The 72,089-nt window shown below is 40.2% G+C and overlaps 1 long non-coding RNA gene and 2 pseudogenes across 1 annotated transcript; 2 read left to right on the top strand and 1 right to left on the bottom strand.

Moving 5' to 3' along the window:
- Window positions 1–42,966: 42,966 nt before the first annotated feature.
- On the top strand, window positions 42,967–43,829 carry LOC129137886 (carboxy-terminal domain RNA polymerase II polypeptide A small phosphatase 2-like; annotated as a pseudogene).
- A 1,033-nt stretch (window positions 43,830–44,862) lies between these two features.
- On the bottom strand, window positions 44,863–48,725 carry LOC134808259 (uncharacterized). Its single transcript, XR_010150843.1, has 2 exons — window positions 48,519–48,725; window positions 44,863–46,117 (listed from the first exon to the last, which is right to left on the bottom strand). It is a non-coding gene; the product is annotated as an uncharacterized LOC134808259 (long non-coding RNA).
- Window positions 70,764–71,193, top strand: PANTROV1R-PS237 (vomeronasal 1 receptor panTroV1R-ps237 pseudogene; annotated as a pseudogene).

Genomic DNA, 72,089 nt, shown 5'->3' with positions numbered 1-72,089 from the left:
CCCCGGATCCCGGTATATGCTGGGATTATGGTTCTGAAGCCTACCGACAAATAGGCTGACAGCAGTTAATGGACTACAGCTCCCAGCATATTAGGTGGGGCATGTACAACTTTGCCCCTTCTTCCAGGGCTATGCTTTACCCCGGAGACTGGCGCATGCTGGGATTGTAGTCCTGTAGCCATTTGACCAAAGGGCTGGGAGTGTTTATGAGAATACATCTCCCAGCAATCCTAGGGAGGAGCACACAGCCCCGCCTCTTCCTCCAGTGACACTCATTGTCCCTGAGACAGGTGCATGCTAAGATTGTAGTCCTGAATCTCTGCGACCAAAGAGCTGGAAGTGTTTATGAGCATATATCTCCCAGCAAGCCTAGGAAGACGCACACAGCCCCTCCTCTTTTTCCACTGACGCGGACTGTCCCTGACCCCAGTGCATACTGGGATGGTAGTCCTGCATCCCTGTGATGAAAGTTCTGGGAGTCTTTATGAAACTACATCTCCTAGGAAGCAGAAGGAGGCGTCCACAGCCTAGCCTTTTCCTCCAGTAATGCGCACTGTCCCTGAGCCGGGTGCATGCTGGGATTGTAGTCCTGCAGCCCGGTGATGAAAGGTCTGGGAGTGTTTATGAGACTACATCTCCTACCAAGCCCAGGAGGTGCACACAACCCTGCCTCTTTCTCCAGTGACGCCAACTTTCCCTGAGCCCGGTGCATGCTAGGATGGTAGCTCTGCAGCCCTGTGACTAAAGGGCTGTGAGTGTTTATGAGACTGCATCTTCCACCAAGCCCAGAGAGGCGTGCAGAGCCTCGCCCCTTCCTCCACTGATTAGCGCATGCTCCCTCAGTCACATGCATGCTAGGATTGCAGTGCTGCAGCCCTGTGACCAAAGGGCAGCCCAGTGACCAAATGGCTGGGAGTGTGTGAGAATACATCTCCGAAAAAGCATAGCGAGAAGAGCACAGGTCCACTTCTTCCTCCACTGAGGCGCGCTCTCCCTGAGCACGTTGCATGCTGGGATTGCAGTCCTGAAGCCCTGTGACAAAAGGGCTGGGAGAAATAATGAGACTACATCTCCAGAAAGCCCAGCGAGACGCACGTACCCCTTTCTCTTCCTCCATTGAGGCGGACTGTCCCGGTGCCCCGTGCATGCTGGAATTGTAGTCCTACAGCTATGTGATGAAAGGGCTGGGATTGGTTATCAGAATGCATCTCCCAGCAAGCCCAGCGAGGCACGCACAGCTCCACGTCTTCCTCCAGGGACACACACAGTCCCTGAACTCGCTTCATGCTGGGATTGTAGTCCTGCAGCCCTGTGACCAAAGGGCCAAGAGTGTTTATGAGACTACATCTCCCAGAAAACGTAGGGAGACACACACAGCCCCACATCTTTCCCCAGTGACGCATACTGTTTTTGATCCTGATACATACTGGGATTGTAGTCCTGCAGACCTATGACAAAAGGTCTGAGAGGCTTTATGAAACTACATTTCCCAGCAAGCGCAGCGAGGTGCGCACAACCTTCCCATCGTTATCCAGTGAAGGGGAATGTCCGTGAGCCCCAAGCATGCTGGGATTGTAGTCTTATAGCACTGTGAGCCAAGGGTAGGGAGAGGACACGAGACTACATCTCCGAGAAAACCTAGGGAGACGCACACAGCCCCACATCTTTTCCCAGTGACGCATACTGTTTTTGATCCTGATGCATTCTGGGATTGTAGTCCTGCAGTCCCGTGACAAAAGGTCTCAGAGTCTTTATGAAACTACATTTCCTAGCAAGTGCAGCGAGGTGCACACAACCTTCCCCTCATTCTCCGGTGACGTAGATTGTCCGTGAGCCCCAAGCATGCTGGGATTGTAGTCTTATAGCACCGTGACCAAAGGACAGGGAGAGGCCATGAGACGACAACTCTCAGGAAACCCAGCAAGGCGCACACTGCCCTGCCTCTTTCTCCTTAGACTAGCGCACTGTCACTGAGCTGGGTGCATACTAGGAATGTATTCCTGCAGCCCTGTGAGCAAATAGCTGGGAGTGTTTATGAGAATACATCTCCCAGTACTCCCAGGAGGTGCACACAGCCCTGCCTCTTCCTGCAGTGACTAGCGCACTGTCCCTGAGCTGGGTGCATGCTGGGATTGCAGTCCTTGGCGATGTATGACCAAAGGGCTAGGAGTGTTAATGAGACTACATCTCCCAAAAAAGCAGAGTGAGAAGCGCACAGCCCTCCCTCTTCCTCCAGTGATGCGTGCTGTCCCTGAGCCCAGTGCATGCTGGGGCTGGAAGTGTAGTCTTTCAGCCCTGTGATGAAAGGGCTGGGAGGATTGATGAGAATACATCTCCCAGCAAGCCCAGCGAGTAACAAACAACCCCGCCTCTTCCTCCAGTGACGCGCAATTTCCTTGAGCCCGGTGCTGGCTGGGATTGTAGTCCTGCAGCCCTGTGACCAAAGGTTTGGGAGTATTTATGAGACTACATATCCCACCAAGCCCAGCGAGACGTGGACAATCCCTCCTCATCCTCCAGTAACGCGCACTATCCTTGATCTTGGTGCATACTGGGATTGTAGTTCTGCGGCCCTGTAATGAAAGATCTGGGTGACTTTCTGAAACTACATCTCCCAGCAAGCCAAAGGAGGCACACAAAGCTTTGCCTCTTCATCCAGGCACACGCACTATCCCTGATCCCGGTGCATGATGGAAATGTAGTCCTTCAGCCCTGTGACCAAAGGGCTGGGAGTGTTTATGAGACCGCATCTCTCAGCAAGTAAAGCAAGGCCTGCACAGCCCCGCCTTTTCCTCCAGTGACGCTCACTGTTCACTAAGCAGTGTTAATGAGATTACATTTTCCAGCAAGCCCAGCGAGTTATGCACAGCTCTACCTCTTCTAGCGACGCGCACTGTGCCTGATTCCGTTGTATGTTGGGATTGTGGTGCTGCAGCCCTGTGACCAAGGGGCTGGGAATCTTTATAAGACTACATCTCCCAGCAAGCCCAAGAGGCTCTCACAGCCATGCACCCCCACCTCCCGCCCCACTTTTCCTTCAGTGACGCGCACTGTCCCGTGAACATGGTTCATGCTGGAATTCTCCTGTTGCGGGATTCAGGAGGACAAGACAGACCTCAGGTTGAAACAGGAGAATCTTTATTGAGTGCACTCAGGACCAGCTGACTCACGTCAAAAAGACTGGGCCCGGAACAGAGACAACACCTGACTTTTATACACACTTCACAAAAGGGGGTGGGCTAGCTTGAAGCGAGCTTACAGTGGCGTGAAAGCAGGAATACAGAGGCAGGACAAAGACAGGATTGCACATGACCGTTGCCAAGCAACCCACACGTCCATTATCTAGGTTTCCCTGGGCATGGGCTTATCCTATAACTCTCACTATGGTTCCCAAACAGCTGTAGTTCAGCCTACTCAGGCTTCTCCTGACTTTCATTGTACTTCTTCGATAAAACACAATATTTGAAGTCACTAGTTACAGAGAACAAGAATCTATAAACTCATTCCATAAAACAAAGGGAATTTGTTTTTCTTTTCCCTGTGTTGGGGGAGTGTTGGCAGAACCTCCAGAGCACATTACATAATATTATCAAGAATTTTCCTGGGTCTGGGCTGTGCCTATTGCTGCCTCTGGGACAAGTCAGCCTAATACAAGAAAACTTATTTCTCTTTCTTTTTAATTTCATTTTTCTTTAATTTCCTTCCTTAGTCCTGCAGCCCTGTGACCAAAGGACTGGGAGTGCACAGTTACATATCTGTTCACTTGTCATGAGACTGTTTGCCTTTACCCCCATGAACATACTTACCATAGCTTCTTTCAAATCTTATCTACAGATTACAGCATCTTGCACATCTTGAGAATAGGTTCTATTGTCTGCTTTTTATCTTGTGAATCGATTACATTTTCATGCTTCTTCACGCATCTCATAAATTTTTAAATTGTGTGATAGGAACTACAGGGACTCTGGATTCTGTTGTATTTCTTTGAAAATTATTATTTTATGAGAGAGTTAATTTGAATAGATGCAAACCCCAATCCTTATCTCTTCTACAGTGGCACAGCTAAAATCTTCATTCAGTTCTTCTAAACAGTGTGCGTTTCTATATAGCAAAATATAGTATTTTATTAAACTTTATTATAGTATCTGTGAAACAGTTATTGAACAATCTACTCTACTTCATTATTACTGGAAGCCAGAACCTCAGTTGTGTTCACTTTCTGGATTTTATATAAGTGAAATTGTACAACATGTATACTTTTACATCTACTTTCTTCTATGCAATTTTATATTTATGATATTAATTCATCCTATTGCAGATAGCTATAGTTTGTTTATTTAAAAAATATTTTTTACATTGTGGCAAAGTATACATAAAATTAACCATTTTAGCTATTTTAAGTGTGCAGCTCAGAAAAATTAACTACACTCACATTGTTTTGCAACTATTATTCCCATTCATAGGGACCTTCTTTCAACTTCCAAAACCAAAATTTAATTTACGTTAAATAACAGCTCCCTGTTACTCCCCCTCCAGATCCTAGGAACCACTCTTCTACTTGGATTTCTAGAATTTAACTACTCTAAGTATCTCATAAGTGGAATGATACAGTATTTGTCCTTTTATGACTGGCTCATGTCACTTTGCACAATGTCCTTAAGGTTCTCGCATAACGTACCATGTGTCAGAATTTTCTTATTTTACATAACTGAATAACGTTCCAATGTATGTATAAATCACATTTTATCTATTTATTCATTGATGATAATTCAAACAACACGGGTAATTCAAAAACCTTTTGGGTGATGTGAGTAATGCTGCTATGAGCCTAGGTGTACGTGTATTATTTTGTGTCTTTGCTTTCGCATCTTTTGCTACATACCCAGATGTGAAATTGTGGGGTCATATGGTGACTTTAGGTGTACATTTTTTAGTTATTATACTGTTATTTTATAGCAGCTGCAGCATTTTACATTTCCAACAACAGTGTACAAGGGTTCTAATTGACCCACGTCCTCACCAACACTTGTGATTTTCTGTTTTGTTTTGTTTCTTTTGGTAGTAACTATGCTGATGTGTATTAAGTGATATGTCATTTGGAGTTATATTTGCATTTTACTAATGATTAGTTTTGTTGAGCACCTTTTCATGGACTTATTAGCCATTTCACATAATTTTTAAAGAAATGTCTGTTTAAGTATTTTGCCCATATTTTAAACAAGCAGTTTGTTTTATTATTGCTGAATTGTACTTTGTATATTCTGGATAGAGTCCTCTTTATTTTTCTTTTGTTTCTTGCATTTTTTGTGTCCTGTTAAAAAAAAATCACTGCCAAATCCAGCGTTATGATGTTTTACCTACATTTTATACTAAGAATTTTGTAGTTTTAGCTCTTAAATTTAGGTTTTTGTCCAGTTAGTTAATTTTTTCTTATGGTATAAGTTAAGGGAACAGCTTCACTCTTTTACTTGTAGGTACCCAATTTCCCCAGCACTAACTGTTGTAAAGGCAGTTCATTTCCCATAAAAATCATTTGACCATATGTATGAGGGTTTATTTATATTGGCTTTCTATATTACTCCATTAGTCTATTTGTAGCATGCTATTTTGGAATTTTGTAGTAAGTTTTGAAATCATTAAGTGTGACTTCTCTAACTTTGGTATTTTTTTTCAAAATTATTTTTGCAATTAGGGTCCCTTGAGATTCCTCATAAACTTAAAAATTGATTTTTTAATATCTACACAAAATAATTGGCATTTTGCTTCTTGGTTACTTCCTAAGTATTTTATTCTTTTGATGCTATTGTAAATTGAGTTGTTTTCATAGTTTTCTTCTCAGATTATTCGTATTACTACATAAAATACAGTTTATTTTTCTATGTCGATTTTGTATGCTACTACTCTGCTGAATTTATTAATTTTAATATTTTTTGTGTGGAATCTTTAAGATTTTCTACACAAAAGAATATATTTTCTGTACACACTTTGATGCAGTTTATTTCATTGTCTGTTTTAATTTCTCTGAATGAAACTCCTAATACAGTGTTGAATAAAAGTGGCTGGCAAGAGCAGACATTCTGTCTTCTGAGCTTAGACGAAATAATTTTGGTCTTTTCCTCTAGAACATGTAGTTTGCTGTGGGTTTTTTATACGTGAATTTTACAAAGATGGTTTTCTTTTATTCGTAATTTATTGTGTTTTTATTATAAAATATTTTGAATTTTGTAAAATACATTTTCTGTATTAATAAGATAATGTTTTCTAAAAATTTTGTTAATGTGTCATATGCATTGATTATTTTTCATATGCTAAAACTTTTGTTAAGAAAGGCTAGCTAAGTGAACCAGTGAGACTGGAAAAAGGATAAAGAAATCTATGCTGGTTGTGATCAATTAGTTGTAAACACCATTGCACTGAAACCATCCATACGCTAAATCTTCCTTACATTCCAGTAATAAATTCCCCTTGGTCATGTGGTGTAATCTTCCTAGTATGCTGCTGAATGTGGTTAGCTAGGTTGTTGCTGAGTAGTTTTGCATCCGTGTTCATAAGGGATATTAGTCTATGGGTTTTTGTAGTCTCTTTGTCTGGCTTTGGTATGAGCTAATGCTGGCATCATGGAATAAGTTTGGAACTGCTCTCTTCAGGCTTTTGGTAGATTTTTGAAAGGATTTTTGTTCTATAAATGCTTGATCTAAATCACTAGTGAAGCCAACAAGACAAGGGCTTTTCTTCATGAAGAGGTTTTTAGTTACTGATTCCATTTCCTTAGTAGTTTTGTATCTATTCAGATTTTGTATTTCTTTGTAATCAAGTCTTGTATACCTAGGAATCTGCCCAATTTATCTAGGTGGTGGCTCACGCTTGTGGTCCCAGCACTTTGGGAGGCGGGCGGATCACCTGACGTCGGGAGATCGAGACAAATTTTGTCTGCTCAGAGATTATTGATAAGTGATCTCCATTTTAATTTATTTTAACAAATTTTCTGTACTTTTACTTTCCATCCAAACTGTAACTTATAAATTATTATTGTTGTACATATGTAGGCCCATGTTGTGTATGCTTTGAAGACATGTCCTGCTTTCAAACTCATTTGTATTATGTTATTATTGAATTTGCCCCATTTATTGGAATTATATACTGCAATCTCCCAACTACAAGAGGTATGAGTTCTGAGGAGATCACAGTAAAGATGAGTCAGAAGTGAAAACGGTTCTCCAACTCATGCATGCAGTAAAAACAAATTTCACGTGGATACAATGAGTAATTATTTAAAATTTAAAATACACTGAAAACATTAACGTTTATCTCATTACTATGTAATATGGAAATTACAAGACCAAAAAACCCAAAGACTTATTTTTAAAATAGAAATGGAGCTTTTTATATGATGAAATTGTCTATAATTTAAATGTAAAAAGTGAATAGGAAATATATGAAATAAAATAAAATTATTTGTAAAAGTGACAATGCCTGTATTAGATTTAACAATATCTTACAATAAAATAAGTTGAAACCTACAAAATAGAAGAAATTTTAAAATTAGGCAAATGTTATGAGCCAGATGAAGAATAAATACATATATCAATAAGTATTTAATGTATTTAGTCATAGATTTTATATGAAACAATAAAAAGTAACCAAACCAATAGCAAGGTAATTTCACCCTGATTGATTCAAACTGAAAACATATTAACATTTCTCCATTAGAAGTTGGATTCATGGATTGGACTCATGCTGCTTTCAAGGCACTTTGGCCAGGACCCAACACTCATTGCCAAGAGTCAGCAGGCTAGAAGTCTGCTTTTAAGATGTTCCCCGGCCTGCAACCCAGACACTTTGTCTTGACTACTTCTTCAACTCTGACATAGGTTTTGCTGATATAAATGCAAACCCAGCTCTATATCTACCAAGCATCTACGTGGCTAGAGCTGCACATTGAGCATTTAGGCACTAGGCAAGAGGTCTTCCCAGGTTTCCAAGCAGACTTTCTAGAATTTCCCCAAAATACTGACATTGTCTTTTTGAGACCCCATCTCCCAAAGAGAATCAGAGAGGCGGTCTGGAAGCCATTTAGAATCTCCAGCCTCCAACCTAGTAACAACGGACTTGGATACAAAGACGAAACCTACTGACCTCAAAGACACCAGCCCAGATTCTGGGCATTGAATTGCTGCCTCCCCATGAAAGATCTCATCTGAGTCACATCAAAGCCCACACTCTTCTTCAACATTCACCTTCCAGACACGCTCCGAAACAGCCCCTCAGAATTGTCTTGAGATGAAACAAAAGGTGATGACGGTCCAGGTTTGGAATGCCTGCCTCATTCCTCACTCCTGAAAAGTCTACACCTGCTGTTTAGAACTCTCATACCTTAGGGAGCCCGGGCTCTCAGAGTGCATCCTCTAACAGGACCTCCTGGCCTTTTCCTCCTTGGAGGAGAGTGCCCAAGAATAAGAGGGAATACATGGCCTCCACTCACACATGACTTGATTGACTGATGAACTGATGTCTGAGGAGGAAACATATGTAGGGAACAGCCTGGGTCTTTTGAATCCCTGTTTCCCAGCTATGATGCCTGTGCAAATGGAGGGAGAATCCCCAAGTATTATTGGGAGGTAGACAGACACTGGCTAACACAATTAAGTAAATATAAGGTGACTTGAAGGAGAATTTATCATATGTCATATACAACATTTTAGTTAGTGAACTTTATTTAAAAACAGTCACAATTTGTAAGGGGAGTAAAATATAATTGTAATAGGGAGCTATGAAAATTATCTGCACTTGCTATGTAAATGATTGAGTTAGGGGTAACTATCTGAAGGTCATGAGCTTGATATCTGCTACTTAATTTCATAAGACATTTACTTGCAAATGGTTGTCATTTTTGCTCTCACCATATGAAAATTTTTTCTTGCTAAGAGCATTCCTATGAAAGAAAAACTAGAAATTTTGCCAATTTCTGTTATTAAAACAATAAAATTGGTTTGTTTGTTATTCTTAACCAAATGCTCCTACAGATGGCACATAGTAACCATGCTTTGATTGTTTTTTTCCCACCTTAAGTCAATTGCCTTTTATTTTATTCATCAAACTGTTTTTACTGTAGATAGACATTGCAGTTGTCATGTGCCCTATGAATTTGTACTTTATTAGAAATATGAATTCTCAGGCTGAGTATATTGGCTCACGCTTGTAATCCCAGCACTTTGCGAGGCCGAAGAGAGTGAATCACCTGAGGTCAGGAGTTCAAGACCAGCCTGACCAACATGGTAAAACCCCATCTCTCTACTATTTACAGTTCGCATTGTACCTTGCAATGAATATAAATTTTATCCAAAAAGCCTAAAAAATAATGAAATTGGGGGTGGGGGCATGGCTGGAAGTATAGATAAAACAAAAATGACACATGACTAGCAGATGTTAAAGCTGGATGACTGGTCTGTTATACTTTTTTTGTATTGTGTATATGTTTTTAATGATCTGTAATAAAACACTTGTACAAAATGACAAAATTTATCTACACTTAGCTCTTAAGGTCTTGGTTACCTTTGGGAAGGAGAAAGTGTCAGGGGCATGAACAAATCTGATTCTTAGTTACACAAGTGTATTTATTTAGTAATAATTCATCAAACATTCCCTAAATGCTTTGTGCCTATATTGCTGTATGCATGTTATACATCAATAAAAATGTAAAGAGTGCATGTTTGCATAACAATCCTAAATTAATATTTTAGAATAATAGCAATGTTTTGTTTTGTTTTAAAGTGGGGCGTGTTCACTCAGGACATCATCAGGTGTATGTTAATGTTCCAAGTTATTTATTTATGTTTTAACTTTTGGGTGAGCCCCGCTGCTTTTACTTCAACACAGTAAGTAGAATGGTTTTAACTTTTTGGAATGCAGCTTTGTTTTCGGAAAGGTTCTCACCGAAGAATGATGCTCACCCAGGCCAGGGCACACAGTGATCCCTGCACAGGATGCACTGAGCACACATGGCACTGGATGAATCAGGAACAGAGAGAGCAGCACTGCCTGGGTCTGCAAAATATACTTTGCAGGAAAAGCAGGTAAAATTGAAAGGTCACAATTCAGCAGCAAAAGTTTTCACATTCATTTGAGAAATCATTTCTAACAAAAGCTGCTGGTTAAAGCCATGGTTTTGTGGCTTGCCTACACATTGTAATCACCTGCACAACTTTAAACCATATTTTTTTCAGATCCAGCTCCAAGGATTCTGATTTAATTGATCGGTTACAACTTGGGTTTAAGGGATTTTGAAAGTTTTCCTCCCCGCCGGTGATTCTCTTGCGCCAGGGGTAAGAAGCCCTGGATAGGGTTGAGGGATGCTTTAGCTGTGAGAGATATCCATGTACACTTCAGGATTTGCCCCATCGCATATCTGGAGTTCGGGGTCTTAGAAAAAGTTCTTGCACTGTTAAAAATTAAAGGATGGCTTCAATACATACTTAGCTGTTTGGCTACATTGCAGAAAAAGAAAATGCCTTTCCAGAGATCAGTTTTTTGAGACAGGGTTTTGCTCTGTCAGCCAGGCTGGAGTGCAGTTGTGTGATCATGGTTCATTGCAGCCTTGACCTCCCAGGGTCAAGTAATCCTCCAGCTCCAGCCTTCTGAGTAGCTGGGACTGAAGGCATGCACCACCAGGCCTGGCTACTTTTTCAATTTTTTTTTTTTTTTGAAGAGATAGCTTTCTCTATGCTGCCTGGGCTGGTGTCAAACTCCTGGTCTGAAGTGATCCTCCCACCTCAGTCTCCCTAATAGTTCTACCTACAGGCACAGGGAAGCATGCCCATTGTATTTATTAAAATGTAGTTACTAGAATATTTAAAATTCACATGTGCCTCTCATATTATTTCTTAGAGAGTTGCCTCCCTTTTGAAATCTCAGGCTGCCTGCTCTAAAACCTGGATGTGCCAGGAAAGTAAAACATCTGAAATTTTAAAATAATTGTCATTGTATTGCTTCCATATATGAATAACACATAGATATTATTCATTAATACAAATAATCTTACATACAAATGTAAATGCAAATATTTTACAGGGAGGGCCAGTTTCTAGTTCACAGAGGAAGCCCTGCCAGAAAAGGATCCAGGAAAAACCTATAATTCTTGCTTTATTCAACCCAGTGTCAAATCACATATGTCACTCATGGTCTGAGGGGGCAGGGTAGGGAATTGAACTACATCCAATCATGGGTCTTGGAGTGGAAACTATCTAATCAGGTGCACAGCTGGAGAAGAATGGGCAGCTTTTTGGAAGTACGGGCGCCTTGGCCTGTCTCTCCACTCAGAGCTCAGGACACTAGAGCCACCTCAACATAATCACCTGTTTTTTAGTTATTTTAACACTCCAAAAGGGAACTAGTTTTCTCATGCATTTTCCAAATGTGTGGCAGGCAGAGACTCAAATCCACCTCCCTGTTGCCCCAGCCTAACTCTGGCTTGCAATCAGATTTTAAATTTCCAGTTCTTTCCTGACACTCACCAACACTAACTAACCTTCCATAATTCACAACATTATCAACGTTCTTTATTGTACATTTCAGACACAGTATTTCAATTCTTCTTTTTCTCAAAAAGCAGTGGATGTCATTTAAAAAAATTTTTTTCATTTGTAAACATTTTACAGGAGATGAAAGCAGAGAATAATCCCCTGACACCCCACTGTAAAAAAAAAAAATAAAAAGCGGAAAACCTTTGTGCCCCTTTCTTTAAACTTCTCTTGGCACAGACAACCCATCAGAAAGCCTTTGGGTTGAGGTTTCATTTTGGAAACTTAACAGGGCAATACATCCTCAGCCATCCTGTTGTTTTCTTGGTTTTGAATTTCAAAACTGTTTGAGGATTCCCCAAGATGCCAACAGTGGCCATGACTCTTGAAGTGTCTAGTAAATAGCATCCCTTATGTCATCTCCTCTCAGGGAACAGCCCAAGGTATGGGAATGCAGCCTCTCTGTGGAGCGGTTGGATGCACTGTGCCTGGAAGGAATCTCCAGGTATACCCTTGCACTAAAAGCAAACCCCTTAGGACATTAAGATTTTCTTACCCCAAAGCTTAGTTTCCATTCCTTAGAGACACATTGCAGGCCAGGCAAATGGAAGCTGATATTGAGGAAAAAATTTTCTCAGATTGGTGAAGGGAGAGAAAATATTTCAAAGGACAAAGAAACCCAACCTAGTGAGGCAGTGCAAAAGCCTGCAAAGTAAAATTCACCTCAGGGACACAGAGGAGCACAGGGTAGCGGCTCCTGGTAGGACGCTCATGACCCACTTCACTGAACCAGATGTGAGTGGGGAAAATATCCCAAGTAATAGAATGGCTTGACTTGACCCTTGGGTCTGATATGTCTGTGTTTCAATCGTCACTGTCACCTTCTAATTTTGTCACCTTGAAAATGTTTTTGTACTTACTTTAACTTCACTTTTTAATTAACTGTAAATTATGTTTTATCAGTAGAGCTTGAAAGGTATGAAAATATTTATAAAGCACATTAAGTTGGTGAATTTTGAATAAAACTAAGTAGTAATATATTTCACTTGTTAAAAATTGTTACTTGCCTATTTCTTTAGCAGAATGAGTGTAGTACATTTCCCAGGACTGTTTTTTATTTGTTTGAGAGGTGATTTCAAGCAGAATCTCACAGCTTACTGTTGGAAATGTTACCAGGTGTATAGATAGGGATAGTCTCTCTTCCACTACGGTGGTAGGAAATGAATACATACCTACAAGCACGTGAGGTAGATTAATTGTTAAATTACATAAATTTATCACATCAGTTATTCTTTTTTTCAAAACAGAGAACTTCTGAAAGTGAATATCTCTGTTCCATATGCTGCCATCTGGGTGTTTGAGGGTAATGCTAAGTTGTAGGAGCTGGGACTTGGCACCTCCTGGAAGTGTTCACATATGATTAATTGTTTACTAAATGATTTGTTATGAACATAATTAAATTACATGTTTATTTTCTGAAAGGGATAGATACTTTGGCTTTTCTTGTTGAGTTATAAAATGTAAGCCCCTTATAACTTTCTTTTTTAATTTTAATTTTATTTTTTAGACTTAGTTTCACTCTTGTTACCCAGTCTGGAGTGCAATGGCATGATATTCACTCACTGCAACCTCCACCTCCCGGGTTCAAGCAATTCTCCTGCCTCGGCCTCCCAATTAACTGGGATTACAGGAATACACGACCACCCCCGTTTAAGTTTGTATTTTTAGTAGAGACTGTGTTTCTTCATGTTGGTGAGGCTGGTCTCGAACTCCTGACCTCAGGTAATCTGCCCGCCTCAGCCTCCCAAAATGCAGGGATTACAGGCATGAGCCACCATGCCCGGCCATAATTTCCTCTCTTTTAAACCTTAGATTTGAATGATTTTTGCTGGATTCTTCAAACATGAAGTATTTTTTAAATTGAAAACTAATTGAATGACTTTAACTGGTAAGTAGAAGTCTTAGACCATTGACTAAAAGCTAAGGCTAACGTTGACCCTGCAAAAGGGGGCCACTGAAGGCCCAGTTGTTTATTCCTGGGTGTCTGCCCTGCAGGCGTCAAAGTCTGCTCACACCAACCATAGAAGGAGCCTTTGTCACTGTCAAAAGATACAGAGCTTTGGTAAGCTGGAAGTTGACAGGCAGATGCAGTTAAGGTTGAGATAGAAGAAATGTTGGGATATTCTTTCTAGAATGGAATTGTTATTGTCCTGAGACTGTTTACAGACTTTGTCTAAGAAGTTACTTAAGAAGTGTTGTAACAAGGAAAAAGTACAAATGATTAGATCTTTGAGGATCTCAAAGGTCAGGTAGAAAAGGGCTTTATTTCATAGGGAGGAGAAAGCAAGTTTACAAAGAAGGTTGGAAGGGAAGCACAGGATGGAGGGTAGCAAAATCAGATCCCAGATAAGATAATGTTTCATCTTGAAGTCAGCCTGTTCTTAGGAGGGATATGTATAAATATGGGTTGTAGGTTCTCTGAGGCTGTGGGTGAGTCAGAGTTCAGGGGCTGAGGGAAGAAGGGGAACAAGCAAAGTTTTGTTAACAAGTACTCTGTTTTGACCACTGAAGACTAAATTACAGAATGGTTGTTCATTTTTAAAAATAGGAATTTGTAATCTGTGTCCGTCTTTGTGATAGGTTAAAAAAAAAGGGGGGGAACATCCACAAAGTCATAATGGGAAGCACGTTTCTCTTCACTAAGCTGTTCTTTGAGAACACAAAGAATGGGGGAATTTCTTTAAATATAGCTATTTCCAGGATTACCTTCACCCACAACTGTTCCTTGTCCTAGACATCTCTTCCATTTGTCAGTTTCTGAGTTGTATTTTTATAATAAAGTGGTAAATATAATTAGACTTATTTGTTGAATTTTTTTGAGTAATTCTATCAAATTATTTAACTTGAAAAGGGGTTTATGGGAGTCTCAGATTTATAGGCAGTAGCTCAGAAGTATAGATGGGCTTCTGGGACATGTGACTAACCTCTGCAGTGAGAGGGGTGATGTAGGACTGAACCCTGAATTTGTGGGGTCTGTGCGAACTCTAAGTTGTGTCAGAATTAAATTTTTGGGCAACAAATGGGTGTTGGAGAATCAGTGGGTTTTCAGGGAACTTTACACATTTAGGATCAAAAGTGTTGTAAGGAGAAAGACAATGTGGGGGCCTTTGCTGGAGAGAGACTCCAGGTGTCTCGGGGAAGGTAGACTCTGCTCTGCATACAGGCCGCTACGCCATGCACTGCCCTGTGGTTCCAGGCATCCTCCCATGGTAAGAAGGACTGAAGACTCTGAGGGAAAAAGTTCTGAGAACAGATGCCTTCTACCCTCCTGCCAACCTGAGGCCACCACATGTTTTTCACCCACTGAACATACACACTGCATGTTGATGTGGTCAAGCCCCTCTCAGGACAAGGCTTTGGCATCAAGATTGTTGCCCATCCTACCTTTCCTCATAGACTTTCCCACCAAAGACCCACACACGTGCCTACAAGACCCCTGGCATATGTTCTATCTTAGACACCGAATCTGCAGTGGCAACCTGGTTTTTTCACCATCCCAGATTTCTGTGCCACCTGATCATAATCTCGTCTTCCTGCATGAACATAGAAATAACTCAGAGAAAAGTTTCACCTGGGTCAGTATCTGTAGCATGAACCAGTCCTTCCACCAACCCTGTACAGTCTCTCACTTGTGGTTTCTTAATAGCACCTTCCCCTCTTTTACCTTTTAGTTCACCTCAAACCCTTTCTTTTATGTGCACACAGTGTGCCCAAGGCCACCCCTCAGTTGCCTGAATCCAGCACCTACCAAATTTCAGATGTCCAGTAGTTCAAGACCATGGGCCTAGACTAAGTTTTTGCAGAAGGCAATACAAATTAGAAATGAGAGGCTCTATTCTCCCATTTGAAAATAAAAAAAGATGTTTTTCTTTTCCCTTTCCTTAAACAATGTAATCTGGAAAACTTTTATTAGTAATTTTTTGAGGCAGAATCTTACTCTTTTACTTAGCCTGAAGTGCAACGGCATAATCATAGCTCACTGTAACCTTAACCTCTTGGGTTTGAGCAGTCCTCCTGCATCAACCGCTTAATTACCTAGGACTATAGGCATGAACCACCATGCCTGGCTAGCTTTATTTATTTTTGTTTTTATTTTTTTCAGGACAGTGTCTTGCTCTGTGGGCCAGGCTGGAGTGTAGTGGCATGATCTTGTCTCAATTCAACCTCCACCTCCCAGGTTCAAGCAATTCTCCTGTCTCAGCCTTTTGAGTAGCTGGGATTACAGGCACACACCACCATGTCTGGCTAATTTTTTGTTATTATTATTTTTAGTAGAGAATGGGTTTTACCATTTTGGCCAGGCTGGTCTCGAACCCCTGACCTCATTATCCACCTGCCTGCGACTCCCAAAGTGCTGGGATTACAGGTGTGAGCCAACATGCCCAGCCATATTTATTTATTTTTTTGTAGTGACAGAATTTCACCATGTTGCCTGTACTGGACTCAAACATTTGGCTTGAAGGTATCCTCATGCCTTGGCCTCCCCAAATGTTCAGATTACAGGCATGAACCACCATGACTGGCCTGGAAAACTTTCATATGTACCTTTTTTTCTCTGCTTCTTTGAAATATAAGCAAATCATTTTAACAGCTAAATAAGCCTTTTGTCATTCTTCATGACAGAGAATTGTCTTTATCTAAGACCTGGAAACTATTGCTTTGTTTTTTAATTTAGCAAAGATTTATTTATTTTTTATTTTCAGTCCTTTGAAGTAGGCACAGCACAGTACAGTGGCTCATGTTTTTAATCCTAGTGCTTTGGGAGGCTGAGATGAGAGAATTGCTTGGGCCCAGGAGTCTGAGACCAGCCTGGGCAGCATAATGAGACACTTTCTTTACAACAAATTAAAATCAACTAGCAGGACATGGTGGCACAGGAGGCTGAGGTGAGAGAATCATTTGAGCTCAAGAGTTTGAGGCTGCAATGAGCCATGATCACACCACTCTACCACTGTACTCCAGCCTGGATGACAGAGGGAGACCCTGTCTCTAAATAAATAAGCAAATAAAAAAATGTGTTTTTCCATACATAAAAATAAGTTAATAAACAGATAAATAAAATAGACATGGATTTGCTTAGAATAAAGCTAATTATAAGATACCAGAAAAGTGAGGACCAAAGATGGGGTTCACCTTAGCAAGTGATTCCAGCCTATTAGGACACTCACAGAATTCTCCCTGCAGCATGACCGACATGAAAGTAGAATGTCATCATGTCAGGCTATACCAGCGTCGGAAGACTAAACACTGTGGGGAAGAACCTCCCTTATGGAATATTATCAACAGGTGAGAGACCAGCTCCTGCCCTGATGGGCTACAGAGATGAATTCTTGAGATAACACATTGCAGAAACATGCATAGAGTAGTTTAACCTTTTCTGTGTGTAACCCTTTCTCCATTTTCCTGCGAAATCCTCCCTAATAATAGTGTTAGCTTTTAAGTTTTGAGGGTCTGGTAGGACTGAAGCTGCATGGTGCAGGAGATACCTGGGGCAGGAAACTAACACAAACTGCAGCCACAGGCACAAATACTCATGGCCTAATGTAAAGTGAAAACAATAGAAAGGTCTTTACTGTTATTCACCCAAGTGAGTGAACTGAGACTTTCCACATAACCAACTTGCCACTGAGACTAATGAAGGCCAGATTCCACTGGATCAAGACTATGAGTTACTCATGGGAAGATCATAGGACACAGCCCAGAGAGTTTTCATATTGGAGTCTGGGTACTGGTTCTGTCCCGGTCTTCTCAGGTTTCTGTCTGTAGAGACCCCTATGTGGCTGCTCTTACCACAGCCCGGTGCTGGCTGTGGTTGCTGGTTTAGTGCACCTGCTCTTTTTCCAAAAAGAGGGAGGAGTTGGCCACATCAAGATGCTCCTCATCAGTCTGAATGCAGCTCTGTAAAAAGTGCCTAGAAACCACGCAAAGAAAAGTCAGTGGTCTGCCTTGTTTTCACCGTATGTGACACCTCCACTAGAAATTCTGCTTTTCTCTGCACTCCAGCCTGGGTGACAGAGCGAGGCTTCCTCAAAAAAAAAAAAAAGAAAGAGAAAGAAAGACAGAAGGAAGTAAGGAAGAAGAAAGAAAGAAAAAGAAAGAAAGAATGAAAGAAGAAAGAAAGAAAGAAAGAAAGAGAAAGAAAGAAAGAAAATAAAAGAGAAAAGAAAAGAAAAGAAACTCTGCTCTTCAGATTAGGCACATAAGGAGAATCTGTATGAATCTTCAGCAAGGAAGGAAACCAGAGGACAAGTTAAAGTCTTGGAATTCACATCTGAGTACACAGACTCGTTCTCCAACCCTCTTCTTTTTATTCTGCCAGCTATGGCCTAGGTATGAACATGACAGGTACACAAGAGTTCCAACACCTGACAATCTGCTTCAGTAAAAGAAGAGTGCCCTCCCTCTTGCTCCCCATACAACTCATGGTACTAAGAAATGGTGTGGGACTGCCCAGATGAGTTGACAAGAGAGGCCTGGCTCTGGGGCCTGTCCTGGGCTGCCCTGTGTTATTTGTAGGTGCACCCGGCCAATAGCCAGGGGCATCAATGATGAGGCCTGAGTTGACATCCGTGTTTTCAGATAAGGCTTTTACACTGAGCCTTTGTAAGGTCAAAACTCAGAAATTTCAGGGCACAATGAAAGAACATCTCACTCTCATGAGCATCTCTCACTAACAGAGGCGGGTACAGAGCTGTCTCAAGAATGTGGGTCCCTGGTTTCTTAACTGATGTTGGGTTGTCACCAAGAAAGTGTGTTAAACTCTTCAAGGTTCCATCTACTGGGTCCCTTCTTTCTGTAAGACCTACCCAAAAGCCCCACAATGCTACTAATTGCTCAGTCTCCTCTTCCATGTCAACTCTTCATTTGTACACAAATATGCAAACACAACTTCCCCTTAATTCCCTGGAAAGAACTAAATGCAGCCTGGGTTCCAGGATATAAGAGACAGCTGGAACATAACCTTGTTTTTCTTACCATCTCTGGGACCCAATAAAAGTCACTGTGTATTTGAGGCTTCCCCAGCCTCCTAGCATGCACAGTGGGGATGATGCTAACATCAACTTCCTAAGGATTGTATTAGATGTATGTAAGATAAAACATAAAAATCATGATGTGGTGTTACCTGTAGATAATTCACACACTTAGAGATGGAAGCATTAGGAGAATACGTAGGAGGTAGCATGGGCCACAACTCAAACAGTCCTGGATCTGGCAGGGTGATCTTGGGAATGTCACTTCTCCACTGGGCTTCATTTTCATTCTGCTCCAGTATGAAGTTGAAATTAAATGTAGATACTGTCCTCTGGCATTCATATAGTTTAGCTGTGTGTTCCACCCAAACTTCTCTGTGTATTATAACCCCCAGGTGTTAAGGGAGAAACCTGAGGGGAGATGATTGGATTATGGGGACGGGTTCTCCTCATGCTGTTCTTGTGATAGTGAGTTCTCATGAGATCTGATAGTTTCATAAGCATCTGGTACATCCCATGCTCTCACTTACTTCACTTGTCAGCCACTGTAATTGGAAGGTTTCTGAGGTGCCCCCCCAATTATGTGGAACTGTGAGTCAATTAAACTTCTTTTCTTTATCAATTACCCAGTCTCAAGTACTTCATCATTGCAGTATGAGAATGATCTAATACAGCCATTCAACTTTCTAGTGCTTTCTCTTTATATTTAGAATCATATCCATGTGACTTCTCACGTCTATGACAGGGGAACTCTTCACAAAATCTCACAGTACTAGATGGTTAGTGACTCAGTTTTTTATTGAATAAAATGGCCTACTGCCTGATGCCAGTAGTATGGCCCTTGGGTTTTGAGGAAAATATCATGTTGTAGGTTGGCCAACAAGGAGATAGCAGTCCAGCTGAAATTTGTTTTCTTATACTGGCTTTAAGACAGTGATTAGAAAAGGCCTAAGAGGTGGGTTCTATAAGGGATTGCTGGAAGGAAAGTAGGAATATGGAAAGTCATGAGACATATACAGTCATCTCTTCTTGCTTCCTCTCAGGTCACATGCAAATTCAGGGAGAGTTAGTATGAAACACACAATGGAAATTTGGGTTCTAACATATGCAATCTGATTCTTCATGGACTTCATTTGGCCATATCAGTTCCAACAATTTCAGCCAATGTTTAAAAATCTTATAAGCAGATAAAATTTTAGTGTTTCAACAAGCCATTTCCTATCTTTCATTCTGAAAATCCATTTTAAGTCATTTTTTTAACAGCATAGGGGTACAAATTCAGCTTCTGTCCAATGAAACACAGAAAAGGATATCACTTTTGTATTAGTTCAGGCTGCTATGCCAAAGAACCATAGATAAGCAGCTTATAGACAACAGGACTTAATTTCTCATACTTCTATAGGTTCGAAATTTGAGATCAGGTTGTCAGCATGGTTGAGCTCTGGTGATGACTCGCTTCTGAATTTCAGACTGCAGACTTCAAGTTTTACCCTCATTTTGCAGAAGGAGGATGAGAGCCCTATGCGGTTTCTTGTATAAAGCCAGTAATCTCTATCATGAAGGTCCCACCCTCAGGAGTTAAGTACATCTTTCATCCGTATAGCATTACAACGGGGGTTACAATTTTAACACAAATATAGGAGAAAAATTATTTTAACTCTCAAGATTTTTGTTTCCTTTTTTTTTTTTTTTTTTTTTTTTGAGACAGTTTCGCTCTTGTATCCCAGGCAGGAGTGCACTGGTGTGATCTCGGCTTGCTGGAACCTTCGCCTCCCAGGTTCAAATGATTCCCCTGCGTCAGTCTCCCAAGTAGCTGGGATTACAGGCATGCACCACCACACCTTGCTCATGTTGTACTTTTAGAAGAGACGGTGGTTTCACCATGTTGTCCAGGCTGCTTTCAAACCCCTGACCTCAGGTGATCCACCCGTCTCAGCATCCCAAAGTGTTGGGATTACAGGTGTGAGCCACCGCACCCTGTCAAGATTTTTTTAAAGCTCTCATTTTTCTCCTACTGGGTTTTTCCTGTTTGTGCCCTCAATCTTTCTCTGTCTCTTTTTGTGTACACCTTTTTGTCTAATTCTCTCTCTCTATTGTATACCTCAAACACAGGAAGCAAGCTTCAATGCTATGAGATGCTCCATGTAGAGACCCACATAACAGAGAGCTGAGGGGGTGCTCAGACCAGTAAAGAGAAGGAAAGTCAGGCTCTCCAGCCACACTAAACCCTGCCAATTTTCACATGAGTCAGCTTAAAGGCTCATGCTTTCCCAGTCCAGCTTCAGTTAAGACCACAGCCCCAGTCTCATAAAAGACCTGAAGGCAGAGGTACCCAACAGAACTGTGTCCAGATTCTGGTCCACACAAATTATGAGATATTATATGTTGTTGAAAAGTGCTGACTTTTAGTGCAATGTTGTCAGAAAGGAGCAGATATCTAACCTCATCTCCCAGGCCCTAGGATTCTCCGTCCCTCTACTTATATCTTCCTCAGGCTGTCTGCAGCCAAACTTTCTAAACTCTGCCAAACTCACACCTATGAGTCTCTTCACTAAGGGTGGCTTCTCCCTCACACATACTTGTGCAGAGATGTCTCCCTGTTGTCATCCTTATCATGGATTAAACGTCACCTCACTGAGGTCTTAGGTCCTCCCATGCAATAATTTTCCAGCTTTTCTTCTCAACATTCCACTTTATATTATAGTTCTTCCTCTTTTCTTTCACATATACTTGCTTTAGTGCTTTTCTCCAGCTGTCCTCAGACTGTTTGGTCCTGGGTTGGGGGGTGCAGGCATCATGTAATAATTTTCTGTACCACGTTGCACCCACCTGGTTAGCTGGCAAAGGGTGAGCTCAAGGGAAAAAATACTGGCTAAGTGATTATATGGGGGATCTCTAATATCCCTTCCTCTTTTGACCACCTGATAATGTGGAGATCATTGATAACAACATGAGGTGTGTGACTCTTACTTGTTCCAGCTGCTCCAGCAAAGCTCAGTGGGCACCAGAAACAGAGCTGGCTGTAACCACCTCCAGGCCATCACTAACTCTATGGCCCAATGCAGGAGCACTATGGAACAAATCAGGTATCTTGATTTTTCTGTCCTCAAGACACTGGTTCTTCAAGGTCCTAGGGGATAAAGTAGCAGAATCTGAAGGCCCCAAGTACAATGAGTGACCTTGGAATCCCCCTTTGCCTTCTATTTGCTTCTACATTTTGGGTTGTGCTATTTATCCATGAGATATCCTCCCCTTATCCAGTGAAATTATTTTCTACCACTTTCAAATGAGGACCTTAAGAACCCAACAGGAGCTGGGATTTTCCATGGACTTCAGCCTCAGAGTCCAATGCTCTGGAACATTTAGCTCCATCTCATCTTCATCTACCCAAGATGTCTCTGAAGTGGCCATGCCTCCCTCTGATTTGAAGGACCGGAAGACAGTGGATGCATTTTTCCACAGTCTCAGAGCAAGAACCAGGGCTGGAAGACACTTATGAGTATGTGAAATCATCGAGGTCACCCAGTTCAAACAGCCCTATTTATGAGGAAGAAAACAGGCTTTCCTGTAGGCATTGTCTACATTAGGCTGAGGTGGAGCAGAGCTCATTTTACTTCCAGGTGCCCTCAGAGCTGGATGCAAAACCCCAGTCCTGTCATCTTGAAACTGATACGGAGAGGTCCCCATGTGAACAGAACCCTGGATCTGCTCATTCTCTGTGCCCCTGAATGTGAAGCTACAGGCTCTAACTTCCAAAGCAAACCTGATAGGTGGGATGGAGCCAAGGCCTAGGAAGCTGGAGCCCTCTCTAAAGCTCTGGAACCTGCCCACCTCCTGAGATCTGGATCAGTCCCTGCCTCTTTTGGGGCCTCATTTTCCCAACTGTAATGTAATGAGAAATTATATGTAAAACTGCATAAGCATATGCTCTGTGAGAATTTAGTGTCAGAGTCCTCAATACTGGATGATATATTTTGGTGGGGTGGGTTTGGGCCCCAGGGGTTTTCGGGACGCCTGACATATCCATTGCAGTAGGTGTAGAGCTCAGGAGATCCAGGTCTTCTTTCCTGAGCCAGCTGATTACAACACAATGGACCACGGGCTCTGATCCTAAATATGATTTCACAGGATTCCCCACCTTCAGCCACCATCTGCTCTGTGCTTCCCATATTTTGGGGAGCTGATGACAACCTCCATTATAGTGAGGGAGTCCAAGAAACTAGACTTGTGGACCTGGAGAAAAGAAAAAAACACTTTTCTATTTCTCTCAAACTGTAGAATCTATTGTCAAATATTTAATTTTGATTCCATCTGAGCTTGATAATATGTTCATGTGTTAAGAGCTGCTTAAATTTATTTCTTCTGTGAAGTGTCGGATAATGTCTTTTCCCATATTTTAAATCAACTTCTAAAAGCTCTCTTTAAAGTGGAGATGTGAACATCTTTGTGATATAAACTGCACATATTTGTTGCGAGATTGTTCTTTTTCTCTTTGTTAAAATGTTTTGTTTTATTCTGGTTTTGGATGTCCTTCGGGGTTTTGTTTTGTGGCTATTTATTACTACAATGCAACTTCTCCCCTAATTCACTGACAGGTTTGTACACTCTCAATAAAATATTTTGGTAAAGTCTTTGTAAAAACTGTGTAGACAATTTTACAGTTTTCACAAACATAAAACAGTCAAGACTGTCATGATGAAAAAGAAAGATTGAGGGCTTAAAAATTAAAATATGACACAGCTAAAGTAGTGTGCAAAGGGAAATTTATACCACTAAATGCCCACAAGAGAAAGCAGAAAAGTTCTAAAATCGGCATCATAATATCACAATTAAAAAAACTAGGGAAGCAAGAGCAAACAAATTCAAAAGCTAGCAGAAGACAAGAAATAATTAAGATCATAGCAGAACTGAAGGAGATAGAGACACAAAAAGCCCGTCCAAAAAATCAACGAACCCAGGAGCTGTTTTATAGAAAAGATCAAGAAATAAATAAACTACTAGCCAGAGTAATAAGGAAGAAGAGAAGAAGCAAATACGTGCAATAGGAAATGATAAAGGGGATATAACCATTGATCCACAGAAATAAAAATTACCATTAGAGAATATTATAAAAAACTCTTTGCAAATTAACTAGAAAATCTAGACGAAATGGATAAATTCCTGGACACATATACCCTCCCAAGTCCAAACCAGTAAGAAGTCGAATCCCTGAATAGGCCAATAACAAGTTCTAAAATTGAGGCAGTAACTAATAGCCTACCAACCAAAAGAAGTCCAGGACCAGAAGGATTCACAGCCGAATTCTACCAAAGGTACAAAGAGGAGCTGGTACCATTCCTTCTGAAACTATTTCAAACAATAGAAAAGAGGTACTCCTCCTTAACTCATTTTATGCATCCAGCATCATCCTGAAACCAAAACTTGGCAAAGACACACCAGAAAAAGAAAATTTCAGACCCGTATCCCTGATGAACATTGATGCGAAAATCCTCAATAAAATACTGGCAAACCGAATCCAGCAGCACATTAAAAAGCTTATCCACCACGATCTAGTCAGCTTAATCCCTGGGATGCAAAGCTGGTTCAACATATGCAAATCAATAAATGTAATCCATCACATAAACAGAACTAATGACAAAAACCACATGATTATCTCAATAGATGCAAAAAAGGCCTTCAGCAAAATTCAACACCTCTTCATGGTAAAAACTCTCAATGAATTATGTATTGATGGAACTTATCTCAACATAATAAGAGCTATTTATGACAAACGCACAGCCAATATACTGAATGGGAAAAAGCTTGAAGCATTCCTTTTGAAAATCTGCACAAGACAAGAATACCCTCTCTCACCACTCCTATTCAATATAGTATTGGAAGTTCTGGCCAGGGCAATCAGTCAAGAGAAAGAAACAAAGCATAATCAAATAGGAAGAGGAACTCTAGTTGTCTCTGTTTGCAGCTGACGTGATTGTATATTTAGAAAACCCCATCGTCTCAGCCCAAAATCTCCTTAAACCAATATGCAACTTCAAAAAAGTCTCAGTATACAAAATCAGGGTTCAAAAATCACAAGAATTCCTATACACAATAATAGACAAACAGAGAGCCAAATCATGCATGAACTCTCATTCACAATTGTTACAAAGAGAATAAAATACCTAGGAATCCAACTTAAAAGGGATGGGAAGGACTTCTTCAAGGAGATCTATAAACCACTGCTCAAGGAAATACGAGAGGACACAAACAAATGAAAAACAATCCATGCTCATGGATAGGAAGAATCAATATTGTGAAAATGGCCATACTGCCCAAAGTAATTTATAAATTCAGTGTTATGCCCATCAAGCTCCCATTGACTTTCTTTACATAATTAGAAAAAAAACTACTTTAAATTTCATATGGAATCAAAAAAGATCCTGCATAGACAAGACAATCCTAAGCAAAAAGAACAAAAGTGGAAGCATCACGCTAGCTGTCTTCAAACTATACTAAAAGGCCACAGTAACCAAGACAGTATGGTACTGGTACCAAAACAGATATATTGACAAATGGAACATAACAGAGGCCCCAGAAATAACATCAAACATCTACAACCATCTGATCTTTGATGAACCTGACAAAAACAAGTAATGGGGAAAGGATTCATTATTTAATAAATGGTGTTGGGAAAACTAGATAGCCATATGCAAAAAAATGAAACTGGACATCTTCCTTACTAGTTAAACAAAAATTAACTGAAGATGGATTAAAGACTTAAATGTAAGACTTAAAACCATAAAAATCCCCCAAAAAACAAAGGCATTACCATTCAGGACATAGGCGTGGGCAAAGACTTCATGACTAAAACAGCAAAAACAATGGCAACAAAAGCCAAAATTGACAAATAAGATGTAATTAAACTAAACAGCTTCTTCACAGCAAAAGAAACTATCATCAAAGTGAAGGGCAACCCACAGAAAGGGAGAAAATTTCTGCAATCTATCCATCTGACAATGGGCTAATATGCAGAATCTACAAAAAACTTAAGCAAATTTACAAGAAAAAAACAAACAACCATATCAAAAATGGGCAAAGGACATGAACAGACACTTCTGAAAAGAAGACATTTATGCAGCCAACAAACATATGAAAAAAAACCTCATCATCACTGGTCATTAGATAAATGCAAATCAAAAACATAATGAGAAACCATCTCACGCCAGTTAGAATGGTGATCATTAGAAAAATCAGGAAACAACAGATGCTGGAGAGGATGTGGAGAAATAGGAACAGTTTTACACTGTTGGTGAGAGTGTAAATTAGTTCAACCATTGTGGAAGACAGTATGGCAATTCCTCAAGGATCTACAATGAGAAATACCATTTGATCCAGCAATCTCATTACTGGGTATATAACCAAATGATTATAAATTATTCTACTACTAAGACACATGCAAACATATGTTTATTATGGCACTGTGCACAAGAGCAAAAGCTTTGAACCAAACCAAATGCCCATCAGTGATAGAATGAATAAAGAAAATGTGGCATGTATACATCATGGAATACAATGCAGTCATAAAAAGGATGAGTTCATGTCCTTTGCAGGGACATGGATGAAGCTGGAAACCACCATTCTCAGCAAACTAACACAAGAGTAGAAAAGCAAACATCACATGTTCTCTCTCATAGTTGGGAGTTAAACAAAGAGAACACAGGGACACAGGAAGGGGAACACCACACACTGGAGCCTGTCAGGAAGTGGGGGACTATGGGAGGGATAGCATTAGAAGAAATATTCCTGGCCTAGGCCACTATTTCGATTTTCTAAATTTTGTTTCAAAAACATGATAAGTTTCAAAAATTGTTATTGATATGTAATTATACAAATATATAGTTCAGAAAAAAGTATCAACATTAATTATGCTTTTTCCAAAATACTTTATGGTTTTGAGCTCTTCTAGCAGTGACATTTTTGCTGTAGGTAGTGGCTCTATATCTGGTATATTCATCATAGCATCCTTTGTGCCCTTTACACTTATCCTTCAATTTCCCACTCTCCTTAAGTGTAAATTTTCAAGGCCAGAGCTCCCATATCTTCCCAATATTACTTTTTGAAAAGAAGCTTCTATGTACTGTTTTCTCTGGGTCTTGTTGGATATAATGCTAAAAGAGCTGGAAAATAATAATTTTTTAAAAAATTCGGTGATGAAATTAAGGTAAATATATTTTATAAATCTAATGAACAAAATGAGGCCAGCTGAGAACACAATGATAGTTGAAGCAGAACCTGAGACCCTGTTTCTCTCGATGGATGTATGAACTTAACTGCAATTGGGTGAGCAAAGCCAGTTGAGTTTGTAGCACCCCACATGAGAAAAAAGCCAACCATAACCACATTTAGAAGAAAGAAAATTTGGTTACATTTGTGCACTACAGAACAGTGCAGTTAGATAAAATTCTGTCCATTCCATGATTCTCCCTCGGGAAAGAAAACAGAGTGAAATGTGTATGCAAACTTCTGACTTATTGATTTATACCTTTAACGTTTAGTGTTGACCAGAATAGAGATAGAGTTTAAATGACAGCTTGGGTCAACTGAGAATAAAGATAAATGTTTCTTACAACAACAGAGACTGTAGTGCCTGTAACAGTGACAAAGGGAAGAGACTAAAGGCTCCTAAGAGGAAAGAGAGGTAAACCTTATTAACAAGAAAATACATACAGTAGTCCAAAGAAGACACATTTTGACAACAGATTGGAGAAGCTCCCGGAATGACTAGTGTGGCTGAATGTTGTCAATTTTCCCATGTACAAAGCTTTTTCATAAAGGATAAAATAGGTAGTGGTTTCTTAATTGACCAAAACCTTAACAAAACCACAGTACGTAAAAGCAACCAGGAAATATAGCCTAATCAAACGAGAAAAATATATATTCAAGTGACCCTAAAGAAGTGGAGATCTAGGAATTATTTTTTTAACTTAAAATCATTTTATTTTTCTTTATTTTTTCATTTTATGCACAGGATCTTACTCTATCTCCTGGGACAGATTGCAGTGGTGCAATCACAGCTCACTGTAACCTCAAAGTTCTGAAGTAAAGCAGTCATGCGTCCTATGTCTCCTGAGTAAATATGACCACAGTTGGGCACACTACCACAGCTGTATAGTTTCTTTAAAAGAATCTGTACAAACAGAATGTTGTTATGTTGCCTCAGCTGGTCTCAAACTCCTGGTCTCAGGCAATCCTACTGCCTCAGTCTGAAAGTGCTGGCATGAGCCACCATACCTGGAATTGTTTCTCTTTTAAGAAAAAAGGACTTTAAATCATTAATAGTAAAATAAAACAAAGAAAGGCATTGCATAACAATAGAGGGTTCAATTCAACAAGAAGACTTAACTATCCTAAATGTAGATGCACCCAACTTTGGGGAACATAGAGTTATACAAGTACTGCTAGACCTACAATAAGACTCAAGTAGCCACACAATACTAGTAGGGAAACGCAACTCCCCAATAACTGTGTTTGTCAGATTATCTAGGCAGAAACTTAACAAAGAAATTCTGGAGTTTGATTTCACACTTGATCAATTGAAACTAATAGACATTTATAGTATACACCACACATCATCTAAGGAACATAAATTCTTCTCATCGCTCACAGAATATACTCTAGGATTGACCACTTCCTAGCCATAAAGCAATTATCCATACATTTTTAAAAAATGAAAATTATGCCAACCATACTGTCAGGCCACAATGGAAAAAAGATAAAAATCAATACCAAGAAAATCTCACAAAATCACAGAATGACATTGAAATTAAACAACTTGTTCCTGAATGAATTTTGGGTAAACAACAAAATTGAGGCAGAAACTTAAAAAAAAAATTGAAATAAATGAAGAGACACAATATACTAAAATGTCTGGGTTGTAGGAAAAGCTCTGTTAAGAGGAAAGTTGAGAGTGCTAAATACCTGCATCAAGAAGTTGGAAAGATCTCAAACTAACAATTTAACATCACACTTAGAGAAACTAGAAAAACAAAAACAAACTAACCCCAAAGCTGGCAGAATGGCAAAAATATTCACAACTTATAAACCTGACAAAATCTAATACTCAGAATCTATAAGAAACTTAAAGAATTCAGAAGCAAAAAATTACCCCATGAAAAAGTGGGCAATAACAGACAATGTTCAAAAGAATACATACAAGTGGCCAAATAACAGGAAAAAAAGCTTATCACTAACCATCAAGGAACTGTAAATAAAAACCACAGTAAGACACCATCGTACACCAGTTAGAATGGCTTTTGTTAAAAAGTAAAATGATAGTAGATGTTGATGGGATTTTAGAGGGAAAAAGCAACTTATACACTGTTTATAGGAATATAAATTAGTTCAGCCACTGTGAAGAGCAGCTTGGAGATTTTCCAAATAACTGAGAGTTGAACTATGATTCAACCCAGCAATTTCACTGCTGGGTATATACCCAGAAGAGAATAAACTATTCTACCAAAATAGCACATGCACTTGTTGGTTCATCACTGCATTATTTATAATAGGAAAGACATGAATCAACCTACGTGCCTATTAATGGTATTTTTTTTTTTTTGAGATGAAGTCTCACTCTGTTGCCCAGGCTGGAGTGCAGTGGCACTATCTCAGCTCACTACAACCTCCATCTCCCAGGTTCAAGCAATTCTCCTGCCTCAGCCACCCGAGTAGCTGGGACTACAGGCTCATGACAACACGCCCGGTTAACTTTTGTATTTTCAGTAGAGACAGGGGTTTCATTATGCTGTCCAGGATGGTCTCGATCTCCTGACCTCATGATCCACACACCTTGGCCTCCCACAGTGCTGGGATTACAGGCATCAGCCACCGTGTCCAGCCTATTAACGGTAAATTGAATTTAAAAAGTGTCACATGTACAGCAATACTACCTAGCAAAAAAAAAAACAACCAAAAAAAAAAAAAAAAAAAACTTGTCCTTTGCAGCAACATTAATACAACTAAAGGTCATTCTACAATCAAATTATTGCAGAAATGGAAAACAAAAATACTGATATTCTCACTTATAAATGGAAATTAACACTGGGTACACATGGACATAAAAATAAAAATAAAAGACAACTCTTAGAGGGTGGAGAGAGGGAGGGATCAAGAACTGAAAAACTGTCTATTTAGTATTATGCTCACTGCATAAGTGATGGAATTACTTATATTTCAAACCTCAGCATTATACAAAATACCCATGTAAAAAACCTGTGTAGGTACCTCCTAAATCTAAAACAAATTTGAAATTCTAAAAGGCGGTCTTACTCTCTCACCCAGACAGGAATACAATACCATGGTTATAGCTCAATGCAGCCTCAAATTCCTGGGAACTCAAGGAATAATCTTACATCAGCCTCCAACTTCCTGAGACTACAGGAACATTCCACCATGCATGATTAATCTGTAAAAATATTTTTTACATATAGCTTCTCACAATATTGCCCAGGGTGGTCTCAAACTCCTAGCCTTAAGTAATTGATATGGTTTGGCTCTGTGTCCCCAACCAAATCTCACCTTGAATTGTAATAATCTCCACATGTCCTGGTAGGTACCCTGTGGGAGGTAATTGAATCATGGGGGTGGGATTTTCCCATACTGTTCTCATGATAGCAAAAAAGTCTCACGTGGTCTGATGGTTTTATAAGTGGAGATTTCCCTGAACAAAGTCTCTTGCTTGCTCTAGTAATTGTGAGACCTCCCCAGCCATGTGAAACTGTGAGGCCATTAACCTTTTTCATTATGAATTATCCAGTCTTGGTTATGTCTTTATTAACAGCATGAGAATTTATTAATACAGTAATCCCCTTGCCTTAGCTTTCAAAGTAGCTGGAATTAGACACACATGTCATTGTGCCTGGCTAAAACACCTAGCTTAAAGATGCTCATTCAGCTAAAGAAGAACATAGAAAGCTAAACAGAAAAAGAAAACAATTCATGAAGATAATGAGATTATCAACGAAGTGATTAAAAGTACAAAATAGAAACATAAAGTGTGGAACTGAAAAATAAAATACCTGAATTTAGAGATTCACTAGAAGGTCCAACAACAGGTTTGATCTAGCAGGAAAAAATCCAGCAAGCTTGATAAGAAGTCATTTGAAATTATATGGTGAGGAGGCTAAAAATAATTTTAAAAATTAAGAAAGCCTAAGGGACTTATGGGATACCATTAAGATGGCCAATATACTTATAATGGGAATTCTAAAATAAAAAGAGAGAAAAGAGAGCAGCAAAGTTATTTCAAGAAACAAACAGTGTCTGAGAACTCTCAAAATTTGAGGGAGAAAATGGCCTAAAATTTAATGAAACTTTACCAACTAGTAGCAACACAGGGAGACCCATGACAAGACACATTTTAATCAGAGATTCAAAAGTTAAAACACCGAGAATCTTGAAGTCAGCAAGAAAAAATGACTTAGCATGTACAATGTTACCCCTATAGGATGACCAGCAGATGTCTCAGCAAAAAAACTTACAGGTAAGAGGTTGTAGGATGACATACTCAAAGTGCTGAAAAAAATGGCTAGTACCAACCAAGAACACTATGTCTGCCAAAGCTATCATTTCAAATGAATTAAAAAATAAAAATAAAGAATATTCAAGATCAATGAAAACTGTATTAATTTATGCACAGTAGGCCTGTATAAAAAAATGCTAGTCATTCACATTAAAAAATAAAATAATGATGAGTGCAACATAGAATTATGTAAAATATAAAGTTTCCTAAGAGATAATTATGTACACAATTATAATATTCTTTGTTATTATAATGAAGATGCACAGAATACTTTTAATTCTGTTATGTAGTTGAGATAACAAGGACTTAAAAATGACTATATAACGGTGCCAATAGATTCACAATACAAAATGATGTAATTCGCGATATCAATAAAACACATAGGGAGCCATAAAGAGGCAGGGTTTTATATGCTATAGTAGTTATTTTTGGTAATATCTATAGTAACAACAAAGAAAATACCTATAGTATTTAGGATTTTGAGACTAGTCTGGGCAACATGGCAAAACCCTGTCTCTATGAAAAATAACAAAAATTAGCGAGGAGTAGTGGTGCACATCTGTGGTCCCAGCTACTCAGAAGGCTGTGGTGGGAGGATTGTTTGAGTTGAGCCTGAGAGGCAGAGCTTGCAATAAGCAGAGATTGTGCCACTGCCCTCCAGCCTGGGCGACAGAGCAAGACCCTGTCAAAAAAAAGAAAAAGGAAATACCTATAGTACACACACACAAAGACATACACACAGAGACACTAGTGAGAAAAGAAGTAAAACATGTCACTATAAAAATCAATAATACGCTAAGAAAGAGAACAAGAGAGAAAAACAGGAAATAATAGCTACAGGACCGGCCAGGAGCGGTGGCTCACGCCTGTAATCCTAGCAATTTGGGAGGCCGAGGTGGGTGGATCAACGAGGTCAGGAGATTGAGACCATCCTGGCTAACACGGTGAAACCCTGTCTCTACTAAAAAAAATAAATAAATAAAAATAAAAATAGCCGGGCATGGTGGCGGGTGCCTATATTCCCAGCTGCTGGGGAATCTGAGGCAGGAGAATGGCGTGAATCCGGGAGGCAGTGCTTGCAGGGAGCCAAGATTGCACCACTGCACTCCAGCCTGGGCAACAGAGCAAAACTCCGTCTCAAAAGAAAAAGCTACAGGACCTAAAACAGAAAAGAAACAAAATTCAATAGAAAGTCATAGGAAATCATTCCCTTTTAGTAATGATTTTATATATATATATAAATTATGTCAATCAAAAACATACTTTCACTAAATAAATTCATGAAACAAGATTCAACTCTCTGCTTCCTACAAATGACCACATTATGATCTGGAACACGCATAAGCCATACATGAAAGAATAAAAAAATTAAATGCAAAATCAAATACTGTCATGGTAGACAAAATATATATTATATCAAAAACTTCCTCAAGAGAGAAGAAGAAAATGACAATATAAACAACAACAATAAAAGCAACAAAAAACAGCATACATCAATAAAAGCAACAATAAAACAACATACATCAATAAAAACAACAGTAATGTATGTGCCTTACATCACAGTTCCCAAAATATGAAGCAACATTTTACAGAATTGAAACATGAAATAGCCAGCACATAACAGTAGATGACTTTTTTATCAGACTTTTAGTAATGTAAATTAAAAAACAAACATAAGATGAATAAGTAAACAGAGGATTTCAACAACACAATAGAACAATTAGACCTAACAGTCACATTTATATCTCTCCACTCAACAGTAGAATATGCAATAATTTTAATCACACATGCCACAATATTCCAGATAGACCACCTGTTAAGTTAAAAAATACATCTTAGCAAATTTAAGCAGATGGAATTACACAAATTATTCCCAACTATGACACAATAAAACAAGAAGTTAAAAACACTAGCATGTCAAAGAATAAGTAAAAATTAAACAACAAATTCTCAAACACTCTTGTTCAAGAGGTTATAGACAATATTGTTAAAATGTCGCTACTACCAAAAGGGGTCTACGGATTCAATGTTCTTTCTTTTCTTTTCTTTCTTTTTATTTTGAGACCGAGTTTTGCTCTTGTTGCCCAAGGTGGAGTGCAATGGTGTGATCTCAGTTCACTGCAGCCTCCACCTCCTGGGTTCAAGCTGTTCTCCTGTGTCAGCCTCCTGAGTAGCTGGGAATACAGGCATGTGCCACCACACCTGGCTAATTTTGTATTTTTAGTAGAGATGGGGTTTCTCCATGGCTGGTCTGCAACTTCTCACCTCAGGTGATCCACCTTCCTCAGCCTCCCAAAGTGCTGGGATTACAGGCATGAGCCACAACCCTCAGCTGATTCAATATACATTCTATCAAAATACCAATGAAACTTTTTGCAGAAGTTTTAAAATATTCTACAATTTTTATGGAATTTCAAGTTATCACAAACAGGCAAACAATATTGGGAAAAAAATATAAAGACAGAGGCATCATACTTTCTATTTTCAAAACATACTACGAACATATAGTAATCAAAACAGTTTGGTACTGACATAAAGACAAATGAATGATGAAACAGATGAGACAGTCCAGACATAAGTCCTCATGGGTATAGTAAACATATTTTTAAAATGTGTTCCAAGAATCACAAAAAGGAAAGAACAGTCTCTTCAACAAACAGTACTGGGAATAATAAAAATTTACAAGGAAAAAATAACAAAGTTAGACCTTAACTTGCACCAGATAAAAACATAAACTCAAGGCTGGGTGTGGTGGCTCACACCTGTAATCCCAGCACTTTGGGTGACTGAGACAAGTGAATCACAAGGTCAGGATATCAAGACCATCCTGGCCAACATGGGGAAACAACGTCTCTACTAAAAATACAAACAAAAATTAGTTGGCGGTGGTGGCACATGCCTGCAGTTCCAGACACTCAGGCGGCTGATGCAGGAGAATCTCTGGAACCCGGGAGGCAAGAGTTTCAGTGAGCTGAGATCATGCCACTGCGCTCCAGCCTGGTGACAGAGAAAGACTCCACCACAAATAAAGAAATAAACTCAAAATAACTAATTTTTGGTAGCTATTAAAATGGAATTTAAAATTTTATTTTTCAGATAGTTTGCTATCATCATACAGAAAGCTACTATTGTGTTAATTTTCTGCAATGTTACAGAATTTGTTTAGTAGTTCTAACAGTTTTTGGTGTAGTGTTTAGAGTTTTTCACATATAAGATTATTTTGTCCGCAATGAGAGACCATTTGACTTCATCCTTTCCAATTAGTATGACTTTTATTTCTTCCTCTTGCCTAATTTCCTTGGCTAGGACTTCCAGTACTATGTTGAATAAGAGGGCTGAAAGTTTGGATGATTTGTCTTGTTCCAGATCTCAGAGAGAAAGCTTTCAACTTTTCCTTATTCAGTATAAAGTTAGCATTGCTTTTTCATAAATGGCCTTTATTGAGTTAAGGCACATACCTTCTATTCCTAACTTCTTGAGAGTTTTCATCATAATCAAGGCTGAATTTCATCCAATTCTTCTTCTGCATATGCAAAAGCTACAAAAATGAAAATATTTAATGTGATGGCTAATACAGGGTGTCAAATTGATTGGATTGGAGGATAGAAAGCATTGATCCTGGGGGTGTCTGTGAGGGTGTTGCCAAAGGAGATTAACATTTGAGTCAGTGGGCTGGGAAAGGGAGATCCACTCTTAATTGGGTGAGCACCATCTAATGAGCTGCCAGTGAATATAAAGCAGGCAGAAAAACGTGAAAAAGAGAGACTGGCCTAAGCTCCCAGACTACATCTTTCTCCTGTGCTGGACACTTGCAGCCCTCAAACATCAGACTCCAAGTTCTTCAGCTTTGGGACATGGACCACCTCTCCTTGCTCCTCAAACTTGCTGACAACCTATTGTGGGATCTCATGATCTCTCTAGGGAAGCCCGACTAATACACCTAGCAACAAACTTAACTAAAAAGGTAAAAGATCTCTTCTCTGAAAATGACAAAACATGGATAAAAAATATAAAATACAAATGAATAAATGAAACAATATTGTGTTTATACACTGGAAGAATACTGTTGATATAGCTACCCAAAATGATCTACAGACTTAATGTGATTTTTATCAAAATACCAATGACTTTTTTTCACAGAAATAAAAAAATTTAAATTTATATGGATCCACAAAAAACTCTGAATAGACAAAGCAACTTTGAGCAAAATAAGCAAAGCTAAAGGCATCACTTCATCAAACTTCAAAACTTGCTATAAAGCTACAGTAACCAAAACAGCACTGTACTGGCATAAAAACAAACACATAGACTAATGTGCCCAATAAGCCCAGAAGTTAATTTATGCACCTAAAGCCAACTGATTGTCAACAAAGTTACCAAGAACACACTTTAGAGAAAAGCTAATCTCTTTAATAAATGGTGCAGGGCCATTTAAATATTTATATGCAGAAAAATAATACTAGACCCTTGTACCTTGCCATATATGATAATCAACTAAAACTAAAGACTTAAATGTAATGCCATCAATTATGAAACTATTAGAGAAAAACATAAAAAAATGCTTTATAACATTGGACGGTGAAAGGATTATTAAAATAAGATTTCAAAACATGGGCAACAAAATCGAGAATAAGCAAACAACATTATGTCAAACTAAAATGCTTTTTCATATTAAAAAAACAACTAAAAGTTTGAAGAGACAGCTTAGGCGATGACAGAAAATGTTTTCATATACATATGACAAAAGGCTAATATTCAGAATATGTAAGAAACTTTAAAATCTCAAAATAAAATACACTTATAATCTAATTTAAAAATGCAAAAGATCTTAATAGATGTTTGTCAAAAACAGATACAAAATGGCTAACTGGAACACAAAAAGATGCTCTACATTACTAATCACCAAGGAAATGCAAATCCAAACTGCAATGAAGTACCACCTCATTGCCATTAGAATGGCTATAATAAAAATAAATAAATAAATAAATAAAGAACTAATGAGGATATAAAAAAGAGTGGATGTATACCTTGTTGGTGGAATTGTAAATTAGTATGGCCATTATAGAAAATAGTATGGAGGTTTCTGAAAGAAATTAAAAATATATCTATTATATGATCCATCAATTTTACTTCTGGGTGTATATCCAAAAGAAAGGATATTACTGTGTCAAAAAGATATTTGCATTCCCATGTTCATTACAGAACTATTTATAATAGCTTATTAATGGAATCAATTCAAATGTACAGCAACAGATAAATGGATAAGGAAAATGTACTATATATACACAGCGAAATCCTATTCAGCCATAAGAAAGGATAAAATTCTGTCAGTTAAAAGAGCATGGATGAACCTTGAGCATACCATGTTAAGTAAAATAAGCCACATAGAGAAACACAAATACTTTATGATCTTATTATCTCACTCATTTGAGGAACCTGAAAAAAAGGGTTGATAGAAGCAAAGAGTACAACAGGGGTTACCAGAGACTGAAGCAGGAGGATGGGAAAAGGCTGCTTCACAGGTATTGTGTTATGATTAGATAGGGGAAATAAGCTTTTGTTTTTTGTCACACAGTAGAATAATAATAATTAATGAAAAGTTATCTCATATTACAAAATAGCTAAAAGAGACCAGTTTTGGTGGCATATTCTTGCAATCCATACATTTTGGGAGACTGAGGTAGGAGAATCACTTGACGTCAGAAGTTCAAGATGAGCCTGGACAACATAGTGTGACCCCGTCTGTATGAAAAATTAAAACATTAGCCAGGCATGGTGGCAGCTTCCTGTAGTCTCAGCTAATTGGGAAACTAAGGTTAGAAGACTGTTTGAAGTTACAGTGAGCTAAGATTGCACCACTGCACACCAGTCTGGGTGTTTGAGCAAGATCCTGTCTCTAAAAAAAATTAATACATAAAGATAAAATAAAATAGCTAGAGAAGAAGCTTTTGAATATTCTCACCACAAAAATAACAAATGCATGAGGCAACAAATATAGAAGTACTCTGATTTTTATTGTTATACAACATATATATATAATTGTTTCCCCAAAATATGCACAATTACATGTGTCAATTTTAAAAAATGAATGAAGACTATAATGTAAAACCTATAGCTGTAAAATTCCTAGCAAAATACAGAAGGGTGAAGCTTCATGACAACTGGTCCTGGCAATAATTTGGGGGATGTAGCATCAACGGATGAGACAACAAAAGCAAGGGAATACACATGGTACTGAATCAGTGTATGAAAAATATCCCAAACAGACAAAGCAGAACATGGAATAGATACATGCACATTGTAGTATTACTCACAAACATGTTACCTGGAAGCAAATGTACCCTTAAGGATGAGTAGATTCAGCAAACAGGGCACGTACAATCACTGGGATAGCATTCAGCCTTAAAAATAAGGAAATCTTGAAAAGTACTACAATAAGGACAAATCTTCAAAACATTCTGTTAAGTAAAATAAGACAGTCAAAAAGGAAAGCTGTATAATTACACTCATGTAAAATATTTAGTCAAACTCAAAGAAACCAAGTGTCGTAGTCTCAGCAGTGCACCAAGATGTAACAGTCTCTCGTAGTCTGAGATAACATCCAGAGTTCTTTCTTCTACCTCTAAGGAGATTAAGGAGCGTGAACACAAAGGTGAGGTTGGAGTGAAAGTTTAAGAAGCAAGAGAAGAAAGCTCTTTGCCAGCAGAGATAGGTGTCTGAAAGTGGTGCCCTCTACGAGGCTGGGTCCAGGGTTTTTATGGACTGGGAAGGGAAGGAAATGTGCCTAGTTCACAAGCTGTCTTGAAAAACGTGTGGCTCAGCTTGGCCCAGGCCTTTGGCCCGGGACCAATCAGGAGCTGAAGGGATGATTGATAGATGCTGCTTAGCTTGGCCCAAGACTTATCAGAAGCTAAGGTGAAAGTTTGGCCAAGGAGCTTGGCCCGGGAGCAATCAGGGGCTGAAGTAATTATTCATAGAGGTGAGACTTACAGTCCAAATAAAGGAGAGTGTCGACCGGAAAGCACCAGATCCCACAGTGCCCATTCCAACAAAAAGAGAAGGAACATTTTCCTGGGAGCCCACTGACTGCACAAAGACAAAAGTGTTTCTTTTTTTCTTTTTCTTGTCTTTCTTTCTTTTTTTTGAGATGTAATTTCTTTTTTTATTTATTTTTATTTTTTTTGCAGTTTTGCTCTTGTTGCCCAGCCTGGAGTGCAATGGTGCGATCTCGGCTCACAGCAACCTCCGCCTCCTGGGTTCTAGCGATTCTCCTGCCTCAGCCTCCCAAGTAGCTGGGATTATAGCCATGCAGCACCATGCCTGGCTAGTTTTGTATTTTTAGTAAAGAGAGTTTGTCCATCTTGGTCATGCTGGTCTCAAACTCCCGACCTCAGATGATCCGCCCACAGCTGCCTCCGACATTGTTGGAATTACAGGCATGATCCACCGTGCCTGGCCAAACAAAGGCATTTCTATGCTAGGTCGTTCTTGTTCCTTTATCTGAGTGAGCTGGAGGTTTGTACAAGTTTTTATCAAAATAGGCCAGAGGTTTTTCTATCTGTGCAGCCACGGGCATGTCTCCAAGCACAACAACATATGCTAGTTCCCTTGTTAGTGTCTGCAGCTTGATTTTTTCCAGGCTTCTTTATATGTTATGCAGGGATGAGGCACTGACCAGGGACTTTCCAGGGACTCTTCTCTTGCTATCTACCTAAGGCAAGCTAACTAACTTCTTTCACAAGTAATGAGGATTCACTTTTACTTTTGTAAGACACAAATTATCTAAAACCTACTGCAAAACAATAGAACCATACTAACCACTTCTAAACCATATACTTAAAATGTCAGAAATGACAATGGCATGTTTTTAACTACAATTAGAAATTTAAGACTAACTAAAAGGCACAGTTAGAAAATCTTTCAAACATCACCTTCAAATAACAAAGGGTTCTTCTCACACAATTATATGGATTTAAACTATATGTTGATTGTAAATTTAAGATTATTTCCCTCACTACTCACCAAGATAGAATAAAATAATCACTGGACACCAAGAAAAGAGGGAAATTTATAGCACAAATGTCCACATCAAAAAGCTAGAAAGGGTTGGGCGTGGTGGCTCATGCCTGTAATTCCAGCACTTTGGGAGGCTGGGGAAGGCAAATCACTTAAGACCAGATGTTCAGGACCAGTCTGAACCACACAGCAAAACCCCACCTCTACAAAAAAAATTCAAAAATTAGCTGGTTTTTGTGATGCACATCTGTAATCCCACCTACTCAGGAAGCTGAGACAGCAGAAATCACTTAAAACTGAGAAGTGGAGGTTGCAGTGAGTGGAGATCATGCCACTGTACTCCAGCCTGGGTGACAGAGTGAGACTCTGCCACAAGAAAAAAAAAAAGAGAAACTAGACAGATCTAAAGTTAACAGCCTAACATCTTGATTAAAAGAACTAGAAAACCAAGTGAAAACTAACCAGAAAGGTAGCAGAAAACAAGAAATAACCAAGATCAAAGTAGAGCTGAAGGAGATAGAGACACTGAAAACTCTTCCAAAAAATAAAGTCAACAAATCCCGGAGCTGTTTTTATGAAAAAAAGTAATAAACTAGATGGAACACTAGCTAGGCAAATAAATAAGAAAAGAAAGGAGAACCAAACACAATTAGAAATAATAAGGGAGATATCATCACTGATCCCGTGGAAATATGAACAACCATCAGAGAACACTATAAACATATGTATGCACATAAACCAGAAAATCTAGAAGAAATAGACAATTTCCTTGCAAAATAAACCCTCCACAAGACTGAATCCTGAATAGATCAATAATGTGTTCTGAAATTGAGGCAGTAATAACTAGCCTACCAAGCAAGCTGAATTTGACCAGAGGTACAAAGAGGAGATGGTACCTTTTCTCCTAAAACCATCCAAAAAAAATTGAAGACAAAGAAGTTCTCTCTAACTCATTCTATCAGGCCAGCATCATCCAGATACCAAAACCTAACATAGATACTACAACAACAACAACAACAACAACAACACATCATGCCAATGTCTTTGGTAAACATTGTGCAAAAATCCTCAATAAAATACTGGTAAACCAAATCTAGCAGCACATTAAAAAGTTCATCCGCAACAATGGAGTTGGCTTTGTCCCCAAGATGCAAGGTTGATTCAACATATGCAAATCAATAAATGTGACTCATCACATAAAGAGAACTAAATACAAAAACCACATGATTATCTCAATAAATGCAGAAAAAGCATCCAATAAAATTCAGGATTCCTTCAGGTTTAAAATTCTCAATAAACTAGGAAGTGAAGAAACATACCTGAAAATAATAAGAGCCATATACAACAAACCCACAGCCAATATCATACTGAATGTGCAAAAGCTGGAAACGTTCCACCTGAAAACTGGCACAAGAAAAGAATGCCCTCTCTCACCACTACCATTCAATATAGTATCTGAAGCCTTGGCCAGGAAAATCAGGCCAGAGGAAGAAATAAAGAGTATTCTAATAGAAAGAGAGGAAGTCAAATTATCTTTGTTTGTAGATGAGCTGATCCTACATCTAGAAAACCTCATTGTCTCAGGCCCAAAGCTTCTTAAGGTGATAAGCAAAAGTAGCAAAATCTCAGGATATAAAATCAACGTGCAAAAGTAGCTAGCATTCCCATACACAAACAACAGGCAAGCAGGGAGACAAATCATGAATGAACTTTCATTCACATTTGCTACAAAGAGAAAAAAATACCTAGGAATACAGCTAAGAAAGAAAGTGAAGGACCTCTTCAAGGAGAACCACAAACAACTGCTCAGAGAAATCAGAGTGGACACAAAACAGATGGAGAAAGATTCCATGCTCATGGAGTGGAAGAATCAGTATCATGAATATGGGCATATTGCCCTAAGTAATTCATAGATTCAATGCTATTCCCATTGAACTACTGACATTCTTCAGAGAATTAGAAAAATAAAAACTTTTAAAGTTCATATGGAACCAAAAAAGAGCCCAAATAGCCAAGCCAACCTTAAGAAAAAAAAAAAAAGCTGGAAGTGTCACTCTACCTAACTTCAAACTATACTAGAAGAGTACAGTAACAAAAACAGCATGGTACTGGTATAGAAACAGACACATAGACAAATGAAACAAAGTAGAGAACCTAGAAATAAAGCCAGAAACCTACAACAACCTGATCTTTGACAAAGTCAACAAAAACAAGGAATTAGGGAAAGGTCTCCCTATTCAAAAAATGGTGCTAGGAGAACTGGCTAGCCATATGCAGAGAATTTAAACTGGAACCCTTCCTAACACCATATACAAAAATTAACTCAAGATGGATTAAAGACTTAAATGTACAACCCAAAACTATAAAAGCCTTAGAAGAAAAAATCTAGATAATACCATTCAGGATATAGGCATGAGAAAAGACTTTATGACAGAAAGGCAAAAAGCAATAGCAACAAAAGCAAAAATTGACTAATGGGGTCTAATTAAACTAAAGAGCTTCTGCGGAGCCAAAGAAACTATCATCAGAGCAGACAACCTAGAGAATGGGAGAAAAATTATGCAACCTATCCATCTCACAAATGTCTAATATCCAGAATCTAGGAGGAATTTAACAAAATTTACAAGAGAAAAAAAAAGGCCTTATTAAAAAAGGGTCAAAGAACATGAACAGACATATCTCAAAAGAGGACATACATGTGCCCAACAAACATGAAAAGCTCAACATCACTGATAACTGGATAAATATAAATCAAAACCATAATGAGATACCATCTCACACAAATTATAATGGCTATTAATAAAAAGTAAAAAAAAAAAAAACAGATGCTGGTGAGGTTGTGGAGAAAAGGGAACACATTTACACTGTTGGTGGGAGTGTAAATTATTTCAAGAATTGGAGAAGAGAGTGTGGAGATTCCTCAAAGACCTAGAAGCAGAAATACCATTTGACCCAGCAATACCATTACTAGGTATACACCCAAAGGAATATAAATAATTCTATTTTAAAAATACATGTATACATATGTTCATTGCAGCACTATTTACAATAGCAACATCATGTAATCAATCTACATGCCCATCAATGATACGCTGGATAAAGAAAATGTGGTACACATACACCATGGAACACTATGAAGCCATAAAATGTAATGAGATGATGTCCCTTGCAGGGACATGGTTGGAATTTGCAGCTATTACTCCCAGCAAACTAATGCAGGAACAGAAAACCAAACACCACCTATTATTATTCTAACTTATTAGCAGAAGCAGATCAATGAGAACACATGGACACATCAGGAAGAACAACACACACTGGACACCTGTTTCATGGCATGGGGGAGGGGAAGGAGAGCAGCAGGAAGAATAGCTGCGGATACTGGGCTTAGTACCTGGGTGATGAGATGATCTGTGCAGTAAACCACAGTGGTACGCATTTATGTATGTAAGAGACCTGCATACTCTGCACATGGACCCCTAAACTTAAAATAAAAGTTGAAAAATAAACTTTATCACATATGGACCCCTGAACTTAAAATAAAACTTGAAAAAAAAAAAATGTGTTTCTGGTGGATTCTCTATGTTAGACCCAAACTGAGGATCTTGAAGCTCTCACTGGGGGAATCGGGGCTGGGGGCACACTGGGGAGCCGCTGCCAAGGCCATCCACCCTCCCTACAAGCCACCTCCCTTCCCTGCCAGTATGGAAAGGAGAAGGGGTATGTGAACAGCTGTGGAGGTCAGAATCTCGGGAACTGAATCAGGCCCCAGCCCATGCCCCCCAGCCCAGTCCAGCCAGCGTGCTTGCCAGTCTTCCCACCCAGCCAGCCCAGCCCTCAGGATTGTTAGATGGAACAAGGCTCCATCATCACCCAGGCATGGAGGGAAGATGCCCTGGTCCTTACCAAGCAAGGCCTGGTTTCCAAAGTCCTCTCCGAAGAGGCCTCATGTTTGTCACATCTTAAAAGTCCCCTTTCTGCTGTTCTTGCACCCAGCATGTTGGACAGTCAAGTTCCCCCGCTGAGCAATCCACACATAAGGAGGGAGTCAACACCATTGCTATGTCGGATCAGCTCCAGCCTCTCCATTATCAGTTTTATCAGATCCCAGGAACCTGCCTGCTCCCAGAGGTGACAGAGAAAAATCAAGGAAGGATCTGTATGGTCACTGACCTGGATGAAACCCTTGTGCATAGCTCCTTTAAGCCAATCAGCAATTCTGACTGCCTAGTGCCTGTAGAGCTTGAGGGGACCATGCACCAGATCCATGTGCTCATGAGGCCTTATATGGATGAGTTCCTGACATGAATGGAGGAAATGTTTAAATGTGTTTTCTTCATTGCTCTCTTCTTCCCAGCCTGAACAAGTAGGCAGATCCTGTGACGGGTGAGCTGGACGGGTATGGGATGGTCTGGGGCTGCCTGTCCCATGAGTCATGTTTGTTTCACCAGAGCTGCTATGTCAAGGACCTCAGCCATCTGGGGAGGGACCTGAGGAAAACTCATCCTGGACAACTCGCCTGCTTCTTACATCTTCCACACAGAGAATGCAGTGCCTGTGCAGTCCTGGTTTGATAACATTCCAGACAGCAGCTGCTGCACCTGATATCATTCTTTGAGGAGATGAGTGGAGGAGCAGAGGGTGTCTACACTAGCCTTGGGCAGCAATGGGCCCTTAACCTTCCCTGCTTCCCAGCAATGGCCATCACAGTAGGGGATTTTCCCGCACTGTCCTTTATGATCAGCCTGAAAGAGTGAAGCCTGGAACACCTACCCACATGGGCCTGGAAAGAGTGAGAAGTGATTGAAAAGAGCTTTAGGACAGCTTAGATGCCCAGTGGGTGAATGCCAGACCAAGGATACCCAGAGCTACCTGCCATCAAGTTGTTGGGTTCCCGAGATGTGGGTGTGAGAGAAAGAAAGAGAGCATGTGTGTTTTGCTATGAACTGTGGCCCCAAGTATATAGTGTTTCAGTAGGGGAGAAGCTGAAGGACAAAGACTCTTCCCAAGCTAGCTTGTCTCCTCTCCTGTCACCCTATAAGCCCCTGAGATCCATAGGGATGAAGAGTATTGAAGGCTCCGTTGCAAACCTGGTCTTTCTTCAGTGCTGCAAGGTCTATGCCAAGGAGAAAGGAAAGGTACGCCTTTGGGTGTTCCAGGCACACATCTTTCTGAAATATTTCTCCAGCCAGTTGTTGCAGACAAAAGACGACATTTCTGGGAAGATGGGGACTTATGTTCAGACGAGTACCCAAACTATCAGGTCTTCTGGCCCAAAGGCTATTTTTACTTACCTCTAGCCAAGTGCCTGGGATGGATCCTTTCTGCATCTCCCCAAGGCTCACCACTTAGCCATAGCCTCAAACCCGTGGGGAAGGAAGGTCTCCCCGCCCTGCAAGAGGACAAATAACTGATTTTTGTTCATTTGACTCTGTTTTAAAATTCTCTTTAAAAAAAAAAAAAAACAAAAAAAAGAAAAAGAAAGCGTATCTGAAACTTAAAAAAAAAAAAAACAAGGAAAAAAGATGAAAAAAATGACACACTTACATAGGCGAAAAACACATAGATATATCTATAAGCAACAAACACGGCTAATTCACATATAAATTAAATATCACACTGTCATAAAGTGTACCGAGTTAAAAAATTATCATTCAACTCATGATATCAAGCTTTAAAAGCAAAAATACAATTAACTGATCTGAGAAAACATACCCACCCAGAAAAGAAACACAACAACACAGAATTGAAAATAAGAAGAGAGATTTTAATGCATAAAATCCTGAATACGACATAAATATACAATGAAAAATAAGCCCTTTTTTTTTTTTTTTTTTTTTTTGAGACAGAGTCTCACCCTGTCACCCAGGCTGGAGTGCAGTGGTGCCATCTCGGCTCACTGCAAGCTCCGCCCACTGGGTTCACACCATTCTCCTGCCTCAGCCTCTCGAGTAGCTGGGAATACAGGCACCCGCCACTATGCCCGGCTAATTTTTTCTATATTTAGTAGAGATGGGGTTTCACCGTGTTAGCCAGGATGGTCTTGATCTCCTGACCTCGTGATCCACCCACCTTGGCCTCCCAAAGTGCTGGGATTACAGGCATGAGCCACCGTGCCAGGCTGAAAAATAACCCTTTAGATATCTACAGCTTTAAACTGTGTGCAGTCATGAAAAGCAGACATTGGAAGTCATTGGCATTTAATAAATTGCAGTAAAATTATACAGAAAATACATTACAATCATTAATAATAGGCTCTAATGAGAAGAATTTAATAAATAATCATTAAAAAGACAGCAGAATTTTATTCTGTTCTCAATATGTTGCTGCTCTTCTTATCAAATACTATAATAAAACTATATGACTATAATATAGCTTTCAGGAGCTAAAAAAAAGCCTTATATATTCAAATAAAAGAACAATATAAATTTTGCAAAATACAATGAGCATTACTGAAGCATAAAGTAAATATTTGGAATTAAAATATGTGGTCATTTAGATACAGACTAAAAAAGAATAGAAATCTTAATGATTCCTTTCTGCCTACAGTGAGCTTAAAATTACAACCAAAAATTTTAATAAATATGTAGCACCTACAAGACATTTTATTAACAGCTTACATAATGTGTAAATTTGAGCAATTTATTTTAGAACTTTTGAATCTGAAAATCACCTGCTTGACATTCATTTGAGAAAGTGAAACATAAAGGAGAGTAACATAAGCAAGATGACAGAATGTGAGGTTCTGCATCCACATCCCCCACGACATAATGCAGCTGCCACAGCAAACATAAGTGAATTCATGAAAGCCTTGGAATCCAGTTCAGAGTTTGTGACACCCAGCTGGAGGCAAAGACCAAGGAAGACATCTTCAGAGGGTGAGCACTTGACCAAGTGGCAAGCTTACCAATCATGGTCCCGGCTTCAAAACAGAATACTGCCACATCTTACTGTAGACTTGGCTATAACTCATTTGACCTTGGTCCTGACACTGCAACAATCTGCCAAAAACACAAGAGAATTCATACTCACCTGAGACTTAGGTGACAGGCCTGCAGAACTTGGTTCTCTCTATAGTCCCTGAATCAGGCAAAACACACCTTCTTTCCTTCTCCAGCCATGGTCTGGAAGAAATCTTCACACTGATATGATGAAATGCTAACTAACAATATGAAAAATACTAAAGTATAAATGTCACTAAAAATGGTAAATACATACTGAAATTCAGAATACTCTAAATTGTTATCATCTTAAACTAGACTATTAAAATACAAGATGTTTTACATAAGTCTCATGATAACCACTAGGAAAAAAAAAAAAAAAAACCATAGTAAAGAAAAAGAGAAAGTAATTAAAGCATACACAAACAACAAAAATTACACATTGGATACGGTGGCTCCTGCTTATAATTCCAACACTTTGGGAGGCCAAGGCGGAAGAATCAAATCTCCTTGGGTGTTGTGGTACATGTCCAAGTAGTCCAAGCTACTTGGGTGGCTAAGTTGGGAGGATTATTTGAGCCCAGGAGGTTGAGGCTACAGTGAGCTGTGATATGCCACTGCACTTCAGTCTGAGAAAGCATAACTTTGTCTCAACAAAAATGAACAATACCACAGGAAAGACAGAACCAGAAAAAAAAGAAGCAAACTTAAAATGGACAGAAAACTACAAATGTACAATAGTAACTGCTTACCTATCACTACCTTACAAATAAAAAGATTAAAGTATCTACTAAACAGATACTGCTGTAGACTGAATGTCATCTCCAAAATTTAGGATAAAATTTAATAGCCAACATGTTAGAATTAAGAGGTGGAACCTTTAAAAATTAATTAAGCTATAAGAACTCTGCCCTCATGAATGGATTAATGTTCTTATTATAGGAATGAGCTAATTATAAAAAGAATGGATCTGTTATATATTTTTAAAAAAAGCTCTCTCTCCCTCACATCTTTGTCTATGTTATTATCCAGCAACTAGACCTTCAACATATACCAGTATCATGTTGTTTTGGCTTCCCAGCCTCCAGAATCATGAGTCAAATAAAATTCTATTCTTTTTTAATTACCAGTGTGTGATATTCTGTTATAGCAGCCAAAAGAGACTAAAGCAGACAGAATGGATAAATTAATCCTTTAAACCTCATAATATGCTGCTTACAAGAGACTCAATTATGAATTAAGACCATAGGCTAAAAGTGAAAGGATAGAAAATGATATTCCATGCGAATAATAACCAAAGGAGTGCAATGGTAATGCTTAAATTAGACAAAATAGACTTTCTAGCAATGTCTCTCACAAGCATGAAATGAGTTTACCATACAATAATAATAGAGGTTAATTTCTCAAGAGAATATAGCTTTATGTATTTATGCACCCAAAAGGGAGGCTTCTAAATATAAAAAGCAAATATTGCCAGAACTGTAGGGAGAAGTAGAAAGAAACCCAATAATAGAAAACTTTAATGAAATGTATAATAAAGGACATATAGTTAACAGCATTGTAAATTGGCAAGGGAAAGCTGGTCTCATGCGTTGCATTTGAGAATGCAGCAAAGAAAGTGGGAACCGATAATTTTACTGCAAGCCTGAGTTAGGATGAAAAACAGGGTGGTCGATTAGAGGTTCCACTTGGCATACATTAAAAAAACACAGGAGAAAACCAGTCCTCCTCTGGAGTGTTAAAATAATTAAAGATCAGAAAATTAGTCTAAAGTGGCTCTAGTGCCCTGTGTTCATAGGTAAAAAAAAAAAAAAAAAATCTAAAACCTAACTCAAATACATTTCCTATAAAACCCTATCTTAGCCTGAAGCAAAATGCAGGTTTAACCCATGACAAACATGCAATTAACCTCTGAATATGTAACCAGGACATTTCCATCTGGATAGTTCAAATAAGGCTACCATATAACTGGAACCAATTATTGAATTTGGGTTGCTTTCTCATGCATCTTATAAAAGCCTTTCCTTTATGCCCCTCTGGTGGACCAGAAATCATGGCTGGGTGCTTTCCATTTCACCAATCACTCTTTGTTCAGATAAACTGATGAAACTTTTAACATAGACTCCCGTTAATTTTAACAAGAGAGACTGGGGACCCCACGGGCCGCAGCTCCTCCCACGCAAACACCCAGTCGCGGTTTTTCCCTGATGACCCATCTGGCCTCCTGAACAATCTGGGAAATACTCATGGCTGTGGGCGCAGAGCAGGGCGCTACCCAGGGACAGGACCGGATGGGCCGGGCGGGACGTGGGTGCCTCGGGGCTGGCCCAGCGGCCATCTTGCAGCAACAGGGTACTGAGGGCCAAGCTGCGGGAGACTCGGAGCTAACCGTGGAGAGGCCGGTCCTGCCGGTTTCACAGCCTGTTCTCCCCTCTCGGGATGGCGAACCCCGTATACTCACCATTTCCCAGCTTCCAGGATGTCCTGGCACCTTAACTATGCGTCCCCAAGGACCTTCAGATCACAGGGCAACAAGGGCTGTGAGAGAGTAGCCCGGGGCTCCCAAGGTGGAGGAGGCGAAAGAGGAGACGGATCCCAAGCTCCTGTGCCAGCGCCAGCGAGAGACAAAGACCCCGCCAAATGCAGGAAGCCACGCCCTCCTTTCCTCGCCTCTGCCACGGCGCGCCTGATTGGGCGGTTCCCACATCAGTGCCAATGATTGGATAAAACTCCAGGACGCACCCACCCGAGCCTGACTCCTGCCCTTACCCCCACTCCCCCTCAGCCTTAGTGCATTTTTGTTAGTTTGTTTTTCTTTAAGTTCTGGAATACATGTGCAGAAAGTGCAGGTTTGTTACATAGTTTTACATGTGCCATGGTGGTTTGCTGCACCTATCAACCTGCCATCTAGGTTTTAAGCCCCACATGCATTAGGTATTTGTCCTAATTTTCTCCCTCCCCTTGACCTCAACCCCTTAACAGGCCCCAGTGTGTGATCTTTGGCTCCCGGTGTCCATGTGCTCTCATTTTTCAACTCCCACATATGAGTGAGAACATATGGTGTTTGCTTTCCTGTTCCCGTGTTAGTTTGCTGAGGTTAATGGTTCCCAGCTTCATTCACGTCCCTGCAAAGGACATGAACTCATTCTTTTTATGGCTGCTTATTATTTCATGGTGTATACGTGCCACATTTTCTTTTTCCAATCTATCAATGATGGGCATTAGGGTTGGTTCCAAGTCTTTGCTATTGCACACAGTGCTGCAATAGACATATGAGTGCATGTGTCTTTATGCTAGAATGATTTATATTCCTTTGGGTATATACCCAGTAATGAGATTGCTGGATCAAATGGTATTTCTGGTTCTAGATCCTTGAGGAATCACCACACTGTCTTCCATAATGGTTGAACTAATTTACACTCCCTCCAGCAGTGTAAAAGAGTTTCTATTCCTCCACAGCCTCACCAGCATCTGTTGTTTCCCAACTTTTTAATAACTGCCATTCAACATGGTGTGAGATGGTATCCCATTGTGGTTTTGATTTGCATTTCTCTAGTCTCCAGTGATGATGAGCTTTTCTCTTTTTTTCTCTTTATGACCATATAAAGGTCCTCTTCTTCTTCTTCTTCTTCTTCTTCTTCTTCTTCTTCTTCTTCTTCTTCTTCTTCTCCTTCTCCTTCTTCTTCTTCTTTTTCTATTTATTTTATTTATTATTATTATTTTTAAGATGGAGTCTTGCTCTGTCACCCAGGCTGGAGTGCAGTGGAAGGATCTCGGCTCACTGCAACATCTGCCACCCAGGTTCAAGTGATTCTCCTGCCTTAGCCTCCCCAGAAGCTGGGATTACAGGCCGCCCGCCAACACATCCTACTAATTTTTTGTGTTTTTAGTAGAAATGCGGTGTCGCCATGTGGCCCAGGCTGGTCTTGAACACCTGACCTCATGGTCCACCTGCCTCCACGGCTGAAAGTGCTGGGATTACAGATTTGATCAACCGTGCCCAGCCAAATATCTTCTTTTGAAAAGAGTCTGTTTATATTCTGTGCCCACTTTTTGATGGTTTTTGTGTGTGTGTGTGTGTGTGTGTGTGAATTTGTTTAAGTTCCTTGTAGATTCTGGATATTAGACCTCTGACACATGGATAGAGTGCAAAAATTTTCTTTCACTCTGTAGGTTGCCTGGTCACTCTGGTGATAGCTTCTTTTGCTGTGCAGAAGCTCGTTAGTTTAGTTAGATCTCATTTGTCAATTTTAGCTTTTGTTGTGTTTGCTTTTGGTATTTTATTCCTGAAGTCTTTGCTCATGCCTATGTCCTGAATGGTATTGCCTAGGTTTTCTTCTAGGGTTTTTATGGTTTGGTGTTTTACATTTAAGACTTTAATCCATCTTAAGATAATGTTTGTATAAGGTGTAAGGAAGGGGTACAATTTCTGTTTTCTGAATGTGGCTAGCCAGTTCTTTCAGCACCATTTCGTAAGTAGGAAATCTTTCCCCATTGCTTGTTATTGTCAGGTTTGTCGGAGATCAGATGGTTGTAGATGGGTGATGTTATTTCTGAGGCCTCTGTTCTGTTCCATTGGTCTATATATCTGTTTTGGTATGAGTACTGTGCTGTTTTGGTTACTGCAGCCTTGTAGTATAGTTTGAAGTCTGGTAGCAGGATGCCTCAAGCTTTGTTGTTTTTGCTTAGGATTGTTTTGGGTTGACAGGCAAACAGGCTCGTATATTTGGGGTCACATGCCCAGAGTATCACAGCTAATTAAGAAGTGAGCTGAGACTTGAAATGCACATGCTCTTTCCCTTACCTGGGTCTGTTGTATAATGCATCTTAGCAGCTATGTAACAGTAGGAATTAGAATATTTAGACATCTTTTTAGCAACTTTTTAACCTGCATTTTTGTAACACGGTAAAGACCTTCATCCCATCCCTGAGCCCCTCTCTCACAACACTGCACCCCACTGCTGACCACACTGTGGTGTGGCCATTAGGAATCAGGGGGGCAGCGGGGGCTGGAAATAAATAAGAAAGGATTATGTTGCCCAAGTTTGCTCACCTTAGAAAGTCTCCTCAACCATTCTGTGTGAGGTGATTTTTCCAAGGTAATTGTGCCCTGACTGCGCTGGATGTCAGTGTGTCTTGTCTTTTTGAAAATCACTGGATTACTCTCATGAACGGGGTATTTCTCTTTCTATTTGAAAATGGTCAACTGTCCTCTGCAGGTGTCCTGACTTGCTAGTTTAGACCCTGAAGGTAGCGCTGAGAAAATATTTGGGCCACATCAGAATACCTATTCTCAGCTGGAGGATATATAGAAATTTCTTAATAATATCTAACCATTTTCTCAATAACTATTATATTTAACATTGATAGCTTGGAGGGCAGGGAAGGACACAGATGACACAATCTTCAAAGTTTAATTTATTTATAAGGTTTTTTTTTTTGTTCTTGTTTAGTTTTGCTTAGTTTTTGGATACAAGGTCTTGCTCTGGTGCCCAGGCTGGAGGGCAGTGGCATAATGATAACTCATAATTTGGTTGTAACAGTTCTTTAAAATATATTTTTGCTGAGAGTGCTAGCTCACACCTGTAATCTAAACAATTTAGGTGGCCAAGGTGGGATTATCGCTTGATACCAGGAGTTCAAGACGAGTCTGAGCAACATAAGTAGGCTCAGTCTCTAGAAAAAAATTAAAAAATTGTCTGGGTGTAGCTTTGCATGCCTGTAGTCCCAGCTACTTGAGAGGCTGATTTGAAAGCATCACTGGAGCCTAAGAATTTGAAGATGCAGTGACCCATGATTCAGCCACTGCATTGAGAGAGTGAGATATGTGTGTGTGTGTGTGTGTGTGTGTGTGTATAAAGAATTTGTATGTGAAAAAAATTCAAGCACAGGAGAAAAGTGAAAGCCCATGGTGGGGGATGTGGAGAAATGTCAGTGTGGCTCCAGCAACTCAGTGAGAGTTGGTTTTCCATCTTGAAGGATTGCCCATCCACACTGAAACCATAGCCTAACATATGCCAGTTCTCACACTACACCTGCTGGGATACCAGTATGTAGCCTTTTGAAAAAAATAAAATCTTTCACCTAAGAGAAGGACAAGAGAAAACGAGGGTTTCACATCTAAAGCCTTCATTTTCTTTATGAATCAACAGCCACTTGTCATTTCAATTGTCCAGAGGCGACTGACAGCACTAATACACTTAATGAATCAACCAGGAAAAATGGGCCTCTCAGGTGAGGAGGAGGCACAATGGTCACAAAACCCAATCCGTTCTCAGCTTTGCATGGTGCTCGCATCTCAAGAAGTGGTGTTAGCCATGTGAACCGTGTTCACTGGACAAGGCCAGAGGAAAGAATATTTAGTACAACACAACTATGGGGCTGCAAATCAAACTGGTAGTGGGAGCATGCATGAGGCTTCAGTGGCCGAGACACTGGTGGCTACCCTTCGGTGTCACTTAAACCTTTGAGGTGAAGGACATCTTTTTTCCCAACTGGCTCAGAGAAACTAATCAACATTAAAATTGAGATTTGTTTTTCTTTTCAAAATTTCTAAGACATAGAGGACTCTCTAACACTCCAAAAGACATTCAGCTATACATGCAGCTGAGGACCTGCCTGCTCTGTAGAGGGATGGCAGAGCAGCAGCCACCAGCTTTAGTAGCTTTAAGCTCCTCCTCTCATAGGGACAGGCCACCCCCACACAACCCCCCTAACTTCATAGGCTCTGGCTGTCAGGTGTACCTGGGGGACTGTCTTCCTCCCATCTCATTAGCTCTCGAAGACAGTCCAGCTCAATCTAAAACCTACCTTAGGATGGCGAGTTGTAGGCTCTCCTCCATTCTCCCAGCGCAGTGTGACTTCTGGAGAGTGCTTCTCCATCCTCTTACCTCAGATGATGTGAAAAGAGCCGGTTCCCGGGCAGTTAGATGTTCAGTGACCTAACAGGCCCAGCATGCACAGGCCTGGCCCCACAGCCTGGCACCTCTCCCCTACCTGGCCTTCACGCTAGACTTTTCTCTTCTGCCACAAATATCAGGTGATGATCACCTCTGCCACACTCTCATGAGCTTGGTAAGTAGCAGGGGTGTAAACCCCAACAGATTTCCTGTGACTCTACCCTCTTACCACCCACTCAAGTGACATTATAAGCATAATTTTACATTTGATCTTATTTATGCATAATTTTTTTTATAACATTTCTGACAACAGCCCACACAACGAAATGAGTCTGGGTTACAGAACACACGGGCGAGGCTGGGGTAGCAGGTTTCAATTACTTTATTTCAATGTGAAATGAAGATTGATGATTTAAAAACAAGACAAAGTTGTTTATCAGCTGTGGGGTGGCTACATTTGCTAGCTCATGCTCACTTCCTTTGAAACAAGGTATCTGGACAGACCATACTCATAAGTAGCTCTTCACAAAACCGCAGACAGAAGCCCCAGTCAGACACAGCTTCCTCAGGCTCAAAGGGCAGCAACATCCTCCTCCATGTTAGGCTCTGACAGCAGGCAAGGGAAGAAGCACAGGCAGCAGGGGACAGGGAGATGTCCCGGACTGTAGGGATCCCCAAATGCCCCAGAGCTATCCTCTGTAGAAGGGCGCACGCAGGTCTCACTGTGTCAGTGCAGTGGCTGAATCATGGGTCACTGCAGCCTCAAACTCTTAGGCTCCAGTGATGCTTTCACCTCAGCCTCTCACGGAGCTGTGTGGCAAAAAGCCTCCTATTTTTTTACTTAAAACCTGGACTTTAAGCCAGGTTGGGCCTGGGGATAGTGGCAGCAAAAACAGCAGCCAAATGTATACACTCCAGATGTCTACACTCATGGGCACAGGCATATTCCACACTTGCTGGAGCACGAGAGGCCTGAGAGGCACCTATTTCCCAGTTGCTAACTGATGTCCACACACCCCATTCACGTGTCTTCATTTAGGTCTCTGCATCGTGTATTTGCTCAGCCAGTGCAAACACATCTTCTGGGGGGCATCATTAGTTACAGCACCTGCCCCACTTGTTCTGGAAGGGAGTCAGGAGGAATCTGGTCAGCTCCTAATCCCCCAGGACAAAGGTGCTGCCCCCTTTTCAGCACTCACATCCAGCAATGCCATCTCTGGATGGGTTTTTCAAACACAAGCAGCATGAGGTAGCAAGAATGGTGTGACAGGCTCAGGGCCGTGGGCAGCCAGTTGCTGGAGAAGCAGCACAGGGCAGGCACATCTGTGGGTGGCACCATGACAAGCCAAGGCAGCCACAGCCCCTAATCCCAACAGCTCCAGCCCAGATGGCATTCAAATCTTCCCGGATAGTATTGGGGTACCCGATGCCCATCACTCGCCCTCTCATTAGCACGGCCTTGTTGGTTACTCAGGGACTAAGGAGAGGGGGTGGGGGATGTAGATCCAGGGTGGGCACTGCCTCACAGCCAGAATCCACCTGACTGCAGGCCAGCAAGCAAGCCCAAGCAGCTCAGCTCTAGTCACCTCTGGCTGTACTTTATGTGTATACATTACACAAAGGTAGAAAAAGAGGTCAACATTAGCTGTTGTGACATGAAAGTCTATGCCTCATTAAGACCTTAAAAGGCTATTGTCTTAAGCTCTCTTTACTCTAATAAAATTTATACAAATAAACACATGCAAGCTGAAACTACTATAAATGAAATATTAGGATTTTTTAAACCCATAAACAGACACGAAGACAGTCACTGTTTGATTGCAGAGAAAGTGAGATTCTAAAGCAGCTGACCACAAAACAGCCTCACCAAACCCCAGGCAGGCCAGGCAGTCTGAACACTACAAGGCCACGTGATGGTCACAGAGGATGACAGCTCCCATGAGTATTGCAAGGCACTGTGTTAGCTTCTCACTCACAGTCTCAGAATACCCTGTGAGGGGAGGCCCCATCTCACTAGAGCACAGGAGGTTCCGGAGCTCTTCCCAAAAAATGGTCATCAAATGATGGAGCAGGGGGAAGCCCAGACAGAACAAGTGAGTCCCTAGGGTCTCCTTAACCTCCCTCAGCTCCTCCACATGGGTCCCTGAGGGAAAGTGAGCAGCCTCCTAACCCCTTTGTTAGGGTTCCAGTCCTGCAGGTCTGGACTCTCTCATTTTATGCTACCATAGGGGGTGACAATGCAAACCCAGGCCCCTTATTTGCCATCCCTCAATGCCAGGCCAGGCCCAGAGTCCTTTGCTGACACAGCCCAGGGGATGCTAAAGGCCCACCTCGGCACAGTCACTGTAGTGTACTGAGATGAACAAGGAGGTGCAAGTAGACACAAATCCGCATGTGCTTGTCCTCAGCCATGTTCCACAGGCTCAGGGCCTCGCAGATGAGCTCACAGCCCTCCTTCAGGAATCCTGCAGATCACACCCTCAGGGAGCAGTGCTCAGATCAGCAGGCAGTCTCCACATCCCCCACCCCATGACGCTCTGTTCCACTTTGCAGGCTTCTGCATTGGCCAGTCCCCACTGCTTTCTGGTGAGATGTCCGAGTTGAAGTGAATGTTGAAGGCCACACAGCTGATGGAGCTCACTGCCTTGCACATGTTGTAAATCACCTCCTGGCTTCAAGGGTCAGCTGTGGAGACACAGCTTGATGGGAGGTAGGCCCACTCCACCATCAGTGGTGCTGGGTGGCCCTGATCTGCACCTTCCAGGTCCTTCCTGAGATGTCTGCATGCTTCTCTAAGGGACTGTGTCACGAGGCACCCCTGGCATGAATCAGGTGGCAGAACAGGCTGGACACTCTCCCTCAGCCTCCCCAGCAGCCCTGCCTGTGCTGTCATCTGTGCTGATGATCTCCGTTGTATGATTATGGGAAATTTTTTAAAGCATCTTTTCCCCGTTCATTTCCCTATTTTAATAACAGCACTGATGACTTTTAAGCCCTAGCAAGCTGAAACTGCAAGACACATGATCTTCTGCCTTAGAAGGGCCATGTTTGGGCAGTGTGCACCCAGGTGAGAGCCCCATGGTTGTTAGTGGAAGCGGGGAGCTGGATAGGCCTGGCCCCATAGCCTAGTGAAAAGTAGGACACTCTCCTTCCAGAGCATGAATGTCTCAGAGGCCAGAAAAGGGTCTTGGGTGGCCTGCCAAGAAGCAGAAGGCTAGAAGGCCTGGAAAGAACCCCAACAGCCTTCAAGCTGCCTGAGAGGGCTCGCTCATTCCAGCTTTCTTTGCTTTCATCCTGTTAGCAAGAAAACCTGCTCACAGATGGCAGGCGGGCCTGAGGCTGCCATTCCCTCATCAGGGGCTATAGGCACCTTTAATGTGGCTCTTTCTTGAAGCAGCTGCTCAGGCCGGTTCTCGAAGAGCAGTTCCCTAATTATCCACAGGTCCTTCTTCCAGCCCCGTGTCTGCAGAGGGACTAGGGAAGGAGACAAGGGCTCAGCTTGTGCCCCACAACCTGCTTTGAGACATCTCTTTTGTTACTTCCTCACAGACAGCCTGAAACTTCCAAATGAACAGACCAGAATGGAGCCTCCAGGAAAGTGTACAGAATTCTGTCTAGTACCCAGAGGGAAGGGGGTTCCCAGTGAAGGCAGGGCCAGGCTGCATGCACCTCTTCAAAAATGTTCTCCTCATAGTCCACCCTCAAGGTGTACATCCTCTGTGTGCTTGCAGTCCATGGCAGCCTCTGCCTTGGGAACCGTCCAGCTGCACACCTGCAATATGGTGGTGACCCTCTTGAATGGATGGTTCTGGGCCCCATTGCAGGCAGCAGATAGGGAGATGCTCAGCCCATCAAGCCCAGAGCCCTGCCACAGGCTTCGTTGAGGCCTCCACCTGCTCTGGGTTCTTGCCCTGAGAGGCTGCCCTGAAGTCAAACAGAAGCAGGTGGGCCTCTCTTCCACAGCTGCTCTCTCTCCCACTGACAGCTCCCTAGAGGGTAACTCAGACAGAGGGGATAGATTTCTCAGGCAGAAGGACTGGAGTTTCATCTGATGATTCATTCCATAGCCCCACATGACATGACACAAGGCAGGGGCTGTGGGACAAAGGCATTGCCTTTCCTTCTGGCATGAGGAATGGCTTAGGAAGCAGGTCTGGTGGGGCTAGGGTTGAGCGATAGGCTTCAGGCCACAAGGAGTGGACGGACACTGAGCAAGTGTCCTGGTTATCTGTCCACAGACCCAGAACAAGTGGCATCCCAGGAGCCTGGGAGGGGCTGGCAGAGACTTACTGTTTCCAGCAAAAGCCCCATGTGGATGCGGTAATGCTGCCTGCTGGTCCTTGGCTGTAATTACAAACAGGTACATGAGGTCCCCATGCATCTTGCAGCTCTCAGGGAGTGGGTTCCAGCTGCTCATGGTAGGCACTTTTAGTCACTGAACATCCTTCAGGAATGGCCAAGTTTGATTAAGCCAGGCGTCTTGCTGTGAGACCCTCCACCCAACTGAGGATGCTCTTCCTTGTCCCCCCTGACAGTTTACCTTCCAGTTCTGGTTCTGGAGACACGATGGTCCTTCTTGGACCCCTGGGAGAATATGCTCAGATGACACACAGTCGACAGGGCCCATTTCCAAGCCATTCTTCCATTTCCCACTGTTTGAGGGGCCGAGGCCGGTGATCAGCATAGGGCCACCCAGGGCCAGCTGTCTGCACCTAAACGTCATGCTGGTCTGGATGTCTCAGGGCCAGAACTCTCCAGGTAAGATGGCCTGGTCCTCAGCACCTGGCCTCCATGCTCCTTTTTCCTCTGTTCAATCCTGGCCCCAATGCCTCCCGCAACTCTCAGGTCACCATTGGAGAAGATGCTCAGGAAGAAGAAGCCGCTGCAGTCAACCCTGCTGAAGGTGGCATATGGGTCCAGGCTCTTGAGCTGGTCTTGGACATGGTAAATGTGGATGCAGGCTTTGAGCAATGTGAGTAGCTCTTTCCGGAAGGAGGGGAAAAGTGTGTTACCAGGGTCCTACACCCTAGAACGACCCATCTAGCACAGAAAATAGTTTGCAACGTGCTATCATGTGTGATTTTAATTTTCGGCTTTAGGCTTTCATTTCCAAATTCCACAATAAACACATAAGGTAGGGTTCTGATTTCAACACACACACACACACACACACACACACACACACACACACACACATTCTCTCTCTCTCCCTCTCTCTTAGAATCTTCCAGTGCATTCACACTGAAAGCCAAAGTCCTCCCAGAATCTTGTGAGAACCTAAATGATCTGAATAGTTTGTCATTGCTTTTGGGGATCTGGGAAAATCTCTGCATATTTCTGGAGACCGCTGTTATGCCATTTTTAATAAATCTGTTGTGCTTCAATTCAGAAGTGTGTGAGGGGAGTTGTGGAGGAATTGGCATTTGGGTTAGAAATTCCAGGAACATCAGAGACAGATGACACCTGTTTTCTGCTTCATAATGTCAAGTTTTATGAAGGCTAAAACCTAATTCTACAAGAAAATTAGACTGAAAAACTTTATAGGCAAAAATTATCTTATTAAATAGGAAACTCTAATTATTTTATTTTAAAATTTTCTTTTCCTTAGTAGGACCTAATCATAGAAATTTAAACACTGTATGCCAACAGCCACTACTGTAGGATGATTTATTGTAAGTACTCATTTTACAGATTTCTTACAAAAACATTTTCCGTAAGGGAAATTAGAATATTGTTCAACATATATTGAATTCACAATTATTACCTTATTTCTCACTTATTATTTTATGATTCTGTTTTCTTTAACATGAAGATTACTAAGACTGTGTTTTCACTCTCTGAATTATCATGTGTCACATTTTTCTGTAATTTCAGTTTGAGAAGTTGTAAAATAGCATGCTCAAATGTATATGTTATGTATAAATTATATAATTAATTATTAAAATATTTGGCTTGTATGTTTAATTGACTCTAGGCACAATGTTACTACTAGCATTTTCTTCCAGTTTTCCCAACTTTTATTTGACTAATAGTACAATTTATTTCCAATTTTTATTTTATATGTCAATGTTTTATACTGTATTTACAATATTTATATTGTTACCATATATAAAAATGTAAGACCTTTCTATTTATTGTTACCATATATAAAAATGTAAGACCTTTCTATTAAAGGCTAGATTACAGCCTTACCCTTTTGTGTAAGGAAAGCAACAATGCATCAGTAGCATAATTTAAAACTTTCTCTAGTATTACTTAAATTTTTATTCCTTAAAACTTTCTTATCACATCCCTTTTTAATAATTATAATGTGGTTTCTTTGAAATGTTGTTGCCCTAACTGTATCCAAATAATTCAAAATTTATACTTTTTATGGATTCAAAGGAAGAGTTGAAAATTGTAGTTACCTAGGATTCTTTTTCAGTTGGACACTATGGTTATTCAGGATTTTATAGATTAAAGTTTCTCTTAGTTATGTTTTATAATTTTATGTTTCTGTATTTTTTAGAGTAGGCTGTCTCACAGCAGTTAATTGTGTTTTTACTTTCTACCTATTTATTATGATTTTGAATTTCATTATTCAAGTAAGAATTCGGAGATGGTTTCTTTTAAATTTGTTTAGCAATTTTACATTTCTGTGTTTCATGTTTTAGGGTAGGGCACCTTACATCAGATTATTGTTTTTAGTTTTAATTTATATAGTATAATTTTCTATGACAATATTCAACTCTGTACACCTTAAGACAGTGTGAGGCAAAAGTCAAATATGAACCATCCCTATGGTCTTTTGTTAATATAATGATTTAATTGTTTGTTTGCTTGTATAAATATTGCCCCTATTTTGTTTATGACTTGGGTATTTTCTTCTTGTTTGATGGCCAATAATTGATTCTGTCTAAGTGAGTAATCATGGAAATTGTCTTAATTTCAACATCTATTGTTTATATTATCTTAGTGTGAAAGAAAGACTTATGCAATTTGAAGATAATTTTTCAAAAACTTTGTAACTCTCTCTCTTCGGGTGTCTTTATTTATTTATTTATTTTTTGACAGACTCTCACCCTGTCACCAAAGTGCAACGGCACAATCTTGGCTCACTGCAACCTCCAACTCCCAGGTTAAAGCAATTCTCCAGCTGCTGCCTCTTGAGTAGCTGGCATTAAAAGTGTGCACCACCACGCCTGGTTAATTTTTGTATTTTTCATAGAGCTGGGGTTTCACCATGTTGGCCAGACTGGTCTTGAACTCATGGCCTCAAGTAATCTGTAATCTGCATGCCTCAGCCTCCCAGAGTGCTGAGATTACAGGCATGAGCCATCTCTCTTCGCCCTTGGGTGTCATTTTCAATTTTGATTGTGGTAAAAATACATAACATAAAATTTAGAATCTTTAATATTTTTTCTTATACAGTTCAGTCATGTTAATGTATTTACATTGCTTTGCAACATATTTGTAAAACTTTTTTCTTTTGCAAAACTGAAACTCAGTACACATGAAATGACAACTACCCATTTTCCTTACCACCTGGCTCCTGATAAAAATCATTCTATTTTCTGTTTCTAAGTTTCAATACTTTAGATATTATATATAAGTAGAATCATAGAGTATCTGTTTTATTGTGACTAATTTTACTTAGCATCATGTTCTCAAGATTTCCCTTTATTATGGATGGTACAAGATTTTCTGCCTTTAAAAGCTGAGTAATATTCCATTACTTTTGTATTACAAACTATATTTATTTATTCATTCAGTGAGGAAAGTTTGTGTTGCTTTCACCTATTGGCCTTTCTGAATAGTGCTGCAATCAATATGGGTGTGCAAATAACTATTTGCTCATATGTGCGAGGTTTATGTCTGTGCTACCTTCTGTTTTATTGGAAAAATTGTCTGTCTTTATGCTAGAAACAAACTGTTTTCATTGCTGTTGCTTTGTAATGTGCTTTGAAATCAGAAAAGTTGAGGCCACTAACATTGTTTTTTTTTTTTTTAACATTTTTGGGCTCTTTATGGTCGCTTGACATTCCATATAATTTGTTGGTTCCTTTTTCTATTTCAAAAAAATTGCTAATTTAAAAGGGATTGCATTGAATCTGTAACTCTTTAGGCATCATGAGCATTCTTCATAATATCAAGTCTTACAACCCTTAAACATGAGCATGCTCAAAAGTGAGTTGTTTAATTTCCATATATATGTTGCTATTTTTGTTTTCTTCTGTTATTCATTTCTAGTTTTATTCCATTTTGATCAGAAATAATAGTCACTGAAAGGCTAAACCAGTCTGGGAAGTGACCCCCATTATAGAACTTTACAAAGATATGTGAGGGCACCACTTCTGCCCTGATGGGCTAGAGGGATGTGTTCTCTGGGATGACACATTACAGACAAATGCAGGGAACAATATAACCCCCTTTTCATGTAAACTCTTCCCTATTTTTCTAGAGTATTAGTGATAGTGGTGGCTTTCAAGTCTTGGAGAAGGTCTGGCAGTGCCGTGAAGCTGCCTGCTACAGGTGATACCAGGGGGGAATAATTAAAACCATACAAACTGTAGTAACATGAATAAATACAGCCTAGTGTAAAATAAAAACAACACAAAGGCCTTCTCTGGTATTTCTACAAGAATGTAAAAAGGGACTTTACACTTAACAAAGTTGCCTTTGGGACTACTTAAGGCTAGATTTTTGGGAGGCAGATCTTTGGGTCACTCATGGAAATCCCCTAAGAGAGAGCCCAGAGAAATTCCATATTTGGGTCTGGATCCTGGGCCCGTCCTGGTTTTGTCAGACCCCTGTCTGTAGAGACCCCCATGTGCCTGCTCTCACCGTAACTCACTGTATGCGATGCTTGGGGGTGTGGTGAACCTGCCAGTTGTCCAAGGAGATGGGTGACTTGAACCCATCAAATATCTGCTCAATGATTTTAATGAAACTCTACAAAGAGTGTTCCCAGCAGTGAAGCAGAAAAAAAAAAAGAAAAAAGAAAAAAAAACTAATTGTCTCCTTTGTTTTTACCACCAGGTGACATCTCCATCAGAAATTCTGTTTCCTAGATCAGGAACATAGGAGTATCTGCATAGACCCCCAGCCAATGAAGAAACCCGAGGACAGCTTAAGGCCTTGGGATTCACATCTGAGTAGACACACTTGGTCCACAATGCTCAACTTTTTATTCCACCAGCCATGACCTGGGTATGAACATGACATACCCGCCAGGGTTCCAATGCCTTACAACCTGCCCCTGTGAGAAAAAGCCCTCTCCTTTCCTGCTCCCCTTGCAACACATGGTAATGGTAGGCAGGGTCGGGTTGCCCAGATTAGATGACACGGGTGGCCTGGCATGGACGGACCTGACCTGGGCTTCACTGTGTTACCTGTGTTTGCCTCTTGTTGAATGGCCAGTGGTATCAAGGATGTGGGCTGAGCCAATATGTACATTGTCAGAAAAGGCCCTCACTTTGAACCTTTCTCAGGCAACAGCTTAAGAATATAGCACACAATGAGAACACAGTGCTCTCTCAAGCATCTCCCATGAAATTAGCTAGATACAGGGCTGTCTCTAGAATGTGGGTGTCTGGTTCCCAAAGTTCTAAATTCTGTTAGGTTCTGTCACAAGGGAAGTCTGTTAACTTCTTCAAGGTTTTATCCCCTGAGCCCTTTTCCTCCATAAATCTATGCGAAGGCCCTGCTGGGCTGCTGATTGCTCACCCTCATCTCCCATGTTAACTCTTTTCCTGTAAACAGTTATGCAAACACAATTATGCCCCTTACTCCCCAAAAAGATCTAAATACAGCCAGGGCCCCAGGTTTGAGAGAACAGAGTTGGGTTAAAATCTTCTTTCCCTTTTCATTTCTGTGACCATATGAAAATGACTGTGTGCTTCAGGTCTCCCCAGCCCTGAAGTATGCATAATTGGATTAGGCTAGCATCAACTTCCAAAAACAGTCATTGGTGATATATGAGATAGAACGAATCAAAATCGGTTGGATATAGTTGCTCTTGCCTGTAATCTTAGCAGATTGGTAGACCAAGACGGGTGGAACACTTAAGGCCAGGGGTTTGAAACCAGCCATGGCCAGCATGGCAAAAACCCTTCTCCACTAAAAATGCAAAAATTAGCCAGATGTGTTGATGCTTGCCTGTAATCCCAGCCACTCAGGAGGCTGAGTTGTAAGAATCACTTGAGCCAAGGAAGCAGAGATTACATTGAGCCATGATCGTGCCTCTGCACTCCAGCCTGGGTGACAGAGAGAGACTGTGTCTCAAAATAATATATATACTATGTATATATATATTTATATTTATATATTATATATAATATATAAAGTTATACATATACACCTTTATGTATAAAAGATACATATTTCATATATCTGTATACATAAAAGATATATATTTTATATATATGGCCTTATTTTTCCATTGTACAGCAGAAGAGGTTGAAATCAAAAGAAAATCAGATACTGTCTTCTGGCATTAAATATTCCAGTGCTGTGCATTATATTTGGAATCACATGTATATGCCTCATCTCAGCCTATGTGGTGGGCGCCCCCAACAAAGTCTCACAACAACACTAAGTTGTGAGTGACTCTGTTATTTAAAAACGCAGCTCACCTCTCAGTGCCTCAGAAGCAGGTACTATAACACCGAGTTTCCAACAAAGACATTGGATTCCAGCTGAAGCCTCTTTCCCTGTGCTTACTTAAAGGTAGTAATATTCTCAGAAAGGTTTAGGAGGTGGCTTCTTGTTTAGCAGGGAATTGCTGAAAGGAAAAATGTATGGAAAGTCATTGGGCATGAACAGCCATCTTTTCTTGCTACACACAGGTTATGTGCAAATTTGGGGACAGTTAGTACAAAACATGTGATGGAAATTTGGGCTCTCACATCAGTGAGCTTATTTCACACAGACTCCAGTTGAACATATTGGTTCCGACCAATTTTAGCCACTTTTTAGAAGTCTCATAAGTGGAATAAATTTCAGTCTTTTGACAAGTTCTATCTTTTCTTATCTGTCATTCTGCAAACTGAAGAATTTCTGCTAGTCATTGGTTGAACTCTTTGGGGACCTGGTTCTAGTTTCTGTCAAAGAGAATACAACAAATGTGATAGGTTATCACTTCTGACTTAGTTCAGACTTCTATACCAAAAAACATAGACTAGGCAACTTATAAACAAAATACTTTAGTTCTGGAGGCTAGAAATTTGAGATTGGCTTCCAGCATGGTTGGGGTCTGGTAAGGACTCTCTTCTGAGTTTCAAACTCCAGACTTCAGGTTGTATTCTCATTTAGCAGAGAGAGGGAGAGACAACCTTCTGCAGTTTCTTTTACAAAGACAGTAATCTCTATCACGAGGGCCTCATGCTTAGAACTTAATTACCTCTGACCTGCTAAGGCCATTACACTGGGGATTAAGGTTCTGGAATGTGAATATGGTGGGGAATCACATAGTCTACTACAACTTCCAAAGTTACATTTCTAAAACAGCTATTATTTTCCTCCCACTTGCTCTGTCCTGTGTTTCATCTCTCAATCTCTCTGTCTCCCTTTCTCTTTTTTTGTGCATGTGTCTGCCTATCTCTTTCATTTTCCATCTCTCTATTGTATTCTTCAAGATGAGGAAGCGATCTCCAGTGTCCTAAGATGCTCTAGGCACAGACCCTCATGATAGAGAACTGAGGAACTGCCCAGGCCAATCAACAGGAAGAAACTGGGGTTCTCAGTTCACACTGAATCATGCCAATTTCCATGAGGCAGATTGGAGGCTGATCTCTCCCCAAATCCAGCTTCAGTTGAAATCACAGCCCCAGCCTCATAGGGGACGTTGAGGCAGAGGCACCCAACTAAGCTATATCGAGATTCTGGTTCACAAAAATTGTGAGATAGTATTTGTTGTCAAAATGTGCTAAAATTCAGGGCAATGTTGTCAGAGACGGGCAAATGACTGACCTCCTCTTTCAGGCCCCAGGATACACCCTCCCCTCTGTTCCTTTCTTTCTCAGGCTGCCTGCAGCCACACTTGTCCCTTTATAACCTCCTCTGCTAAACTGACTTGTGCCTCTGAGTCTTTTCACAAAGAATGGCTTTTCCCTGACACACTTTCCACACCTGCGCAGTTGTCATTCTGGTCACAACATAATGTCAGCTCAGTGAGGTATTCATGTCCCCTCCAGGCAACCTCTCCCCAGCCCTCCCTCCCAACATTCTACTTTATTTCGATTATAAAATGCTCTTTTCTTTCGCATGTACTTGCTTTAGTGTTTTTGTCCTGCAGTCCTCAGACTGTGGGCTCCCCGCGGTGACGCAGGGATAACATAATCATTTTTGGTACCACATGGTGAACCAACCAAGGTTGCTGCCACAGGGTGAATGCTAGGGGAAGAGCCGCTGAGTAAAATAACATGGAAAATCACAAAGTCCTTCCTGCTTTCGGTCACCCAATAATGTGGAGATCAAGAATGATAACAGGAACTGCAGGACCTCAGCCTGTCTCTCCCCCGGCTCCAGCTACCCCAGTAAAGCCCAGCTGGCATAAGAAACACGTGGTCTGCCGCCACCTAGAGACCTCCGCTAGCACTGTAGTCCCAGGCAGAAGCATCACAAAACAGGCACCTGCATTGGGGAATTCTCAAGGCAGTGGCTCTTCAGTGACCCCTGGGAAAAGGAGCAGTATCTGAAGGCTCCAAGGGCCATAAAAGTGACCTCGGAAGCCTCTCTTGATTCCTATTTTCCTCAGCCTCTTTGGGTGTGCTGTGCACTCATTAAACATTTTAACAGCATTCGGCGACATTATTTCCTTCCACTTCCGAATGAGGACCTCAAGGACAGCCCAAAAAACTAGTATTTTTTCTGGGCCCCACACTCCAGAGCCCAGTGCATTGTCACATTCTGCTTTACTCCAAGTCCTCATCCGCCCAAGTCTCTAGGCCTCTCTCTTCTCTGAAGGACCTCTAGAAACTGAAAAGCCTCTTCCCAGAGTCTCAAAGCACAGTGAGTTACCAATGAAAACCCAAGGGCAGCAGACACCTATGAGTATCTAGAATCCTTGGTATTATTCCTTCTGAGTACCCCTATTTATGAAGGATAAAACAAAGGCTTTCTTTCCCATAGCCTCTCTTTATATCACACGGGGTGGTGGGTGGAGGGCATATCTCATTTTAGTTCCAGGTGCCCACAGAAGTGGGAGTCACAACCCCAGTCCTGTCCTCTTGAAACAGCTGGGAAGGTGCCCAGGCTTGGAAGAACCCAGGGAACCTGGAGGATCCTTCATCGCATGCTGTCAGCTCCTAGTCATGTAGCTGGGGGAGTGGTTGCCTCTGCCTCATGGCAAAGCTGCATCTACTGTTTCTTCCCCTTTTGTCACTTCTTTGGTTTCCTCTTCCCTAACCTCACTTTAGAATCTCCACTTTAGATCTCCACTTTAGAAGCCTGTGTGTGTGTGTGTGTGTGTGTGATGTGTGTGTGTGTGCATGCCTGCACGCCTACATGACAACTTTGAAGAGTAGAAAGCCCAGGTAGAAAGTAGAGCACAGGGTTTTCCAGGACTCATGGGCTCTCATTTCCAAAGCAAACCTGATGGGTGGGGTGCATGCAAGGCCTAGGAAGCTTGCTCCCTTCCTAATACTCTGTGCTCTGCCCAATTTCTGGGATATGGACCAGTCTTTGCCTTTTTTGGGGGCCTCTGTCTTCCTGTTGTAAAATGAAGAGTTGGCTACAAAACTGTATGAGCACATGCTCAGTGAAGACAGGGTGTCATGCTCAATACCACAGAGAATATTGGGATGGGGAAATTTTGGGCAGACTTAGGTGTCCACACATGCTCAGGACTCTGAACAGGGCCAATGCAGGCGAACATAAAGCATGGCACAGCCAGGTTTTCTTTCCAGGGCTACAGGATGAAACAGTGCACCACAGGATCTGCTCTTCAGGTCGGTCCCGCAAGATTTTCCCACCTTCAACCAGCAACTCTTTGATGAATTTCATGTCCTGTGAAGCCCATATCCACCCCCATTACAGTGAGGGGCACAGGGCACTAGACCTGTAAAATAATGTCTTTTGCCTTTTTTTCTTTTCTTTTCTTTTTCTTTTCTTTTTTTTTAACTGAGTGGATGTTTCTTCTTTCTCTTTTTCTGTTTTGTTTGTTTTTTAACTAATTTTTAGGAGGTCTTTACAGGTCAGCTGTGGTGCCTCGCACCTGTAATTTCAACACTTTGGGAGGATGAGGCAGGTGGATTATTTGAGGTCAGGAGTTCAAAACCAGCCTGGTGAACCTGGTGAAAATCCATCTCTACTACACTTACAAAAAAATTAGCCGGGAATGGTGGCACAAGCCTGTAGCCCCAGCTACTCAGGAGGCTGAGACAGAAGAATTGCTGAAACTTGGGAGGCAGAGGTTGCAGTGAGCCGAGATTGCACGACTGCACTCCAGACTGGGTGAAAGAGTGAGTCTCTGTAAAAAAAAAAAAAAAAGAGAGAGAGAGAGAGAGGGAGAGAGAGAGTGCTCTTTATGGCAATGTGAGCCCCTTTGTAATTTCATGTGTTGAAAATATTTATTCCAATTTTGGAATTTCTTTTCTTATTGTGGTGTTCTCTTTAAGTTTGGTTTCGATGTTATTAGTGTTTTCTTTTGCTTTGTTTCTATGTAACTTCTCCCCAAATTGATTTATAGATTTCCATTTTCACAATACAATATTTTGGCAGAAATCTTGTGGAAACTGTCTAATCAGTTTAAAAATTTAAATACATATAAAAAAATCAAAGAACTGTAAAAACTGTCCTGAAGAATAACAAAGTTTGTGAGCTTACAATGCCATATATTCAGACTTAGATTAAAGCTATAGTAATAAAAGCTATCTATGGTAGTAATGCAAAAATAGGCACAAAGAAAACTAGAAAAACTCGAGAGTCCAACTCAGACTCACACATTTGGACATTTTGTATATTACAAAACAGGCACAGAAGAGGAGTGGAGAGAAGACAGCATCTCGGTAATTAGCCTTGTGTCAACTGGTCATTTATGTGAGAAAGAAATAAACCTATCTTATACTGTTAACAAATTTCAAGACAAGTGGATTTTAAATTTTAAGGTGAAAATTGAAAACAATATTTCTAGAAGATAACATAGATAAATATGTCCATGACTTTGGCACAGGCCAAGATTTCTTGGGACACAAAATGCATAAATTATGAAGACAAAAATATGACAAATTGGACTTTATTAGAATTAAAACCTTCTCTTCATAAAAAAAAAACCTTCAGGAGAGCTGAAAGGCAAGAACAAAGTGGAAATCAACATTTGTCATATATTGATGTGGTAAAAGCTTTTTATCTAGATTATTAAGCTAAATCCCATCACTTAATAAACAAAGATGCATACATTGAACAAAATTGGCAAAGATATGACTAGGAGTTCCACATACAGAACAGAAGGGCCAACAAGTAGATGAACATATCCACATCCTTATGCATCAGAACAATGCATATGAAAACTACAATTGAATACCACTATGCAATCATTAACATTTTTGAAAACTGACAAAATTAAGTACTAGTGATGATGTCAAGCAACTGGAACTTTCTTATACCATTCTGTGTGTAAACTGTTATAACTACATTCAAAACCACTTGAGTAGTATCTCCTTACATACACAATGTATGTAAGCACACTCTAGAACCCAGCAACTCTGCTACTAGGTATATACACCCAATAGAATTGCCAGCATATTTTCCAATGTAGTAAAGTGCTCGAAGCAGCATTATTTGGTACTTTTCCAAACTGAAAAAAACTCAAATGTGCATCAATAATAAAATAAATAACTAAAACAGCTACTTATTCCTTTATAAGGGGACATTATACAGATATAAAATTAATTGGAGACATATTAAAATATACAAAAATCTAACAAATACAATTTAATTAGATTTAAAAGTCCTATCCACAGCAATCAGCCAATAGAAAAGAAAAAGGCATACAAATAGAAAAAAAAATTGAATTCTCTTTCTCCATTTGCAATATGAGTCACTACATAGAGAATGCTAAAGCCTCTCCAAAACTACTTTTGGGGAAAACTTGAAAAGCCTCCTGAAATGGATAAGCAAGTAAAGTTTTAGGACACAAAACCAATGTACAAAAATCAGTAGCATTTCTATGCATCAACAACTTTGAATTCCTGAACATCTGGTTTTATTGCATTTTCAATTTCTTCCCTCAGTTAACTATACATTTTTTTCTTTTTTCAGCTAAACTAATTTATTCTTCTGTATAATTTCACCTTGTAAATAAACCCCAGGCCAAAAAGTGAGAATAAAGTATTTGTCTGCATCCTGTTTCCTCATTTTGAAAACTAGCCTAGATGAAATCTATACTTGTTCTAGGGAGTTGGCATAGACAGCATTTATTTCCGTTCTCAGCAGTGATGCCAGCGAGAAGATGGAGTTCCCCATTTTCACTTTGGTTAGACAGGACTCTGGATGGTTGTAGGGGAAAAGTTCCAGACTCTAAGGGAGCCAAATAGGACATTGCAAAGATTTATGCGTTTACTCCGGGAGTAATTATTGTGTTAAATTTTGTGCAAAACACTGCGCAAAGAGCAACTAAAGTGAAAATTATTAAGTCATTACCTTTACCTTGGGAAACTCACACTAGTCAGATTCTCCGAACCCCAGAAATTAACAGCAACATAGTAAAATCTTGTTCAGAGTGAAGAGAGGGTGAATAGCAACATAGTAAAATCTTGCTCAGGAAGGTAAGTTTAAAAATTAGGCTGGGTGAATGAGATAATTACCCCTAGTAATGCAGTGGAAGTATGGATGTCTTTGGGATGGGTGAAGACAAAAGAATCTCAGCAGAGAGTGCAGATAATAAAGGGCAGAAACCCAGGAGGCTTATGCAGAAAGAGGTATGAGTTTGCTGGACTGGGGAGAGTGACAGTAAAAAGCAGAGGATAGTAGGCATCTCTGGTCATCTAGGGACTATAGGGTGGATTAGTTGGGGGTTACAGAATCAGTGAGGTACTTTTGAACAGTAGGATGGATAAAGAAGAGGTATATTTTGGAATAATTATGTAGCAATGGTGGTTAGGAGCAATAGAAACTCAAAGTGTTACATAAATATGTTTTTTTCTTATTCTCCCACACAAGCCTTTCGCCTTCCCTCTTAAACTGAGAAAGGAGTGGTTTGCTATGATGTTTTTAAATTCTCACAGGCAAGCATTACTCTGTGCTGCCTTTTAATAAAGGCTAATTTTATTGTGCTGCTGCAATCCAACCAGGGCAACCATGCAAGATGTTTCAAAAATAAAATATTTTATTATTCTTCACCCCTATAATCTCTCCAGAACTTGTGCACTATGTAGCAGAAAGAATCAAACTCCCCAAGAGTTTGGTTCTTGCTTATGATTTGGTTTTCTGCTGCTTGGCTGCCCCCTCATTTCCCCATTTTGTATAAATAAGAACCCCCAGGTGAAGTGGAGTTTCTCCCCAGCAGAGGGTCTCACCAAGGCCCCAGGACTGGCACTTTAGGTGGAGGCTTGCCTTTCAACCTCTGAATAATAATTGATACTAAAATTGAGAAGTTTTCCAGACACCAGCTTCCTGAAAGGAGCACCCAGTCGAGACAAGATGAGGTCAGTAGCGAAGGTGACCCAGGCTGAGTGGGCCGTACATTCCTCTACTTTTCCCAAACTTCCCTCTGACATCCTCCAAACTTTCTGTCTTCCCAGGACTTTCTTGCCAGGGAGTCTAATGAAGTAAAACCTTTAAAATTGCTTTGATTTTAAAAATAATTTTATTGGTTCTTAAAATGTGCTGTTAAATATTACTGTTTTTCTTCCCCCAGGGGCTACGTGAACATAAGCTCATTTTTCACACTAGCAGCATTTAGAAATGTCTCTTCTAGAGGAACACTGATGCTCTCAAATCACACGTGGTAATTCTCTCCTCCAGGCACAAAATGCGGTCTCAGCATCTCTGTATCAGGAGTCACTGTCTAAGAGTCTCTCCAGAGAAATAAGCTACCCAGGCCATCCAACTGCTGGTGAGTTGCTTTGTGGTCATGAACTGGGTAGATTTCCTCATCTCATGCTCATTGGCCACATTCAGGATTAATGATTCAATGCTTTTGTTGTTCCAGAAGCTGTGGTCAGTGGCTATGCAGGAGTCAGTCTTTCAGTGCTGATCTTTGCTGAGAAAATAATAGTATTGTTCAAACAGTATATAGGATTTGCACTCAATATTTAATAATTTAGTGACAAAAATCTCTTAAATACACATTATACTGATATAAAATAAGTTACTCATCTATTAGCAAATTTACTCTTTTATTTAATATAACCCTTGGGATAACATTTTCTTTTATGCTTCCATAAATATGCTTCACATGGATATTTCACATATTGTGTATAATTTTCCACAGTGTTAATATAGTTTCCACCTATTTAGATGTTTGCACATTTATTTTATCTCAATGTTTGTTCTCAGGAAGAGTATTTTTCTTCATAAACTAAATTTTCAGCAAATTTTAAATGCATTTCACTGATGTAATTATACTGTTTACATTGTATTTGTGTATTAAGTTACATTTTGTCCTTAAACCTGAAAATAACTTTTCAAATATATGTAATTTTAAATTTACATGTTTTTCCCTCAGAACTTTGAAAACCATAACCTATTGAATTCTTGATCTTATTCACACATTGAGAAATGTGTTTCTTTTCATTGCTTTATAATTAATTTGAATTTTATCTTAGATAGCTTTACGTGATTTTCTCTATTATGGTATTATGCTTTTAACTATTGTTTTTCTTTTGATCAGAATGCCTTTAAGCTATTATAATTAATTATTTTAATAATTATATATTTTTATTCCCTATTTGACATTCACTCCATTTTATTTATTCGAACTTGCACTTAAACAACATGACTTATTCTAGATTTTTATGTATTTTAATTTTTCATATTGTTTATTTGTTTTATCCCTATTGGGACTTCTAAATATTCACTTCATCATATCTTCTAATTCATAATTTCTTTTCCAATTATGTAATTTTTCTATGTATTCTATCCTTTAAATTTAAAATTTTTACCTAATTATTTTGATGATATACCTTATTTTGATCTTACTTTTAAACTTTTCC

This window comes from Pan troglodytes, chromosome 15 (assembly GCF_028858775.2).
Source record: "Pan troglodytes isolate AG18354 chromosome 15, NHGRI_mPanTro3-v2.0_pri, whole genome shotgun sequence".
Classification (NCBI taxonomy): domain Eukaryota; kingdom Metazoa; phylum Chordata; class Mammalia; order Primates; family Hominidae; genus Pan; species Pan troglodytes.
Note: the sequence above shows the minus strand (reverse complement) of the source record. Positions and strands in the feature narration are given on the sequence as shown.